The sequence below is a fragment of the Thermobia domestica genome, chromosome 16 (assembly GCF_964235325.1).
Source record: "Thermobia domestica chromosome 16, izTheDome1.hap1.1, whole genome shotgun sequence".
Lineage (NCBI taxonomy): Eukaryota > Metazoa > Arthropoda > Insecta > Zygentoma > Lepismatidae > Thermobia > Thermobia domestica.
In genome coordinates, this window is record NC_137469.1 from 188944190 (window position 1) to 189016278 (window position 72089).

General features: G+C 34.2%; 2 protein-coding genes and 1 long non-coding RNA gene across 3 annotated transcripts; 1 reads left to right on the forward strand and 2 right to left on the reverse strand.

Annotated features, from left to right (window-relative positions):
• Positions 1–2345: 2345 nt before the first annotated feature.
• LOC145673574 (uncharacterized) lies at positions 2346–40485 on the reverse strand. Its single transcript, XM_081743415.1, has 4 exons — positions 40271–40485; positions 23081–23259; positions 9307–9467; positions 2346–2619 (listed from the first exon to the last, which is right to left on the reverse strand). The coding sequence occupies exons 1-4, from the start codon at positions 40358–40360 to the stop codon at positions 2420–2422; spliced, it is 630 nt and encodes a 209-aa protein (XP_081599541.1). The 5' UTR covers positions 40361–40485; the 3' UTR covers positions 2346–2419.
• On the forward strand, positions 11265–21150 carry LOC145672853 (uncharacterized). Its single transcript, XR_014128689.1, has 3 exons — positions 11265–11462; positions 19512–19658; positions 20677–21150. It is a non-coding gene; the product is annotated as an uncharacterized LOC145672853 (long non-coding RNA).
• Positions 40486–40657: 172 nt separating the features above from the next.
• Positions 40658–58530, reverse strand: LOC145673573 (uncharacterized). The gene is made up of 2 exons (XM_081743414.1): positions 58072–58530; positions 40658–42277 (listed from the first exon to the last, which is right to left on the reverse strand). The coding sequence occupies exons 1-2, from the start codon at positions 58374–58376 to the stop codon at positions 41923–41925; spliced, it is 660 nt and encodes a 219-aa protein (XP_081599540.1). The 5' UTR covers positions 58377–58530; the 3' UTR covers positions 40658–41922.
• Positions 58531–72089: the final 13559 nt, after the last annotated feature.

The following is a 72089-nucleotide window of genomic DNA, read 5'->3' on the forward strand; positions in this document are numbered from 1 at the left end:
CACAAAAATAGTACAAAGATACGACCTAGTTAAAATTCAAATTTCAAGATGTCGCACTACAACTAAATCGACCCTTAAAATTTTGAAATGGCCTCCTTACTTTATTTGAATGATGTAATTTTGTTTCTTCGTGGAACGAAGAAGTATACAAATGATACAAAATTCTAGGCAAGTAAAATTTCTAATTTGAAGACGCCATACTGAAGGTGATCGAAGTGGACGATATTTCTAACCTCCCTCATTTATTTGAATGGTACATTTTTTTTCTTGGTAATACAAAAAGGTACAAAAAATGGACAAAATTCTGAGCTAGTTACTTTTTGAATTGGAAGATGTCGCTCTACAATAAAATGGACACCGAAATTTATTTCTCAAACGAGGGCTACTTGCCCACCAAATCGTTTAGATTAGGTCAGTTGCCAGTAAAACTAGAAGTTCTCGTATGCAAAGTGAAGTTTATTTTATTTTGACACTTCATAAAAGCAGATAACTTTCACAAACACACAAATCAATATAAAAATACTTTAAACAAAGCTATTTTGATTACAATCCCATTATATTAGCAAAACACCTCTGTCTAAATAAGCACTAAATCCTAACAAAAATTTCCAATTTTTGTCACAAGAGTGGGGCCAATTCTACGTAAGTCCAAACCATAAAAATACCCAATAAACTCTTATTTCTTGAGTGCTTATTCTAAAGAACATGTCAAATGAAGATTTCTTAATAAATACTAAATCCAGAAAAAAATTACATTATTTTCAAAAATTGGCTGAGCAACACATACAAATATGTTACAAACATAAATATGTCCTGTATGCCTTTATTTGTTAAGAGCTAATTCTTGGTTCATCTGGGATGGAAATCACTAATTAGGCATTAATTCCTAACGTAAAAATCTTTTCATTTTCATGTAATTGGTTAGGTCAATTTCAAATTTACCGCAAATGAAAATGTGTCCCCTTATTTATTAAGCACAAATTCTGGGACAAGGTGGGATTGAAAGCACTAATTAGGTACTAACGCCTGATATGAGAAATTTTTATTTTATTCTACGTGGTTGGGCGAAATTCACATTTATCCCAAACGTACATATGCCCCGTATACCCTTCTTTATTAAGCACAAATTCTGAGACTATGCAAGATTGAAAGCACTAATTAAGCATTAACTCCTGAAGTGGAAAAAAAATATTTTCTTCTAACAGTAAGTGGTTGGGCCAACTTCATAATACCCCAAACATAAATATGCCCTGTATACCCTTATTCATTGAGCACTAACTCTGGGAGCATGCGGAATAGAAAGCACTAATTTGGCAGCACTAACTGCTGACGTGATTTTTAAATTTTTTTCTAAATGCTTGGGCCAACTTTAAATTCACCCCAAACATACATATGCCCCATATATTTATTGAGCACTAATTCTGGGACCACGTGGGATGAAGAGCTCTAATTAAGCACTAGTTACAAATACAGTTTAATTTTGATTCTGAGACCACTTTTAGAAAGAAAGAAGTTGGCCCAACCATCTTAGTAATTAATATATATCGAGAACAAATTGAGCACTAATTCTAGAACGATGTGGAATTAAAAGCAATAATTAAGCACCAATTCGTAACGCCACAATTTTTGATTTTTTTCCCAAGTGGTTGGGCCAACTTTAAATTTTCCCGAAACATACATATGCCGCTATGCCTTTATTTATTGAGCACTAACTCTGGGACCACGTGGGATGAAGAGCATTAATTACTTATACAGTTTCAATTTGATTTTGAGACCAGTTTTAGAAAGGAAGAAGTTGGTCCAACCATCTTAGTAATCAATATATCTCGAGAACAAATTTAGGTGTAATTCTGCGGTGTTGAGCACTGATAATCACTTATTAACCACTAAATCCTGACGAAAAGATTTGCATTTCTATAATGTGGATAGGCCAACTTCAAGTGACTGAATTTATAAGTCATGCCACTTGTGAAGTCCCTATTTGTTTCTTTATAGGTGAATCCTGCAGACAGATCCCACGACACTTCTGCAAACATAGCAAATTCGTGGGAGCCGTCTGCCATCAGTGCTTGTTCTTCTTTCTGCGGAAGATATAAGTCTTCGTGAACAATGTGGACATAACGCATGGCCACATGGCAAGAAAACACGTGTCTGAATATACAGACGACATACGGGACATGCCGTTTCGCCTTCCCCGGCTTCAATTGCAGCTTCTTCTATTATTGTTGTCTCTAACTCACTATCCTGAACTAGGATGGAAACCAGAGGCAACGAATCAACAGTTACTCTGCGCCAATCTTGCTGTCTTCCATCATTCTCTTCTACATTTTCTGTGTTTTTGTCCGGTGGTTCCCGGGAAGACATTTCATCATTTTCTGCGTCTTCTTGCCCTTCTGTTTCATCTTCTTCAATGGCGGTGTTAATACCATTTCTGAATAAAGAAGAAGTCAAATGACGAACATTTTTCAGGAAAGCCGGTACTGTTAGACGCCCTCTGCTCCCTTCCTAATCTTTCATCAAATTGGACTTGGTATGCTGAAGGTGTTCTTGATACGTTTAGTCCAAGTCTTATTTGATTATATGTAACTATACTTTCTTCACATATCTTTACTAGTAGATCTGCAAAAGAAAGCAGATATAACAGAAAAAAATTAAAAATAACAGCGTACAGCGTTAGCATTTATAAACTTATACATGATGGTTATAAATTACTGTCATTCTAAAATTTTGTATATTACGCTAAGAAGGAAATGCGTCGTAACATGTGTAATTCCTTAAATTAATAGGAAAAATGAAATCTTTGAGTTTAAGGTCCCACTGTTATGGCGGCTAAGCTAAAGGAGATGGTGATGGTAAGAAATTAATGAAATGGTGGAATGAAGAAAGTGAGAGGAAACGGGAGAACTCAGAGGAAACTCACGCACACGGTGCTTGTCCACCAGAAAGTTCACTTGGCGCGAGCTGGGATCGAACCAGGGACCCCATGCATCAGAGGTGAACACTCTGCCACTGAGCCACCGCGGCCCTTTAAATTCGTAGAGAACATCATAAAGTTTGCTTTTATTACTGCTGTTATCCATTACTTACAGAGTTGGTCCTTAGGATGAGAATTTCTAAAGATGGAAGCAAATAGCGGGAAAAGCCATTTTGTGTCTTGTCTTTTAATGAAAGTCGCTTTCTTAACGTTACCGAAAAGCAATTCCCTACATGGTTCAGGGTGAGTGATTTAAAATTAAGAACCTTTCTTTCAAGTTCCACAGAAGTGAAAGTCAGAACTGTCATTGACAACATCATCGCTGTAGAAAGTTAGGAATGTACATACAGGAGCTCACCTAAACTTTGTCAATAGTTTTTTTTCCACATTGCGTAGGCATCTCACACAACCTATAAGCCCCTTTAAGCAAAATTTCACTGCATTACTTGTGCCAAGTATTGCAGACCCTGGTAATAATTTATAATCATCCAGTATTCCTCTAATTGCTTTGATTTCAACGAAATGGACGCATACGACATTTTTTTTTCAATTTTAAAAAACAGCAATATAAAAATCTTTACCTATTTGTCTGACAGAAGTTCAGTTTACAGTATTTGCTGGTTTTGTGTAAATTTTCTGACATTGTGCAGTGAAAGTGTGCAGTGAAGTAGAGCATCTACGCAGGAATTGAATTTTATTTCTGTGTAATGACTTCCTTCAATAACACTTAAATGAAATTGAGGAGTGCAAAAATTATCCACTGAGTATTATAGTATTATACTTAAAACAGAAATGCTTAGACGGCACTAAAATGTATAGCAAGTAACGGATCACGCAAATATCTACACAAATAATATCGAATGTCGCTTTTTTTAATTTAAAATCTATCATTTTCTGCATTTGATGTTTGAAGTAGGCCTATATTTGAAATCACTAAGGGCTGCTGAGGTCATGTTTTAGTCTTGTGAACACAGCAAAGAAAAATATTGCTTAATATATTCATATGCAAGGACAAAACATATACCAATTGATAGATCTAATTGAGCTAAACAAAATTATATATACAACTCTTAAAGCTAATATAATACGTAGTTATTGAGGAAATTGTGAAAAACTATTGTCTTTTGTGAACTTAGAAATTGATGTTGTACAAGAACCAAATTACTTCTAAGCTAAAACTGTTACTAAAGTATACCCTAATTAAACTCTTCTTTATGATACTAGTAAAACAACAATATATATAGTATAGTTAAATATCAACATTATTACCTCTTCAACTTTCATTTCTATTGGAGTAAACTCAAAAATTACATACATCGACATACTTGTTGTTTTATTTCTATCATAATATTTGATTGCTGTGTTTTATTTCTCAGTTCAGCAAACTGATATTTTAAGCAATCCATTACGACCACATCAATGAATATAAGTCAGCAAGAACTTTCTTTAATTTTTCACAAAGTAGGCAATCATGCAGTAAAAACATGAATAAAAATGGGTGTTACAGCTAGCAACACTGCTCGCAAACATTGCCCATCCGGAGAACTGTCAGATAGGTGCGTACCCGACGTAATTCGTGCTTAAAAGTGACGCCGAGAGAGAGAGAGAGAAACGTATACGTTAAATAACAAGTCGTACAGCTTTCTCTCGATTAACAAATTTCAGAATTGTCCAATCGTTTTCCCATCCACTACTCTTTTATTAATCGGGTATGCCTAAAATATACCTTATAAGAATTTTTTGTCAATTATACCTAAGTGGCTCAGTGGTAGAGCGTTCACTGCGCCCCCACTGAGTTCAGCTCACGCCGTGTGGACTTTGTGGTGGACACACACTGTGCTCGTGGGTTTTCTCGCCGTTCTCCCGTTTCCTCCCACTTTCTTTATTCCACCATTTCATTCATTTCTAGTAATCACCGTCTCCATTAGCCTAACCGGCATAACCATGGGACGTAAAACTCAAAGATTTCATTTCATATTTCAATTCTACATAAATGATTTACATTTATTGAGTCTATGCTCATTTGAGTCTGATCTATAATAATTTAAAAACGACTGTGTATTGTTTTGTACTTCCCGTTCAACCTACTTGTTCTAGGGATTTCTTTTCAGGGGTATTATCACTATATGTGTATAACATAATCACGCTGCTGTTTTGTTTTATCCCTAAATCCCAAAGAACATCACAATGTACATTTCGTGTACGTCTCGATTATGATGAGGCCGAAGAGGAAAATCTCAGATTTTTATAAAATCTGTGAGAAAGCTGGTTCTCCCTCCCACTTCCATACCTTCTGTTCTTAAACGAAACTTGTTATAAAACTTATTTTTATTTTTTATTTTATTTTATTTATTTTTTGCATGCTATACTTGAAGGTTTATGAGATCTATCTTATTAAATCCTGATCTACAATCTTCTGAAAATAACTCAGGATTCTATTCTTTAACTTCTTGTCCGTACCACTGACTCCACTTTTTTTTACGATGGTCCATTTCTAACCGAATAAATTAAAATTCAGGATGTACCAAAGTCCCTCATCGTCCTTTTTAAATTAACAGGGATGTTGTTTCGTTGAATGTGAGATAGACAGTACACATTAGGCCCGAAATGATACTTTTCGGAGTATGGTCACATGGACGACCGCCATCTTGGATTCCATATGAACAATAGGTGGGTAGTGCGATATATGATCATGGGGTAGAATTTTCTAAGAATGTCAAATACAGAATCAGATGTCATGTAACTTAAGTTGGTGAAAAGTTACTGACAACTGAAAGTGATGTTTACCTGTTACACAATATGTTCCACATGCTCGTGCTGAGCAATGCACTTTTGCAGACGTTTCTCGCAATTGATGTGAACAAGAAATCAGGCTATCGGGTCAAATTTTCGCACAGGCAGCAGCGATACATTGTTGCAGATGACGAAGATTACGAATAGCATAGCAAAACCAAAGTCATAGCAAAACCAAAGTCTTAGGATATCCCCAATGGTATAAATCAAATGGCGTTAGATTTTGTGTTCGATAGGTCATTCAATTGGCCCACGTTAGCAAATGCATGCGTCAGAGAATTATTCATTCATGTAATGATGCACCACGTTGCCATAATGGGGGAATGACATCGTGTTAAAAAAAAAAGAAAAGAAAAGAAAATGGGTGATTGTACTATCTTAGAACATCGCAGCTGGCAGCATCTGTTTCTACAACAGCTCGAGGTATTGTTCCACACTTCCTGCAATGAAAAGGGAGCGATTATTCGCGTTCCTCATCTCTCTGCACACACGATAATCTTTGCACCGGCCATTTTGAAAGCATCTCTCCATGCGGGGTTGACAAGTAACCAATAGCACATGTTCTTTCTATTAATAACCTCATTCACGTACAATTTAGCTTCATTTGAATGGAATATCTGCATGCCAATTTAAGGTTTAGCTGTAATTGCTCGATAGCTCACTGACAAAACTGGACTAGCTGATCAGTTTTGCTCTTGGAGAGAAGTTGCTGCATTTACACCTTCTACGAATGCTACTGATAACTGTGCAATAATCTATGACTCAGTCCACATTGCATTTATAAAAGACGTGTGCTCCGCTGGTGTGATATCGAGAAGGAGGTAACAATGCAATAGCTGTTGCTTCGTTCATGGCTACCCACGTCTCCTTAAATTTTGTTAATAACTGTGACACTGCAACTTGGGAAACATGCTCACGTTGTGCGTGACGCTGGTTGAAATCGGCACCCGCTACACGGGTACCTCTTTCATTCTACAGTTTGATGTGTTCCTCACGTATTAACGGCATGGTTCCACGCCTCCCAGACAAAGGAAAACATAACTTTCAGTTGTCAATAACTTTTCAACAAATTAAGTTTCATTAAATCGGATTCCATATTTGCCATCTGAAGAAAATTTGTAGCGCATGATCATCTATCACACTATCCCCTTATCGTTCATATTACAAATTTCAATTTCAAGACGGTAGCCTTCCGCGTGACATATTCCTAAAAGTGTCCGCCTAGACGTATTGTGTATTGCTTAGCTCACATTCAATGAAACTACAACTCTATGGATTTTAAAAAGGATGGTAACGGACTTTTAATACGCACTATATATAAGGAAAAGCTTTCAACGGCTCATTTTGATCTCTATATCTTATTGCAGTACGCCAAGCAACAATTTGCATGAACAATGAATGTAATACACGTACAACAATTGGACAGAATAATGTGACCAGGCCTAGCACGCTGTTGAAACATTTTTCACGCTAAAACAATCTGAATCCGATCGAAGTATGAACAGATGCAAATTATGAATCCTGGTTTGTGGGATGTTGATAAACAATATCCAGTTACTTTAGATATGATAATGTAGTAAAGCGAGACCTAACACACTTCTATTTTAAAAGAGGCCATTACGGTTAGATGATACATGGAACACAGTGATCGTGTGCGTGTGTGTGTGTGTGTGTGATTATAATATAAAGTGACATATTTAGGTGTTAGTAGGTTTGAAGGAATAAACTAATATATATAAAGGAGAGAATCCAGTTTTAACTGTGATGGGAAAGAACAATGCTGCTGCACCTCTGGTGTTATGAGGTATTTTTAATCGTAGAATCTACAAGCAGCAGCCTGCAACAGTGACTGCTGAAGATGTATATTTCATACGAAATTGTCAGTTCGTTATTCTGTGACTGTGACTGTATGTGGGAATCTGCAGCAGCGTTGAAACAATGGCAAATCGTGCTCTTCGCCAAAGTTCAATTGAGAAAGAACTTAAAGAACTTTTAAATGAATCTGACATAGAAGGTAGTGAGCTCGAAGGTAGCATGGTGGAAATAACCCTGTCAGATTTTGATGCAAAAGACAGTGCTTTGAACATTTTATTTGATAATGCAAACGGAACAAATGGAAGCAGTGGTACGTTTCTTGCAATTAATCCCTTGTAATATGCATGATATTGTAGTGATGTTAGTTTACAAACCTGCCGGACAAGTCGTAGTTTGTTTGCTTACGTTTTACATGTCCATTTTTATAAGTGCTAAACCTGACATTGTGCTACTTGAAAAATTGTAACTTGTGTTGGCAACGCTTCTCTGGTGACATCTCCTATAGTGTGCAATGAACGTCCTTCACACTGTCCATCTTTTCTCGGAAACAAAATTTGAAAGAATTTCTCCATTTCAAAGATAAACGGGATAGAATTATAAAAGATTAATCCAGAATTCAATGGAATACTGAAGTATACCCCACTCTTCCCCATTCTGCCGCACTTTACTGCACCACGATCGAAATGATCTTAGAAGCCGTCTTTCTACACATACTACATTGTACCGAGTTGGTATTAATCTGTTTGATAGTTTTTCTACACAAACAAATAAAATAAAATGGTCATAGTTACTGTCATAAATAAAAAATGGTAACTTTAACAAGTACACACATATAGTTGGCAACACTGTTCTTAGAAACCTAGTAATGATAGAGAATAAGAATATATGATATCTTAGACATCCCAAGTTCATATCAGACAAGATAAATTATTTTCCGTGAGAAATAATGACCTTTATTTTGTGAGCCTCAGAGGCACCCCAGTTGGTGCTCCATGTAACCCAAAAAACCTTAGTGTTCCAAGGTTTAACTAGTGTAATCAGGGCTTGGCTATAGTACCCCTTCGCATAGGCGCCCGAAGGGGGTGAGGGTGGAGCATGGGCCCTCCTGGCTCACGAAAACATATACCTACTATAGCAACCATGGAGATGGCCCCCCTAGATAATTTTCATCGAGTGCCCCTGGCCCTTCACCCATTTCTGTAAAATTTCATGAGCTGCAGTTGTATAAATCGGGATCTGTTGATGAAAATTAACTTTTTCCGTTATTTTAGTGGGAATTGAATTCTTATTTCTTGCCACTGTCCGTGTCTTTTTTGAACCACAGTTTCATCCGCTAACTGTGTATGCTCGCATTACATTATAGTGGCTCTCGATATGCCCAAATCACTTCACACTTCCGTTAAAGACGTTCACACTAACCCGGTACCAATAATCTGCTCTCGTTTAAAATCTGATAGATTTTTCATTTGGACATAACCACCGTCACATTAAAACACTCACGGATGAACTCAATATTGATTGATAATCGGTGATCAAGATTCACAACGTACATGGACATCAAAACATGATAGTCAATTACAACACGTATTGTGTAATAACACTCGAAACTTACACGTGGTTTTCAGCTATTGTTCACATTATTCTACCTAATGCTTCTATATGCCTTTTCAAAGTCAGCATTTAGAAAGGATTCATTTATTTTCTACGAATCAAAGACTACTTACTTGTGCTCTTCCAGAAAGAGGGGTGAAATCCTACTTTCTTTAATAAGGTAGAATGAAAGCTCTCTATCAAGTTATTGGTCCTACAGGGCGATCCAAACACAGAAAACCCTTCTGGTGTAATTCTCCGTAGCCAGTAACCTCTAAAATATTGTTGAAATCTCGTCCCACACAGCAAGGAATATTTCCTCAATCAAAAGAAAATATTTTCCTTGGTTTCCAAAAGGTTTTCCTTCTCTGAAGATTTCCATGCTGATTTCCCCAATGTATTCCGAATATTTTCTGAAAATATTTTCCCAAAAATGTTTGTAAAAGATTTTAGAAATTACCGGGAGTACATTTTGAGAATGCTTGCCGGAAAGTAAAACCAGGAAAATATTCACAAAATATATAAGAAATATTGTTTTGGATCTAATTTAATATGTTTTCACTGTTAAGAAGGGAAATATTTTCGAAATGATACTAAAAATGTTTTCCATATATGATACGGAAAACAATGAAACGAAATATATTCCACATATTTAAAAAATGTTTTCTAATACGTTATTTGTAATATTTTCTATTTTTACGAGAAAACGTATTAAATATATATTTTTAAAAACATTTAGAATATTTTAAAAATAAATTATTTCGTAATATAAGAAATATTTTTCAGAAATGTTTTAAAAAGGTTTACTTAATTTTAATAAAGTATTTTGGTAATCTTCTCCTATAACTTAAATTAAATATTTTCGTATGATATTTTAGTATTATTTTCAGAATATTTTATCGAATTTTGAATATAAAACTTTAAAACAGGTAAAAGAAAACATTAAAAATGAATAGAAAATGTTTTCCATTGTGTTTTGGAAGATATTTTGTGTCTTTAGTGAACAACATTTTCTGTTATAGGTCTATTATAGAAACATTTTTACATTGTTTTCAAAATATACTCTTCCGTTACTGGAGAAAACATATTCCTTGTTATATCTGAGAAGTATCCCAAATATTTGCCGGAAATATTTTTTAAAATGTGTTTGGAGAACATTTAATGAAGTACAGGAAGCAGTGGCGTCGTTTTACTATATTAAAGTAAATGAAATATCCTGCACAATTTTCACATTTCCAGTAATAAAGTTAGCAAAGATTCACTCCACGAAACAAAATTGGAAATACGCCACTGACAGGACGTGCATTTTTAGAACGTTAGTAGGAAAATAATGTAAGGAAAATTTTCACAAATTGTAATGGAAATATTGTGTTGAATGTAATGTAATATGTTTTCAATGTTGAGAGCAGGGGTAAAAGTGGATCTGAAAAGTTGGGGGGGGGGACGATAGGTAGCGGATGACGTCACACCGTTCCCCCTGCCTATCTTTGCCCATTGTATTTTTGTTTTTTTAGGAAATGGGGAGAAGCCGTATATATTTTTTTGAGGTGGGGGCGGCGTTCCCCCGCACTTTTACCACTAGTTGAGAGAGAAAATGTTTTCGAAGTAGCGCTAAAAATGTTTTACATGCATGATAAAGAAAACAGAATAGGCCTATGAACAGAATAAAATGTTTTCCAACATGTCATTTACAATCTTTTCTATTGTTACAAGAAAACATAAAAGATAATTTTTAAAATATTTCGAATACTTTAAAAATAATTTCGTTCGTAATATAAGAAATTTTTTTAAAACGCCTATTAATTTTGTATGGAAATATTTTTGTTACCTTGTCCTGTAACTTAAATGAAATATTTTCGTGCAATATTTTAGAATTATTTCCAGAATATTTTATGGAATGTTGAATAAATTCTCTCACGAGAGTTTCGTAGTAGCATTATTACCAATCATTATACTAATTATAGCAGCATCAACGAAATATATTTGTTAAAAATTTGAAATTTATGACATCCTGCCTTCGCATAGGCATTATGTGAGATTGCAAATTTGCATCGCTACATCAACCGTCATTTGTTTATCAAAAGTACCAGCATTCCTTGCGCGCTATGTTGAGTATTAAGACATGACAACATCCATGAAGTTCATGTGAAACACTAATTCGGATATCATTTCACAGTTATAATTATTACATAATTAGGAAGAAGGCAACTGGAATTAAACGGTCGTGCCTATGAAAAAGGTGTCCAATTGGAGGCCGAAATGAAATGAAATGAACAGACAAGAAAAGTCGGTAAGTATAACGACTACATAAAATAATTTAGTTTTATTTTCTGTAAGGCATGTGGGATGCTAGATTGTCTCCTAAATGATTTGCGCTAGGTGATTTAAAATACGTCACATGGCATAGATGAAATTCAAAAGGAGCGTCAGAAGTAATTGTCGAAAAAGTATAGTTACTCTTTTATGATTTGCGTATATATATACGCTGCCGGATGTATGACGTAAAAACTACAGTGCAAAAAATATAAATCAGCCTGTACTACGTGGCCACTAAAAAGCACCAATAGGCAGGGTTCTAGAATCTAAGTTCCTCTTTCCATTTATCTGTAATAAAGACAGAAATCAACGTGCCCTGCGGGGCTCTAACCCGCCTTCACTTGCTAACGCTCGCTCGGCAATACTATGTGAATTAAATATTTTACTTTGGTACAGAAAAAAATATCTATTAACCTATATGGAGGACCTGTGTTCTAGAACCTTCCCGCACCGATACTATCTGAGTCAGAGCATTGCGAAGGTGGAGGACATCACGAGCGAGGTGATGCTTCCAAAGGGAAAAGATACGGGCAAGTCTTTACTTTAGGTAAGGCAGTGACAATAACCAATTGATCTGAACCGGTTCCTGCAGTAACAGTTCCTAAGAAGGAGAGAGAGAAAACAACGTGCCCTGCGGGGCTCTAACCCGCCTTCACTCGCTAACGCTCGGTCGGCAATACTATGTACTGACATAATATCACTGCCATGCCCAAAGTAAAGAGTCACAAAAGATGCGTACATTACCATTTTTATGACAGGTTATAAAAGTTCTGCGTGCAGTTTTACTTCTGGTGTGCCACTCGCAAGCAGTATCTCAGAAGTATTTTTCCGGGGACATTGCTCATGCTATTCTAGTTATTATTGTAAACGTATTATTTTGGTCTGCTCCGGCGAGCCACTGCCTTCCCAAAAACAGGTCTGGAAGAAACACTGCTCGAAATACTTAGTGAAATATAATTCTTTCTCTACTTTCCTTCTTGTTTTCTATTTAATGATTTTCGCCAAGACACGTATAAATTTTTCACTTGGCATAGATAAAATTCAAGGGGACCGTCAGAATTGTCGAAAAATTACAATTCTTTTACGATTTGCGTATTTATGTTGATTCCTGATGTGTGGATAAGAAGTACAGTACAAGAAATACAAACCAATCTGTGTTAGGGGGCTACTAAAAAGCACGAATACGACCTAACCGAATCAGGGAGGGTGAAGGCGGGGGGGGGGGCAGGGGGTGCTTCCGAAGGGAGTAGGCACGTACATTTCTATTTTGATGATGGGTTAATTCCGCGTATATTACTATTTTAATGACGTATTTACGATTTTTTTCAGGGTAGAAGGGCTTGGCTAACTTTCTTCTGCAAGATAATTCATTTACTTTAATATAGTAAGAACAATTTCAAGGGGCTTAAGCCCGGAAGCCCCCGTTAAATACACCACTGGGCTATAATAATTCTGGGGTTCACTCGAGCAGACGTTTACACCGAGAACAAATTTTATAGATAAAATGTGATGTGAAATATTTTTCGTGAAGGAATGAGAGCGTTAATGTAAATATTTCTGTCATTGCACAGCTTATTGAAATGGATTTTAAATGCAAATAGGGTAGATGTAAGCTCCGGGAATTTGCGGTTTATACGTCAGTTGTGGACATTGCGATGGCCATAATGTAAACATTTTTTTAAAAAGAATTATGTAATAAAGAGAGAAGGATTATAAAGTTTCTGCAGTCATGGTATGGTGAAGCGCGTAAAATCAACTGCGCAAAGTGTGGAAAAGATTTATTCAAGAAGAAAAATTCAGAACAGAGGTAATAGCCCTACCTGTTTTTCCACCATCCTCGTTTATGCGTACCCCCTTCCTTGTCACTGACGTGCGTGCTCGCTACGCTTTCGCTCGGGCCCACCTGCTGTGCTTCTGCCCTGACTCACTTAGATAGCATTCGTGCTTTTTTACTGGCCACCTAGCAGAAGTTGTTTCGCTTTTTCTTGTAGAGCTCCTCATTTAGTGCATAGGGGGATGCGGTTGCTCAGTGGTAGAGCGTTCACCTCCGGTGCTTGGGGTCCCTGGTTCGATCCAAGCTCGGGCTGTGTGGACTTTCTCGGGGTTCTCCCGTTTCCTCCCACTCTCTTCATGCCATCATTTCACTCATTTCTCATTATCACCATCTCCTTTAGCCTAACCGGCATAATCGTAGGACGTTAAACTTAAGGATTTCTTTTCGTTTAGTGCATGTTCTGCAAAAAGGAACCGAAAGATGGAAGAAATGCGTCAAAATTTGGTAAAACACTCTGCTCTAGTATTGCCTGATTCTGCGTGCAGGTTTACTACTGGCGTGCCGCTCGAAATAATTGTTGAAAAATTATAATTCTTTCGCTAATTTTCTTATTGACTCTTGAATGGTTTGCGGCAGGCGATATGTAAATATTTCACTTGGCACATAAAATAAAAGGGGACCATCAGACTAGATTTGCCGAAAGATTACAATTATTCTTTTGCGATTTGCGTATATATATGTGTATATATATATATATATATATATATATATATATATATATATATATATATATAGATAGATAGATAGATAGATATATGTGTGTATTGTATTCAGGGTTTGCCCAAGTGGGCTCAGCCCGGAAAAACCCACCTGGATTTTTGAGGTTTTCGTTAGTATATTATTGGTGCAATTAAGGTGATCACATTGGAAGTGATTCTTATTAGATTTTGGACTTTCCTTGGGCGAATTAGTTGCTTTCACGTTAAGATATACAACATTCAACGTAAGACCTTTATAAAGTTCTGAATGCATTAAAAAAGCCGTACCTTAGATTGAGATAATTATAGAACAAATTAATGTATGGATTGTGCTTATAGCCTATTTGAAGTAAAATATGCAATTTTATATTTTAGAAAATACTTTCCGTGAATAGTGTGCTCGCCCACTCCCCGACGTCGAAGGACATTATCCCTCATACATCTGATAGATTTAGGGCCATAGGTGCTGGTACTACTAGTAAATATGTAGTGTATTAAACAGTTTAGTTTAGTTATTTGTTGCTAGTTTTCAAATAAGCTTTCTGTAGAATCAACAGCAGCAATAGCATAAAAATTCGTGTCAAATTTAAGAATCTTAATGCTCTGAGTTTCGAAGAGTACGTAACGCTTACTATTTCAAGTGCTGCATTGAACCTTCGTACTAGTGGAAGTTTCGATGTACAGTAAAGAAAGCTTGCATTTTCGGAAAATAATAATAAACCTTGGAAAGAAGTGCTCGGGAAATTCCCGCAATTAAACGCACAAAGCATCGGAACTGAATACTTCAACAATAAAACTATTTGAAAAAAAAAATGAAATGAAATCTTTGAGTTTTACGTCCCACAATTATGCCTGTTAGGCTAAAGGAGACCGTGATTATGAGAAATGAATGAAATGGTGGAATGAACCAAGTGAGAGGAAACGGAAGAACCCGAGAAAACTCACGAGCACGGTGTTTATCCACCAAGAAGTCGACACGGCGCGAACTGGAATCGAACCAGGGACCCCAAGCACCGGAGGTGAACGCTCTACCACTGAGCCACCGCGCCCCTAATAAAACTATTTACTTTATGAAATATGAATTATACTGGGTGTTTCAAAACAACACTGACAACGTTTGGGAGATGATTCCTGACACCAAGATAAGACAAAAAGTATAGATCAACCTCTGTGCACAAGTGCTTCCTTTCGGACTTATAGGCTGCCGAAAATATGAAAAGATGAACTTTAATGGTGTATAGCGCCAAAACTATGGGACCTACCGTAGTCGTGTCGAGACTTCACTTAGGAACAAAATGTGCACTATAGAAAAATACAGGTTTCAGAACCCTGCGGTACTCACCAACTACCTCTTTTTCATGTTTTCGGCAGCTTATAACTCCGAAAGGAAGCATTTGTTCATCTAGGTTGATCTATACTTTTGTCTTATCTTGGTGTCAGGTATCACCTCCCAAGCGCTGTCGGTGTTGTTTTGAAACACTTTGCATATATATTAATTGTTTTAAATTAATTTTCTGGGAATACGGTCTTGCAACAAGTGCTCGGAAAATTCCCGTACTTGAACGCACAAAGTATCGGAAGTGAACTTAAAAAAAAAAAGAAAAAAAAACATTTATTTTACGCGAGAAAATATTTAATTTTATTTTAAGACATTTTGAAACATTTATTTTATAAAACATGAGTTATAGATTGAGTTGTTCTAAATTAAATTAATATATTTGGTGTTCATATTTGGCGAATGTCACTGAGGGTATTGGGCTGAGTCGTTCTACATTTGTTCGTTCGTCTGCCTGTACCACACATACAACAGGGTACCACTTTCCGTCTTTTAAGTTTAAATTTTCAGGTTACGAGACACACTAAATCTCCTGTACAGATTTTGGCGACATACTAACCTAAAATTTCAAAATAGCTGGTATCCACGCCGCAGTTTTCTGTTTTTCAAGTTGAAATTTTCAGAGTAGAAGCACAAGACACTCTACATAAACTGTATATATTTTGGCGGCGATCCAACGTAAAATTTCAAAATGACAGTCATTTTTCAAGACAGCAGTGAATAGAAAATCATTGCAAGTTGTGACAATCATAATCTTGAAATATAAATCACATTTTAGCACTTTTACCCCAAAGGCATTGGAATACTTTAAAAAAAACTCAATTAAACCCGAAAATACCCGAAGACCCCCATATGGGCCCAGGTGGGTTGGGCTTTTTCAAAAAAAGCCGGGGTTTTCAAACCCTGATTGTATTGTATTTATTTTTACCCGTTTACATACAAATTATTCACAACGTGAACGTATGAGTTGGACACGTCACAAGAACATTGAATGTGTACGTATTTATACATTTAAATCTACCTGTATTGAATAGTTTTGAATTGTATCTCTATATCTTCCAAAATGTGGTGCGCCAAAAGTAAACCAGCACCTAAAATTTAAAGGTCTGAGTGACGACTAATTGATCCTCGCACAAGCCAAGCCGATTAACTTAAAAACTTGAAATTTGGACAGTACATAGGATTTGTGACATATGGTACCACTAAGGAAGATTTTTTAGTAATTCTACGGGAAAGGGGCAATAAAGGGTGGGAAGTACTTTAATAAGGTGGCCATATCTCTGAATCTCGTAGGCTTAGATGCTTGAAGTTTTATTTGGACTTCTCATTTAAAATAATTTGATACGTTTTTAAAGGTTTTTTGATATTTTAGTAAAAATGGGAAGATAAGAGGGGAAAATGAAAAACAGGGGATGGGTTTGCAATTATTGTAATCAAATGTCGATATCCCGGAACATTTGAAGGTTAGGAACATGGAGTTTGGACTCATCATTTAACATAATTAGACACGTATTTCAATTTTTTTGTAAAATTATTGTATATATACCTTTGACACAACTTAGAATGGAAGAAAAGGGGCAGATACGCGGAAAGGGGTGAAAGCATTTTAATAAGATGGCCACATCTCCGAATCCCTTAAGCTTAAAAACTTCATGCTTTGTATTTAGTCTCCTCATTCAAAATAATTTGTACGTGCTTCACTGATTTTTGATATTTTAGTAAAAATTTGAAGAAAAGAGGGTCAAAGGAAAAAAAAAAATTGGTTTGAAGGTTATAAACATGGAATTTGGTATTTGGACTTCTAATTTAAAATAATTAGATACATAATTAAACTTTCTTTTTTAAATATATGTCCTAGAAGGAAAGAAGTAGGGCGCTGACGGCGATGGAGGGAGAATGGAGCTGGTAAAAATTAGTAGACACGTGTCCAAGAGTTTTTGAAAATTCCGTATATTAGAGTGAAAAGGGCTTAATTGTTGGTCTGACAGCGAAACGAGTACGTTTAGAGCTAGTTGAAACGTTTAGAAAGTACGTAGTTCAGCTCTGCTGCATTGGGTCCTTGGTTCGATCCCAGCTCGCGCCAAGTGGGCTTTGTGGTAGACAAACCGTGTGCGTGTGTTTTCTCGGGGCTGTCCCGTTTCCTCCCACTTACTTCATTCCACTATTTCATTCATTTTTCATCATCAGCGTCTCACTTAACCTCGATGCATAATCGTGGGATGTTAAACTAAATGTTTCATTTCATCTTAATTTCCATGTAAAAGTACCTGCTTCTTGAGTCATACATAATATTTTCAATCCGTGAATAATGCTAAACTAGTGTATTAATATAGGTTGCTGACGTTATAGTGCCTACAATTCTGATAGTTATGATGTGGTGGACAAACACCGTGTGCGTGGGTTTTCTCGGGGTTCTCCCGTTTCCTCCCACTTTCTTCATTCCACCATTTCATTCATCTCTCATCATCACCGTCTCCTTTAGCCTAACCGGCATAATCGTGGAACGTAACACTCAAAAATTTCATTTTTTTCTGATGTTTATGAATTCTGATAGAACAACTTCGTGTAGGCTTTGCTTTGGAAGTAATTTGGAAAGACGTGACTTGTTCTATGCATGCCGGAAAGTATCTCTCATCCATGTTGAAGTTCGCGAATAGTTTGTGTTTTCTGCATTACTACTCCCTGACTACAGCGTGCGTGTAAAGTCAGTTCTTATTTGTAACAATGTATATTTCTAAAAGTAAACAACCTATCACAGTTTTATTTTCATCGAATACATTATTAGAGTGTACCATTTGGTTAAGTTAAATTTCAACGTATACACCAGCATTTTTCACAAATTCTAAAATGTTAACAGTATTACACGCCAGCTAAAGCTGATGCTAGTTTCTAGGATAATCTAGATTAAAAATAGGTATTGACTTTACAACCACCGTGTATATTCTGAAACTGTTAAATTATTCCTTGTCTTCCTGTAGATTTCGTAATAGTTTTATAGGTACGTTGCTTTCATTAATTCCTAATTTACAACTGCATGGTTAGCTGGTTTAAACAAAACAAAACAAAACAAAAAAAAAAAAAAACTTTAAATCATGTGAACTTCATGGTGACGTCTTTACATATCGCACCATCTGCATTACGTTTATCTACTTTTCGCCTTTTAATCAAAGGGTCCCGTGTTCAATTCTCGGTCGAACCACAACCCAACCCATTCAAGGTGTCCCTTTAAGCGAAAGTCTTCTCCGTGATAACCTTGGTATTTCATAAGGATGTTAAGCCTAAACATACGAAACGAAACCAAATTATATATTTCTACTTGAATGAATGCCTGGTGTTTTATAAAGAAGCCAAGGTTGCTTAAATATATTGATAGAAATTGGCAAAATGTATCAACTGCCTACGTAGCTTCCAACATCAGCTTGGATTCGACTTTGTTTTAATTTTGTTGAATGTTATCTACATAACAAATTTGTAATTAATATGATACGTTGACCTTAAAATTTTACATACAAACACATTTAAACTAATAACAGGATTTTTCCAGTGGCTAAGGCGGGAGTTTCCTGATTTATATGTAATTCTGTATAATGTTTTTACTTGTGTAATTGCTTATCTTTTTGTAATTCTGAAATGACTCTTGACAATTATATTAACAACTAGGCCTATGTAAAGATCAGTACAACGTATTTTTATCAGGAGTCCGTGAATGAGTCGGCAATCTCATTTGTGACCAATTAGTCCCGGTTTCCTGTCGAAATAGACAATTTCTCTTGGATGTAAGCCGAGAAACGGTTTGGATTCCCTTCCAGCATAACCTTCTTGTTGCATAATAACACCAAGACGAAACAAACTAATTTCTGTCCATATCTAATATAAATACATAGAGTAAATTATTTAAACAAAAAAAAACTTTTTTTTTCAATAAAAACCATGGTTTTTGCCAAATCTGTACAACTGCTTGAAAATTAGTATGTAACTTTCTTTTATTGGAAAAACGAAACGTCAGTGCAAATATTAATTTTTGATGATGCGCCAATTGCAACTGACTCTGTGACACCGTCGTCTAAAATCAATGTAATTTGTTTAAGGGCATCAGTTGTATGCTCTAAATTTCCATTACTATTACTTGAGTGCTTAGTGTGTATTTCGTTACAGGTCTAACAAATGAAAAACTTGGAGGTCACAGCTCAGAAGCCATCACATGAAACATCATGAAAAAGAGAAGTGTAATAGCTGAGCAATTTAGTTGGCACGGTGCAAAAGGAAACAGCTTTCACTCATTAATCACTAACACAATAATAGGTAAGAAACTCTCCCTACTGTTCTTTAATTTCATTTTCAGAGTGGAAAAAAATTATAGAGGTTGTCATTTGAAGAGGGATACACTATGTTTAAATTCTTGTAAAAAAGGAAAAACTTTCTGGTGCCCTTTTTATTTTCTTTCGCTTTAAATACATACTATTGTGCCATGGATACTTCTCAGAATCATCTTCCTAAACTTTATTTTTCAAAAGCATGTACTACAAGCGCTGTTATAACATTTAAAACACTTTGAAAATCCTTATTTTAGCAAAATGTGCAATTTTCCCATCTTCAAGTGACATGTTACATTTAAGTGTCCGTGGAAGAGAGAGCTGAATATGTATAGAGTATATTTCATCCTTTTACTGAATTGTTCTGTCATGGTAGTTTTCTTGAGCATTTCATGATTCATTCCTACATTCGCGATTTTTTGTATTCTTTGCAATGCAACGTTAACAAAATTATTCATTTGTATAAGGCAAAGTAGTATGTATGGCCTGCTCCGTGGGGAAAGAAATCGAGCACGGTAGCGGTCATCAAGGCCTTAGTAACCACCTCGGCATTCACCTGGTGCGACTTAGGGAAAAAGAATGATCGGGTCCAGATATGATATCAGAGCCTCCAGAATGAGACGCTAGTTCTTCATCAACTCAAATGCTGCCCACATGTTTTCAATTTTTTTTTTATTTTTATTTTTTTTTTTTTAAATATTAGGTTTAATATTTATAAGATGCTATACTTTTTAAAAATAAATGTGTGACCGCTTCAACATGTTACAACGTCCGTAAGTAAGCTGCAGTCTGAGGTATGTCACTTTCAGCTGTAGCTGTTGTCTTCCTTGCCGTTTACATTTTCTTCAGGATTTTACTTTTGTAACACAATATTGTCTTCACAAGCTGCTGTAGTTCCTACACAAACATTTTAAATATTTTTGTAAGTTTAAGATGTAAAAATTAATCTTTAATCATTCCTTGCTGTTATTATGTTATTAAACACTGCCTATTATTTTTATTTTCAGAAATTGTGTAACACAAGAGAAACGTAACTAACGATGAGATCGCGTAGATTATTGGGATATGGCTTCAGCATGACATACAGGGACGAATAAGATGATCAGTTAAGAATTCAGCTGCAGTTCCACAGAACTTTAACTGACAATTCACAGCATTGAAATTATAGTTAGTTGTGGTAATCAAAAGTGACGTTATAAAGAAGCAAATATATTCAGCAATGTGATATTTCTTGAAAATACAAAAAGTGACATTTCGTGAAAACATCTATTGCCCATGCGGCGTAGATTTGTAGAACATATTTTCAGTAAATATTGTTGTTGATTTTTATTTAATTAGTGTCAGTGACATAATTTTCCTTAACAAGTGTTTACAAGTTAAAATGTGAATTTCTGATATTTGAGAAGATTGTTCTTAATGTATAGAAACAAATAATACGAGCAGCATGAAGATGCTGCTGAAGAGAATTTAAATAAATAAAGCCAGAATAGTGTACGTTTATATTTTTATTTAGCTACTAACCGATATAAACTAATATATATGTATATTTATTATAGTGGACAGTGTAAATTATAACTACATAATGTTAGCTTGCTCTCATAATAAGCTGATTTTTTATTATTATTATTATTAACTCAATCTTATTTACACACAGAATGCTTCTGGGTGTTCCACTGCTACTATTGGTATGTGGCCACGCCGTCTATGTATGTTAGGGTGTCTTATGTGATGTTGCGAGGTTCAGACTGCAAATTAGAACCTTCACAATCATCGCGTGCCAGTTTTCAAAGCGGCTATATTGGATTTATTATTTTTAAGATAGGAAAAGGATTGCCAACAATTGTTTCTTGAAATGGATGTCTAAACTTCAATCCTTTTTCGTATTAAAAAAAAAAAAAAAAAAATCCAATACAGCCGCTTTCAAAATTGGCAGGCGACGATTGTGAACACACTGATATGCAGTTTGAATCTCGCAAGTCACATAAGACCCCCCAACATATATACACGGCGTGGCCACATACCAGTAGTACCAGGGAAACACCCAGAAATATTCTGTGTGTAAATAAGATTTTGAGTTAAAAAAAAATGCTTAAAATTATGAGAGCAAGCTAACATTATGTAGTTATAATTTACACTGTTTATTATTATTATTTTATTTTGTTTTTATTTATTTATTTTTGTCAGTGTAGACCGCTATGGTTCCTCGTCATGAAGACAGAGTGAGGCAAAGATGTCTAAGCAGGTAAAATTGTACAGAAGAATCTTATGTTTTCTTCCAGCTGCTATGTCACAGCCTGGCCGCCTTGCTTTCAACCCACTATTTGTTCCCAGCAAGAAGCCGTCATATATGCAGAGTGACGCAAAAGTCCGGAGCCCATAGGCCAACTCGGTTACTATTGCAGGTATGGAAACAAGGTAACACAAGGACTCTTTTAAATTCCAGCAACACTTTGTTTTTGTACTAGTGTACCGCTCAATAAAGAAAATGCGTTACCTTACATCATGTCGGGCTACACGAATGAAAGAATGTATGGTTTGAAATTAGCTACACCGAGAAGAATTGAAAGGAGACACAGTGAAGGATAAACATGCAAATGCAGTATCCACGCCAGTGGCGTAGCCACCACGGTGTTGGGGGTGGGTGGAGAGCAGATACGAAGGACGCGAAATTTGGTCTTGCACTATATTTTTCATTGTGTCTTTCCGTTCCCTTTGGTCCAAATAATTTCAAACCACACTTTCTTTCATTCAGTGTTGTCCAACAGTGGCAGCGTTGTACTTTTCGTTATTATTGGGCAGTATACTAATATAAAAACAAAACTTGCTGCATTTTAAAAATTTCCTTCTGTATCTTACCTTGTTTTCGTATCTGCAATAGTAACCGAGTTGGCCTATGGGCTTTGGGTTCTATCATGTACAGAAAATATTCTGTATATATTTTGTCATGTACAGAAAATATTCCCTAAATATTTTGTCATGCACAGAAACTATTCTCTAAATATTTTCTGTGATGTACAAAAAAATATTCACTAAATATATTCTGTCATGTAAAGAAAATATTTTGGCATATGTAGGAAAATATTGTCTGCGTTATTGGTAAATAATTTTAAAATATTCCATGAGAAACATTTTAAAAACCATTCCGTTAACATTGTATAAAACATTTCAAATACCTTTTCAGTAATGTTTGGAAATCGTACAGGAAACATTTATTGGAAAACTTTTCTAACGGCGTATAAAATATTTCTACAACGTTTTTGAGTGTATTCAGAGAATATTTTCAGTATTATGTGGAAAATGTTTTCAACAACATATGGAATATATTTCCTTAAGGGAAGTAGGATACATTTTCTGAAGGAAAATGATGACACGTTTTAGAAACGTTTTGAAAATATTTCATTGCTGTGTGGGGTGAATTGAGTTTCCAATTCACTTTCAGCGATGAATGTTGTGATGCACATTAGACCGTCTTCAACAGCTTGTGCTGGCAACAGAGGTAAGCACAGGAACATCTTGATTGCTGTCTGTGCATTTTTGTTTATTTTCAACATCTCTCCCATTCCCAGGTTTCTGCTTTTGCGAATCAGTGCCTAGAAGGAAATAATATTTTGTAATCTAATATTGCCATACTTAAATTAATTAAAGTACAAAGTAAAGCACAAAGTACCTTAAAACTTGTGTTTTCCGTTCATTTCGTTTTAAGGCTATATATATATATATTAGTTCTAATATTTCTGCATTTGTGGTGTATTAGCTCGGATTTTCTACTTTGATTTTTTTTTTAAAGAAGGAAGTATTTTGATTCACTATAAATTACTATATTTGACTATTGCTATTAGAAGCTGTATTGTGCACATTTTACGTGCATCCAAAATTTTAGATGAATTTCTATTAAGAAACCGTTCATCTCTGTTAATTTGCTCACACGTGGTATAGCCTAATTCTATGCGACTGATATCGGCAAGTACATTGTTCACTTTCATAGTAAATGAATAACTAATGTGATTCACGTAAATGTACAGTTTAAGCAATTGTCCTAAATTGCAGGTACGAAACATATGACAACAGAATCTGTAAGAAAGACATCAAACAATGAAAACATCTAATATAGACATATGACAAGCTGTGTCTTTGAAGAGAAATTCCTTTCCCAAAATTTATACATATTTATACTTCTATTTGCTACAACCCTTTGAATTTTTCACATTTTGAAGCAAATTACTTCTGACAAACAAAATTAATTGCTTTATTATTTTTTTTGTGATCAAATTTGGTTTGATGGGGAGACAATAGGTTAACCTGTTAACCTCCCTACGTAATTACTTGTATTACGTCAATACGCGTTGCGATCAAACGATAATTGTTGGCGATCAAACACGATCAAACAACGATGAAACGATCTGACCCAATTCCGATCTAATTTGGTTCGATGGGGGCCTAACAGGTTAACCTGTTGTCTCCCCATCAAACAAACCTGTTAACATTTTAGCCCCCTATGTAATTACTTATATTACGTCAATACGCGTGGCGATCAAACGATAATTGTTGGCGATCAAACGATCTGGTTTAATACCAATCAAATTTGCTTACATATGGCTGGGGGGGAGTAGGGGTGGGGTGGGGATTCTGCGCCACTTCATCATTTCCAATAACAATCTAGCACACCATCAATAATAATAGCGCACCCCTAATAACAATAGCGCATCCCCCTACCTTCAAATAACTTCTAAACTATTCCTAATAATTTCTACCGCACTCCCTATTTCCCAAATAACTTCTATCACCATATCAAATAACTTCTATCTTACTCATAATAACTTATAATGCATTCTATCACTAAATCTAGTTATAAAAATCATTAAATCTGGTTATAACCGGTTCTGACTTCAGAAATCATTAAATCTGGTTACGAAAAAAATCATTAAATCTGGTTATAAAAATCACTAAATCTAGTTACAAAAATAAAAAATCACTAAATCTAGTTACAAAAATAAAAATCACTAAATCTGGTTATAACCGGTTTTGACTTCAAACATCACTAAATCTGGTTACAAAAATCTGGTTATAACGGGTTTTGACTTCAAAAATCACTAAATTTGGTTACAAAAAATCACTAAATCTAGTTACAAAGACAAAAAATCACTAAATCTAACGACATTTAACAAGAATGAACAATTGCATTTTAAACTATGATACATACTCTTTAAATGTCGTTTGAATTATCAAAATCGGATAAAAAATAACGAATTTAGCATTTTGCCGCCTGTATTTATACAACCCAACACATAAGGTTTGTGCACACACACACATTTACAATTCAGTTTGCTTGAGAGAGGCAACAGCATACATGTATGTATTTAGATTTATATAGCCTCTCTCTTTTTCTTTCTTTCTTTCTTAGCATGGGAACGTGACTTGCTTACATCATCATACACTCATCCACACTCACATTCTCTTCAATCAACCGGAGCAGCAACAACATATTTTCTTTCTTTTTAGTAATCAAGCAGTATATGGGAGCGTAGTAATAACAACACCAAAACTGTCACGTTACAACTAAAACTAAGAAGTTTAAAACTTTTTCGATTGTGAAGAGAAGAAATTGTAGCTATATAACGTGACAATGTAACGTGATGATTTTTACCTTCACGTGACAAACAGGGCTGGAAACTAATTATTTTTATCATGTTTTTCCAGAAATGTTAAAATTATGAATTAAGCTCTGAAACTATTATAAATGAACTAGTACCAAATAAGGTAAATATGATATTTTTTTGGAAACGATAACCAACCCTGAATTCAATGGCGGCTCATGAGGGAAAATATCTCCAGATCGTTATAACATCGTTGTTTATTAACCGATTTTCAAAATTCAAACGACAAATGAATACTAATAACATAACCAATTTTTTAAAATGCATAGATGGTTACATAACCCAAAGGATACTTTTCCCTTTTTCAATATCTCCACAAAATTTCAACAAATCGAAAAAATAAAAATACTGCCATAAATCAAATAAAATTATAAGACTTTTTTAAAGAATAATATTTTCCCGAAAACTCAAAAATAAACCCGTAAAAAATTCCCGAAATTTTGAACTTGCTATAAAATCGTCAAATATTAACCGATTTTCAAAATACAAACGGTAAATGGTTTCTATTTTCTTATATTTTTTTTCTAACGCGTCACTGGTTGTCTATGTCTAAGGATAAAATTATAAAAAATCAAAAATCTTCACTATGTAAGAATGTATTAAGGAAATGTAAACAGGACATAAATACTAGACTACAAAACAATTATTTTCATGCATTACTGGTTGCCTATGTCTAAGGATAAAATTACAAAAACAACTTTTATGACTTAAAAATATAAATTTTACCTAAAACTAAACTATACATAAAAGTTAATTAAATATGACCTAAAAATAAACTAAACTATACATAAAAGTTAATTAAATATGACCTAAAAATAAACTAAACTTTACATAAAAGTTAATTAAATATGACCTAAAAATAAACTATACATAAAAGTTAATTAAATATGACCTAAAACTAAACTATTCATAAAAGTTAATTAAATATGATCTAAAAATAAACTAAACTATACATAAAAGTTAATTAAATATGACCTAAAAATAAACTAAACTATACATAAAAGTTAATTAAATATGACCTAAAACTAAACTATACATAAAAGTTAATTAAATATGACCTAAAAATAAACTAAACTATACATAAAAGTTAATTAAATATGACCTAAAACTAAACTACACATAAAAGTTAATTAAATATGACCTAAAACTAAACTACACATAAAAGTTAATTAATATGACCTAAAACTAAACTACACATAAAAATTAATTAATATGACCTAAAACTAAACTACACATAAATACATTTTAACTATATCTTATAATGCCCCCAAGCTAATGTACTTATACCACCCTCTAGTATATATCTTTTATCATCATTTGAATCTAATGCTAACTTATTTACAGCTATGGTATATACATCATGCTTACAACTTCGAATTAGATTTATATTTTTGTATGTTTTCACATCATTGAATAGAGTTTGCTTATAATCATCAAATTGTAACTCTTTTGATACTACACATTTTGTTATTCCTTTTGCTTTTTTCTTCTCTTTATTTTCAACTTTAAAGGCATACATCTTTGATCTTAACCCAATAAATTCTGTCATTATTTTACCATTGTTTTCATCCTTCATCTTTCCTAATACTTTTTTGTTTACTAATGGTATTCCATATTGATTATCCTTTCCATATTCACTTGTATCAAATAAATCAGCCATTTCTTTTAAGTCTTTGTAGAAATCATCTGTATTAATTTCATATATAAAACTATCAGTATCCATATAACATAAGCCTATATCAATATCATATTTAGGTTTCATAATGTTGTAATGGAAGTCATACATTAATAGTTTTGACAAATCTAGCACACTCATACCAACATATATAGGTTTGTTGAAGGTCAGTTTTTCTTTTTTCATATGTATCGCACACAAATCTTCAGTAAATATTGTTCTATAATCGAAGTTCGGTTTCGCTATTAACTTTTCCACCCTCATTGGATCACATTCTAAGGTAATAGATGGTCTCTTTCTAATGTTTTCCATTGTTTTACCAAATACGCTATTGTTCATTAACTTGTAAAAATCTTTCTCGAAATCATTCTTAGCTTTTGTTCTCATATTTGTATTTAGATCAATATATTCCTTTAACCAGTTTGATTGCTTGAACTCCAATATTCTATGAATTTTCTTTAATATCATCCCAAGTGACATATATAGTTTTAAGTTTCTGTAGTGAATAACTTATCTTTCTTTATTGTAAAGCGTTGTTAATAATTTTGAATGTTTCGATCCTGGTGGACACATATTTTCTGGAGCTAATGGCAGATCTGTATGTTTATCATGTTAGTATTCTGGATATTCTAAATCAACTTCTAATATGTAGCCAGTTTCTGAATCATCTGGAATATTCATTATGTTCATGTAAGGTTGAACCCATTTAAAGTCTTTGTAAGGCATGTACTGACTCATAGCCCATCCATATAAATTATTTGCATCTAGATAAGCTAAATAATTTGAAGGTTCGTCTTTGTTATAATTTTCCATATACTTATTATTTGCTTTTACATATCTCTTACTACATTGTGAAATTCCACCTCTTATACCTTTTTCTATCATTAATATTTTGTCATAGTCAGTTAACATTTCTAGTTTGATCTTAGTCATCTTTAACATTGAATCCCACGATAAACCAGGAGCAGTGAAATACCAAGCAGGATCTAAACCATATGCTTTTAAACACACATCTCTAAAACTTTCAAATACATCAGCTAATATTAATACATCTGTTTTGTTATAAAGTTCTGTATATTCACCTAGATTTTTAATATTGAATAACTTCCAAACATTTTTCGCATGCTCATAATCTTCATCACTGATGTGGTTGTTAGTAAGTTTATTAAAGAACATTTCTTTTGAAGGTAGTTTTGTTTCTTCTAATCTTTCAATTGAGTCAATATAATCATATGGGTACACACCTTTTTTAATTACTAAATCTAACAAATCATTAGGGAAGTACTTTGACGTTTCTCTATATTGTTCTTTTGTAAGGTTGTTTGCTAGTTCTGCTAAACTCCTTGGCATAAACCTAAATGAATCTAGAAATCGAAAATTAATTCTATTCTTTTTATCAACCTTCACATATTTTGAGTATGTTATATATTTTTCCTCATTATTTGCAATTAGTTTTATTTCATTCTTATCATAAGCAAGTTCTTTAACAAACAGGTGAGTATCATAACCACTTAAGTTGTGAATAAATACTGGAATAAAATTAGGATTTCGATAGCTTAAGTTACAATAACTGTGAGCTGCACCTCTAAACTTTCCAGTTAAATGATCATGATCTCTTACTTTTGCTTTATTTATATTTATATTTTTCAAACATTTACCTAATTCATGTTTCCATTCTTCTAATTTTTCAACCATGCTATCATTATTTTTAGCAAATTGTATTTTCTTATTTAACATATTTATTTGTTTTTCAATTGCTGGTGGTAAATCATTCAAGTTTCTCTCACATATATGACAACTATTGGAATTATTATATATCTCGTTCTCATCTTTAGTTAGACCATTCATTTCAACTCTTTTGTTATATATTTTCTTTATTTCTATTGCTTCTTGTTTTAACTTCTCCACAAACACCTTTGCAGCATCTAAACCAATATAACTAACAGGACTTTTATACACACCATTTGAGTATTTAATATAATAACAGAAACTCATTGGTAAATGCTTTTGATACTTCACAGTTTTAGAACAATTATGGTCTATTTCCATTTTACATAACAAACATTCAAAATCGGCATATATCGTAAATGGTACTCTAAATGATCTATTATAATTTTGGAACTGTATTTGATTATCATATGGTTTTGGAAGTTCTATTCTAACAGATTCATGCTCCTTACAATATAGTTCATGTTCTTGTAATTGTATCTCATTTCTAAAATGTCTTGTTAAACACCTATCACAAAAGTATAATTTTTCCTTATGCTTTGTTACTTGACTTCTTATTAATCTTGATAAATCCTTTATCCAACAAAAGTGATCATTATTTTCATCTTTTACATATAATAAATTGATGTGTTTATCCTGCTTATTTTTTGTGATTTGAAGTGGGTATATATTATATTCATCATCATAGATATACACGTTAATGGATATGTTACTTCTTTTTTCAAACTTTACTATATCTTTTAATTGTACAGGAAATTCAATACCCTTACAATATTTCTCTTGTAATTCATCCACAATTTCTGTATAGTTTGAAGGTCGTTGAGGATGTGATTGGTGATCTATAGGTTTTAAATAACATGCAATAGAATATAAGAAACATTTATTATCTTTATTTTGAACATTAATCACTGCTTTTTTATCTTTAATTGGTTTAGGAAGGTCAATATAGGAAGAAGCTCGTAATGGTACATATTTATTTAATCTGATTTCTAAATATTTAATTTGATGTAATGACCATCCTGAACCTCTTCCTTGAAATTCCTCCATCTCTCTACATAGTTTTTGTTTAGCATTGGTTATATATTCATCTAAGTCAGTTGATTGTAATATTCTCTCATTCATAGTTTTAAAATTGCGTTCTTGTACTTCTTTATCTTTAATATAATCACAAATGAATACAAGGTTGACTTTTAATGGGTGATGCTTTAATTCTTCCTTGATTTTATTAATAACTACTTTCCCACTTATATTTAAAAACTTCACCGGATCCTTATATCCTCCTATGTTTTCGATTGTGATAGTTTGTAATCGTTTCTGTATTGCTGTTTCCTTTGTTTGTACTTTAATTGGTATTCGTTGTGGTTTGGATTCTTCAAAAACATCTTGTTTAAATGGAAATATGTTTCTAATTTGTGATCTGTTTTGTTCATCTTCATATTTTATAATACGGTCAATAAGTTCAGCCTTTCTCAATTTAGAATAACCTTTTATCCCCTTCCTTTTACAATGGTTTTTTAGTTCATCAACTTTCATTGTGTATATAACTTTCAATTCATCTGGTTCATTTTGGTATTGTTCGATTTTTTTGATTAATTCACTCTTATTTAAATAACTATAGCCGCGGATTTTTTTGACTTTACATATTTGTTTTAGTTTTGTAATTGACATCTCCTTCATCTCCTCACCAGTAAAATTAACATTATTCATACTCATTTTATATGGAAAAACACTGTATCGTAATTTTATATTCACTAAATTTTTTAATTCATTTTCATAATATTTTTATACCAACATTAGCATACTTATTTTTCTAATACAGCTGTTAATGTCGACATAAAAAAAATGATACAGTGTTTTTCCATATAATAACACACCTTATATGAAAAAACACTGTATCGTTTTTTATATTCACCAGATTTTTAAATTCATTTTCATAATATTTTTTATGTTTAAACAAATTAAATTACACTACAACATTTATAATATTATATTATTTTTATTTATTTAATTATTATGCAAATTATTAAATCCTAACCATTTAATAAACTCTAATTATTTAATTATTATGCAAATTATTTATTTAATTATTATGCAAATTATTTATTTAATTATTGTGCAAATTATTTATTTAATTATTATGCAAATTATTAAACCCTAACCATTTAATAAACACTTTATTACCTTTTATGAAAATATTTATAAAAGTTAAACACATTAAATTACACTACAACATTTATAATATTATATTATGCAAATTATTAAACCCTAACCATTTAATAAACTCTAATTATTCAATTATTATTCAAATTATTTATTTAATTATTGTGCAAATTATTAAACCCTAACAATTTAATAAACCCTAATTATTTAATTATTATGTAAATTATTAAACCCTAACCATTTAATAAACCCTAATTATTTAACAAACACTTTATTACCTTGTATGAAAATATTCATAAAAGTTAAACACATTAAATTTACACTACAACATTTTCTTTATCTATACAACTATTATGCGAATTATCAAACCCTAACCATTTAACAAACACTTTATTACCATTCTTTCTCAATATTTTTTCAATCAAATACTCATCCTTATATTTAGTTTTCAATAATTCTGGTTCATAAAATCTTTCTTTAACTTCTTCATTGTTTAAATCTTTAAGTTTATATGTTGGTGGATTAGATGGTATAACCTCATTAATAACAAACACTTCTGTTGACCAATTTGGTGTATAACCTTTTTCAAACAAACCTTTAAATTTACTTATACGAACATAATCACCAATCTTATACTTTAACTTAACAGACTTATATTCTTTCTTATACACTTTTTTCAATATCGTATGCTCATTTTTCTTATTCACTTCTACAGGTTTCATACCAATTGTTCTATGTACTTTGTTATTATATTCATCAACCAAACCTTGCAATATTTCTAACCACTTATAATTACCTTGAACAGTAAATTTCTTCCACATATTTTGTTTAAGTGTTTTGTTAAATCTTTCAACAACAGAAGCTTTTTTACCACTATATGTTGAGTAATGATTGATATTGTTTTTTCCCATCAAATCTTCAAATTCTTTATTGTAAAACTCTTTACCTTGATCTGTTTGTAAATTAATAGGTTTGCTTACTTTTAACACTGATTCAAATGCTTCTGTAACATTCTTCCCACTCTTATCTTTAACAGGAATAGCAAATGCATATTTTGAAAACACATCTATAATCATTAGCAAATACTTATACCCTTTATTGATTTTGGAAATACCTTTTAACACACCACTATCCATTTCCACAAGATCTGCTTGCCATAAATCATCTATACCTTTAACAATAACACTTAACCTAGGATAATTTTTTCTAGATGGTTTATGAATTTCTTCTATAATATCTTCTCTAATACCTTCACCTTCATATAGTCAATCACGCTTTTTAATGAATTGAGATTTATTAGTACCACATACAACACATATACCTTTCTTAATATATCTCCCTTTCTTTGTTTGTTCTATTCTAATGTTATCTTTTTTTGTATCTGTTGATTTCTTACACTTAACACAATACATCATACTATTTATTATATGGAAAATTATTAACCTCAATCTATAATTCAAACACTATATCAACTAACAACATAATTCTAAAGATCGGCCTAATTCAAACTATAATTCAAGCATATGTTTGTTTGATGCTGTTGCCGATATTTGATGATTAATACTATAATTAACGGGTGTCGATATTTGATGTTTAATACTATAATTAATGTGGGTTGTTGATTAATATTATAATTAATGCTGTTGTTGGTATTTGTTGATTAATACTATAATTGATCATGAACTTCAATCTATAATTCAATCTATAATCAATCTATATAATAACTTCTACAATTCAAACACTGTTCATCTATATAATTTAATCAATATAACATTCTATAACTTAGTCTATAATTCAAACAATAATTCAATCTATATAACAATTTATAATTCATCTGTATAATTCAATTTAGAATGTTGTTATATAGATTGAATTAAAATGTTATATATATATGGATTGAATTAGAATGTTATATAGATTGAATATAGCAAATGGTTTTATGAAAGTTCTCTTTCTATATACATAATAACTTGCAATGGTTGCCCTTCTTCCATAGCTGAATTCTTATTTGCTTGAAACATAATTATATCACCCTTTTTAATGTTTACAGGTAAATTTTCAATCAAAGTATCACCTAAATATATTTCTAGAAAGTATTTATCCAAACTTAATTCCATGTGCATTATTTTACCATTATAGAGAAATTTATAACCAGTAGAAAGATTAAATATTCTAAAAATTGGTTCCTTAACATTTTTAACTCTCAATCGACATATTAGGGGTATAGTTTCTTTCTGCATAATCAATTTAGTAGTATCCATCCTAATCTTTTGAAAATCATCTTTCTTTATATATGTGTCTTGTAATGTTTTTAATACATCTTCAAATTTGTTTCTCTCACCTTCCAATTGACTATTAACATTACTATTTATTAAATCTAGCTGTTGTAAAGTTACTACATCATGTTGGTCAATTGCATCACTTATATTAACAAGTCTTTTGTTTTTGAAATCAACCCATGTTATATTATTTGATGTATAAACTTCACTTACATGATTGAGGTTTGTAGTCCTCGTTTTAGTATTACCAAATATATCCATATTTATTATATAATAATTTGAGTTATTTAAAAGCAAGTAAAACAGTTATACGAGCTCCACCAAAATCAATCAAATCACCATTCTCATCTTTAATTGAAACTTTGAAATTATTAAATTTATTGTGATGTATTGGGAAAAATGTCTTTTCATTAGGTTCATATATAATTGGTTCTCTAAACTCTGCATTTGTTCTAAATGTTGCAATTAAGTCTGTTTCGTTGTGTGTTGTATCATTGTGTTTTAAAATCATACCTTCTGCTAAATCACAGTGAATATTTATAGTATCAAACGGATGAAACCTTGGCACCTTATCTCCAACATGTTCTGTGTTTCTAACCAAGTTTTTATCACTAAAACCTAATACAGTGTTAATGGTGTCAAAGGTTATATTACACGGTTCGCTAAATATTTTAACTCTATTTTTCTCTCTGTCCTCAGTAAATTTAATATTTTTAAAAGTATCACCAGTGTATGGAAGATTTGATTTAATATATTCTTCTAACTCTTTTAAATTATATTGACCAGGTTGAACTATAAGTTGTTTTGCAATATTAGAATAGCCAGGAAAATTACAAATCGTTAATTTGTTGTTCTTTTCTGTAATGTTTGGAGTTAAGTATGTTGTGTAAAATCCTGCAACAGCTACTTCTAAATCGTTTTCAAATGGATAATGCAACGACATGTTTAATACAGATGAATAACCGTTTAAATTAAATACCTTCATTTATTATATAATAAATAACTAATATGGATAATTGGGATATTAAAGTAAGGTTAACAGAAGAAACGGCGAAGAGTAAGAGGAATGGAGAGTTGTTACCTGATGAAATAAGATGTTTAATAGTTGGGCCTAGTGGTTGTGGTAAAACGACGTTAATGATTGATAATTTTTTGTTAGCACCTAAATGGTTAAAATATGCAAATGTTTATATATATTCTAAAAGTTTAAATCAACCTAAATACCAACACTTAATACAACTTTTTCGAGATATAAAACGTAATATTAAAGATACAATAGCAATAATAAAAGGAAACAATGAAGAGATAATTCCATTAGATGAATGTGAGGACTATTCTGTGGTAGTATTTGATGATTTCATATTAGAAGAACAAAATCACGTTAGAGAATATTTTACTCGAGGTCGTCATAAGGGTTTGAACTGTTTCTATCTTGGACAAACATATTCTAAAGTGCCAAAACAATTAATTAGGGACAACTTAAACTTTCTTTGTATATTTAGACAGGACAATGTAAATTTAAAACATATATATGATGAATTTGTTGCATCTGATATGTCGTTTGAAAAATTACAATCATTATATAATAAGTGTTGGAGTGAAGAATATGGTTTCTTAACAATTGATATGACTAGGAAGGTGAACAATGGTATATATAGAAATAAAATTAAAGAATTTCTAAAAGTGTAAACTAAACGTATATGAATGTAGGTGAACGTATATGTTATTTTATGTTATGTTATGTTATGTTATGTTATATTATGTTATATTATGTTATGTTATGTTATATTATGTTATATTATGTTATATTATGTTATGTTATGTTATGTTATAATATATTATGTTATGTTATGTTATATTATGTTATGTTATATTATGTTATGTTATGTTTTTATTTTTTTTATTTCTTCTTTATATAATAAATGGATGTTAATAAAGCTAAGAAGTATATTAAGTTAAAAGAAGAACTTATTAAAAGATTTAAGGAAATTAAACAAAGTAATCGAAGTAAGTATGAAAAATTTAAAGAACAAGATCAGCCTGTTATTGATGCAATTAAAGATTTAGGGAAAGATATATCAAAAGTAGCAGAAGAAAATAAAAATCTAATTTAAGAGTTAGTTCCAGTTGTACATAAAAGTGCTAGAGTGGATTCAAGCTTATTAGAAACACCACCTATGTATGTTAGTCCTATAAATGAAAGTGATACGCCTATAACAGAAGAAATAAAACACATGAAAAAACAAATTAAATATAAAGTAGAAGGAATAGAATCTTTAGCAACAACTCATTTGGGTAAAATTGCCTCAAGATATTATGCAACTAGAGATGATAAAAGTTTTGGAATACAGCCATATGATGAAGATGGGAAAATTGTACATATGATAGGAAATGCGGAAGTTAAAATTCATGGTGATGATTTAGTTATTAATAATCGACATTATACAGGAACAGAAGGTTTATGGGAATTATTGACAAAAACAAATTATAATGATGATGATCTAGAAAAATATAAACAAATAGTAATTGATTCTAGTGTTGCATTTCATAATAATGATCCAAGTACAAGAAAACAAAAATCTAGTAAAGGTAAAAAATATAAAGAGATTATCAAACCTATTTGGGATAAATATATAAAACCAACAACACCTTCAAAAAATACCCCAAAATCTGGAGAAGGAATAAAGGTATATAACGAATTATCAAAAGAATACATATGGATGGATGATGTGAGAAAACTGATTGATCGCTTGATTGTTATTGATGGGGAAGAAAAATCTGGAAATGATAACTTTTATAATGAGAAAGTAGGTATTATGGATATGATTAATTCTAAACTCGCACAATTCATACCTAATGATCCAAAAGGTATAGGTAATTTGATAAAGATATTGAATACACTGCCACCAAAATTTTGGAATAGTGAAAAGTATGGAAAAGGGTTAATGAATAAAATTTTAAACATGAAAGGAATTCCAGAGTTACATATACCAGGTTATGAATTTTGCGGACCTTTTACTAAGTTACAAGAAAGATTAGAAAGAGGTGATAAAGGTATAAATGCATTAGACGAAGCTTGTAAAGAACATGATATATACTATAGGGATAATAAGAATACAGAATTAAGACATATTGCAGATAAGGAATTAGAAAATAAAGCTTGGGAAAGAGTTTTAGCTAAAGATGCTAATTTAATAACTGAAAAATTGCCTGCTCTTGGGACTGCTTTAGTGATGAATACAAAAGTAAGATTTGGTTTAGGTTTAAAAGTAACAAAAGTAAGATTTGGTTTAGGTTTATATGTACTTTTTATGGAAATTTTTCATAACAAGCTTTTAATTATATAACAAATATGCAGTTAAAAGGTTTTACTTTTACTATTCCCAATCAGGAACTTAAACAATTAAATATAGATCACATTTTAACTAACAAACAACTCAAACAAAAACAAGCAAAACTAAGTAAAGGACAATGTATGTCTCTATCTCTTTCTATACCACAACTTAAGAAAATAAACAAAGAAATGAAGACAAATGATAATAAAGTTCATTATGGTGGTTTTATATTTACTATTCCTACGATTTTAGCTTTAATAGGTGCTTTAGGTTCTGTTGCTGGAGGTGCGGCTGCTATTGTTAAGACTGTAGATGATGCAAAAAAGAATAAAATGGAATTAGAGGAACAAAAGCGACATAACTTAGCAATGGAAGAAAAACAAGGTGGTAAGATTTCAAAAAACGTAAACTCCAAAACAGTAAAGAAAAAGAAAAAATTAAACCTTTAAATAATTTAGACCTAATACAACTTGTTAAAAAACTTAAGATAAGAAACTTTAGAGGTGTTTTTATGAGTGATGAATTGCCTAAACATCCAAGGAAGAATGAGTGTGGTATTGTTAATTTTGATACGTCTAAAAATATAGGAACGCATTAGATTTGTTATTGGAAAAAAGGAAATAGAAAGTATGTGTTTGATTCATTTGGAGGTAATCCACCAAAAACACTCGTAAAATATCTTGGTCATAATATAGAGTACAATAGCAGTCGTATACAACATTTTAACGAGGTAATTTGTGGACATTTATGCATTACAGTGTTAAAAATGTTTACAGATGGGTATAGTTTTTCAGAAATTATTAGTCAGGTGAATAGGAATAAGGATATTTGGACAAGTTATATTTAAGTTTTTATGGGTTTAATTCATATAACGATTACAAATATTTTTTTTAATAATAAATATGGATAAGATAGAATCATATGAATTACAATCCTTTAAACCTAATCAAAAAACAATCGAGAATTTAAATAAGCCAAACAGGTCTATTGAATTTGATATTGACGTGGGTGATGGCTTTATACATCCTTATTATGCCGATATTTATGTAACTTTTGAAATTAGAGGTAGAGATGGTGATGGAGTCCAATAACTTATTAATAATTTCTTCCCACATTTGTTTTCTCAAATTCGAATTAGTAAGCATGGACAGATATTGGATATTATTGATTATCCTGGTTTAACTTCAACAGCTGTAAACACATGTACGATTTAAAAACCAGAGGCAAAGCACTATGATGAATGTGGATGGGAAGGAATTACGTGGGCAAGAACAGATGAAGAAATAGTGTTTTTGCTAAGACTTTTGCCAGGATTTTGTTCAGATTTTAAAGATATTATGTGGAAGGGAGGTTTGAAATATACATTTAAAAGAAGTGGTTCTGATGATAATGCATTTGCTATTTGGAAAACAAAAAAGCAGGATGGAACATATGAGAATGATCAACCGCATCCAGGTAAAGTTAAGATTACAAATATGGAGTTAAGAATGCCTATTGTTAATTATGAACCTAACTATGCCACTTTGTTAAGATCTAATATGTTAAAAGAAGGTAAGATTCCTATTTCATTCAACACGTATCAATGTTTGCAGAAATCAGTTAGTGGCAAATATTTAGAATTCGATTTAACCACACAATTTTACTCAAGTGAATTTGATATGCCTAATTTCGTAATTGCCTTTTTCCAAACAAATAGGAATGATAATCAAGAAAGAGATTCAAGCTATTTTGATCATTGTAAAGTTCAGAATATCCATTTTCCTAATTCTAGAAATGAATCTTTCCCATTAGAATCTTTAAACTTAGATTTTGCAAAACATAAGTATTTGAAAGTTTATGAAATGTATACGGTATATAAGCGAGCTACAATTGGAAATACTGAGATGTTTTATTATCCTAAAGAGTTTTTAAAAAATAGACCGATGTTCGTAATTAACACAAGCAAGCATAAATCAGTAACTGTAAGTGATAGAACTAATTTGAAACTGACTGTTAATTTTGAAAGCGATGTATCAGATAAAACAATTTGCTATGTTGTTATGATTGGTAAGTAAAATTTAGAGTATGATGTTGAGAAAGAAAAAATAATTGAGAAGATATAAATCAATTATATGTTTATTAGATTTGTTTAGTTTGTAAGTGTTTTTATGATATTATCATAAAAACTTATTTAATAAAATGACTATTCCAGATAACATTCCACGTGAGAATTTAATTGTGTTAATTGAAGATACTATATTAAATCTTGAGAAGTTATTAATGAAAAACAAAAGGAAGTTCAAGAGAATAAAATGTGTTTATATTACTCTTATTACGTTATCAATTCTATTATCAGCTTCTACAGGGTTCATCAATGTATTTATTCCTGTTACAGTGTATTCAATTATTACAACTGCATTTGCTTCGGCTTCTGCTGTTATAACTCGTTTATCTAGACGGTTTAATATAGCTTCAAAGAAAGAATATTATAAAAATATGGTGAATCGAATTCGGTTGTTTAAAGATGAGCTTAATGTAATTAAGCTCATGAATGGTGAATTAACAGATGAAAATGTAAGAGATATTGTTAACAGAATCAATGACATACTTAATGAAATTCGAAACTATTAGAAACTGATTTTTAAAAAGTTTTAATATAATAAATACGATGGCGAGTCATATTGAACTTTTAAATAAACTTGGAAGTCTTGAACAAAAACAGGTTATTGGATTAAGAGAATTAGAATTAAATACAGAATATAAGATTGTGAAAATGGAAAAGATTAAAACTAAGTTTGGAAAGAGCATTTTAGTTGAATGTGAAGAGTTTAAGGTATTTCTTCCACCTAGATTTACAAAACACTTAACAGATAAAATGATTGATGAGATCGTTAAAGATGGAATAAAAATCAAATACACTGGTTTAAAAGATAATTATCCAACTGTTGAGTTCTGTATGTAAATCCAAAAATGATAAAAAATATGCCGTCAGAAGTAAAAAATGGAGTGGAAAGAATGGATCCTCAAAAGAAATTTATACTTACTAATTCATTCAATGTGATTGTAAAAAATGTGCAAGATCAAACACAAGTAGTATTTGAAATTAATGGATGTTTATTCAGTATAAATTATGATCAGTGGACTGAGTTTAAGAAATCATTATTTACAATAGAGAATGAAATTAATAGATTTCACTATCAATATCCTAATTTGTAACTATCAATATATTAATTTGTAACTATTATGTAATTATGTAGATTTAGCTAACTTTTATGGTATTTTTAAATCATAAAAGTGTTTTATAATTTTATTTTACTAAATTTAGTGATTTCTTGTAACTAAATTTAGTGATTTTTTTGTTTTTGTAACTAGATTTAGTGATTTTTTGTAACCAGATTTAATGATTTTTATAACTAGATTTAGTGATAGAATGCATTATAAGTTATTATGAGTAAGATAGAAGTTATTTGATATGGTGATAGAAGTTATTTGGGAAATAGGGAGTGCGGTAGAAATTATTAGGAATAGTTTAGAAGTTATTTGAAGGTAGGGGAATGCGCTATTGTTATTAGGGGTGCGCTATTATTATTGATGGTGTGCTAGATTGTTATTGGAAATGATGAAGTGGCGCAGAATCCCCACCCCACCCCTACTGGGGGGGGGGCTAACAGGTCACTTTGAGTATAAAGGAGCTTCGAAATATAACTCCTTAAAAAATATTTACCCCCCCCCCGTACTTTCCACTTAATATAATTTAAAAATTAAAAAATAATATTAACATAATACCTTACCTGCGAGTAATGAAACCAACATCCTTTCATTTCAGCTTCTGGAAATTCACTTTGTATGGCTCTTCTGAGGCTCTCTTCGTAATCAGACATAAAAATGCGTGGGTTCCAGTCCGGGCAAAACTTCTTAACAAAGCCGAGTATCAACTTGTATGTTGATGTCGCTTTAATATTTGTGAAAGCGAAAACAAGTGGAATAGCCTGCAAAATTGATATATACACTGCAAGACGTAACTCACTATATTCAAAAGGTAAACAATATTAGTAGTAAATGTTAAAAAAAGTAAAACATTTTTAAAAACAATGGTTTCATAAATTATTCCGAAAACGAGAAAATAATTTTTGATGGGTCAAAATAAAAATATGGGTGAACACAAAAAGCATTGGGTGCTCTTCCTATGTATAGTTAATTTTATACTGCGCAGAAACGAATTTTAGGTATTATTAATAAAAAAAATGGATCAAAAGATTGCGATTTTGGCCAATAATTAGTTTTTGGATCAGGGGCCACAATTTTTTTTAACGCTCCCTAAATCGAATTTTCGTATTTTCTACGGAATAAGCACATCATACTGAGTTAAGTGATTGTTTGTGTTTGGCTACATTATATGTAGTTCTCCAGATATAAAGCCTACAAGAAAATTTTTGACTGAAATATATTGGATCTCTTTATCCGAAAATGAAAACTGAAAATAGGAAAAAATGAGATATTAAGAAATAAATGGAGAGATCTGAAATGTTGTTGCACATTCACATTATGCAGTATATACAATACCGAAGTAAACATCTTGACAACCATAGTCCTTTTGATCTATAAAGCTAATTTATTTTTAGGATATGTCAACTTATTTTCATTTCTTTTCGCAAGCATTTAGAGCTGCTTTAAGCAATAGTTGGTACTTCGGAATACACAGTTTAAAAAGTGAATTAAAATTATTGTTTATACACTTAAAATTACATATCTAGATTTGATTCTTGCGGAATTCAATTTTAAAGCTGAAAAACTAAATAGAAATATGTTTTGAAATTGGCGTAATACCAGTGTCACAATGAGATATAGACATGTAAGATGTAAAACTTCATGTTGCTGGGACCGGCGGATGGGCCTGTCTTGGAGGCAAGATAGTGTGGGGGAATATTAATAAAAACCTAAAACACGAGACTCCACTGAAACTTACGTATATATGCTAAATTTCGTTCCAATTCGTCAAAACATACAAAAACCTAATAAATTTTCTAAGTTAGGCATTTGCTCCTTTGCCTAAATCGAGTGACCGAATTTTAAAACTATTATTAGGCTAGTCAGTACCGAATATATTAGTAACTTACTCTGTAAATATCAGTAAAATTGCTTAGTGGTTCATGAGGTTGAATTCCGGATTAACATTCTCATTGCGTCCTTACATTGGATGATAAGAAATATGTAACATTTCGTGAAATACGAAAAAATATGAAACATAAACCTGAAACTGAATTATACGTATACATTGTTTGTATCTTGTTGCCATATAGCTATGAAATTTATTACTCTGCATACATGGAAACCAAATATTTATTACATAAGAAGCCTGCATTCACTAGTGGCTATTTATAATAATAAATTGAAGCTATATTACGAAACTTAATTTGAGAAGATGTACACAAACGTAGATATTTCAAGTACTTCCCTTTTCTCGAACAACTCCATGTATGCTCACCAGTTGTTTCGCACCGATTGAAATAGGAACTGTTTTAAAAGTTCCATCAATAAGAAATACTTGTGTATTTCTGAGCAACTCTATTAGTTCATCGGGAATAAAGATTAAAATCTTATCATCTTCCGCTGAAACTATGCCCCTATAGAAGGGTTTCGTGGGATTTCCGTACATCCCAAACGGTGCGTGTTGTGGCTCTTGCAATAATCCATTTGCATGCTCTAGATCTGTAGGTGTTTGCGGCATAATGCTTCTTCGACTCCTTAACATCAAACTTTCCACACTTGGAAAGGGCAAATTAACCTCAGCTGGATATCTAAATAAATAAATTTAAAAGAAAATATGAACAGATTTTGTAATTTTCTACAACACACTGACACTTCATTGGTAGTGTTGGGTATACCAGATCCAACATTTTCCATCATATTTTGTCAGTGTACTTGGCACCACTGCGATTCCTATACCTACCCTACCCTTCAGAGGGCTATAGAACATTATTATTGTATTTGCCATGGTTATATAACTGTACTTGTAAGCAGTCTTTATCTGATAGACTAAATGTTATCAGTTACGCTGTTGTTTAAGAATATTTCTGACGGATGTTTAATTTTAACGCCTTTTCGGAAAATATACAATATCTTTATTAGTACTGCTTCTACGTTCTAAAAAAATAAAAATTAAAGTAGTTCACACACAATTTTTTAAATCTTGAGAAAACAGAAAAAAATCATACTAGGTTCTGAAAACGACAGTATCATTTTATTGAACACCTTAGAAAGAATAAAAATGGTTTCTCGTGTCCATTTTAAGTACGCAAATGACGAAAAAGTTAACGACTGTACAACTGAAGACAAGGAAATAAACCTTGAAGTCCGGCGAATCAGACTCAGCCGAGAATAATTTGAATGGAAATACGCCATCTCAACCCTTTTTGCTGAGTTTGTGTGTTAACTGAAAAGCTGAACGAGAATGGGATAACACGAAACAAAGCCGCCACTAGTGCCAATGTGATTAGATTTTGTACTGCGAAGTGATTAGGAAAAATTCCTCTGAAATATATAACTGAATCACGTTATTTACTAAGATGATTCCTAAAGAATGACAAATGAATGAAATGGTGGAATGAAGAAAGTGGGAGGAAACGGGAGAAGCCTGAGAAAACCCACGCACACGGTGTTTGTCCACCACAAAGTTCACTTGGCGGGGGCTGGGATCGAACCCGGGACCCCAAGCACCAGAGGTGAACGCTCTACCACTGAGCCACCGCGGCCCCAAAAGTTAATATGTGTCTCCAATATGTACCAAGAGAATAATAGTTATGAAAAAAAAATATGACCGTTGAGCAAACACAAATACTTTTTAATCATTACCATGGACCAGCACCGTGGATAACGGCTTCCGAAGCCCAACGACGTGAGGAACACAGACTTTTAACGGCCATCCTTAAGAAAAAAAAAAGTTGCGAAACTAAATTATTATAGGCCTTGTTTCTTTCTTTGGTCTGCAGGAGGGCCCTAAAATCAGGCTCGCTCCGCATTCAACCTGAACGTTTTAATAAGAGTCGCAACAATTTTTTACTTATTACTTTAAAAACAGTTATAGATGATTTGTTACTGACGATGTGATATACAAAGTGCCAAGTAATGACTTATAGTGTACGTACGAGCGTTTTCAAAAATCAAACGGTCAAAGTCTGGAAAACATGTTCGGCGTTTTCATGGAGATGATTTCTCTGAGCGGTGATGCCAGTTAAGCCTATTTTTGGCTAAATCTAGCCTATTTGGAGAGGCATTTAGCCATGCAAATCTACGAAATGCTTATAACCTTATTTTATGAACCTCTTTTGATATTTTTTTTATTAGCCGTTAAACTAATTCTAAAAATTCTTTTTCTTTGAAAATAAGTGTAATTATTAAAAATTAGCCTATTTGTAAATATATATTATCGTATTAATTAATTTGTCTAGATAGAGGGTGTTTTATTACGCAACAAATACTTGTTTTTCATTCTTTTTCTCTCTCCCGACCCGCAGATTTACAGCTACTTAGCTACACTTGTCAACTCAGAAAGAATTTAATATCGCTCTCGTAACGGCTCCGTTTGCTACGTTTCTAATTACTTTAATTTTCGCATTTCGTTGCAATAATGAGTTGTTTAATACAAATTTGGTAAATGTTTGGTTCTTCAAGCCACAGAGTTTGTTTATGTCTAGGCTGGTCTCGGTCTAGTCTTGGTTTCGTCTCGAATACTGATAGCTATTTTGCCTCAAATTTGCTATTTTACTCAAAATTTGTTTCCTTGCTGTGTGAAATAATATGGGAACGATTTACTGATGTACAGTGGCGTATTTAGGGGGTAGGTATCGTGCTCAAGCCCCTCCCAAAATAAATTTTGTGATAATTTTTTCGCATTGCACGTACAACACAAACGTTTCTTATCCGTTCCTCCAGCCTCTCCCGAAACAAAATTCACTGCTGCTGCATATGATCTCTCTCTCTCTTTCTCTCTCTCTCTCTCTCTCTCTCTCTCTCTCTCTCTCTCGAATATATATATGAGCGGATCCAGGATATGATCAAAGGAGGAGCTAAACCATACTTTGCCTTTTTATCCAGTGTACAGCAGGATTTAAGCTCATTTCATTCAGTGTATACCTGAGCGTTAAGGTTGGATATAGCCCTTCCCTTAGATCCGAGCCTATATATATATATATTAAATATGCTGAAATTTTGTACCATGTTGTGTGAAATATTGAAGGGCTAATTCTTCTAGATATTCTGCAATATCACTAGATAAACATACAGTGTCACCAACGCAAAAGAAAGTTGTATTTTCTTAAATTGCAGTATGTAAGGTATTACATATTTCTAATTTAGCTATTAAATAAAACCACAATACCACACACATTAATCAGTGTAACAAAGGACAATACAATATCATTAACATTAACATTTTGGCGATCTCTAATAACTCAAATGGCATGGACAGTGCAACGCTCATTAATTTTATTTTAGCGTGAAATACTATGATCATGGTATAATGTATTTCGAATGAATGAAGGAACAAAGTTACAAGAAATGGAAAATTTAATTTTTTTCTAAAGACTTTACTTCGAAAACGTGCAGACATATCACATCTCATCATGTAGATGCTTCCAAAAGACATAAGTGATCATAATGTCATTTACAACAATTGTTACTTCAAACTATTTCAGAGATACCAAACACATGGTTAGTGATTGTTAGACTGCTTAAAATAACGTTATTTGTGTGATTTTTTTCTAATGATTGTTGCTTTCGTTTGCTTCAATATGATTGAAACATAAGTTTTTGGGGTTTTAATTACAAGTCGCAGTTCCATTATTTTAAGCAGTGTTGCCAAATTAAATAAATTGCTAAATATTATTCTAAATATAGTGCAAATAACGTAGCTAAACTGCAAAATATTTTAAAATTACTCGTAATTTGTTTTATGGTGCAAGAATGTTTTAAATGACAATATTTTTCATAGTCTTTATACTGTTAATGTCAAAGTTTTGGTTCCAACAATACATGTAAATGCAAATTGTAACTGAAATTAAATGTAACTGATAACTTTTCAGTGACATTAGTTGTTCCCTGTAGCTTTATGCCTGATGTACACAAATCCATTCTTATTTAAAAGTTCTAATTACACTCTAGTCACATTTCACTTGTTTTAGTTTGACCACCGACCACCTCAAACTCGATTCCTACCATATAGCTATATTCAATTATTCAAGGACTTACAGTTAGTAATACACATTGTGTTGATTTTTTGTTTGGTTTGTTTTAGCTAAATGTTCCACGATTATGCTAGGGCGTCTAAAAGAGACGTGGAGCTAATGATTATAATGAAATCCGAACCACTTCCGTCGTTCAACTGTACCCCCACCGGAAATCGAATTCAGGACCACGCGAATCGAAGTCAAGCGTGCTAGCAGCTAGACCAAATGGAGGTCCTCACATTGTGTTGATTGAAATGATTGTGTTAGTGTTGTCAGACTCGAAGATCAAAAACTAGCGTGTCTGTTTTCCAAAAGTAGCAGATTTGAGGAAATTATGATCGATGGACAAAAAACAATTCTAGACAGGATACCACGAGATAAAAACAGCCTAGGTAACGTCCTCATACAAGAAGGTTTGACGAAATCAATAACAACTCGAAAGTAACCTGAAAAAGAATTGCTTAAGATAGACAGTTGTAAAGAAGACTTAGAAAGACCTCCATCCAGCAGTGGATTGGTAATGGTTGATTATGGTTATGATTTTATTATATCTGAACATCAGAGGTAAACTAAACAAAGTCCTAATTTTGTAATTTTACAGGGGAAGCGTAAAAACGGGTCCTTAAGTAAGACCTATAGTACTATTTTTCAAACTATACTAAGTAGTTACAAACACAGGCGTACGCTGAGCCTTGGATTAGGGGGGGAATCAATAGCGCTACTCCTGAAGATATGCAACCACTTTTGTACTTTTTACTAATTTTTATTTTCATTTGCCCGGAGGAAGCGATGATTACAGACGTCTTTCAGGGCCCGTTTTTGTGAAATTATTAGCTGAGAAAATTATTTTAAGAAATAGAAAAAAAAAGGCAAGGCCAAAACATTAGGTGGGGCGAGCGCCCCATTTGCCCCCACGTGCGCACGCCTATGATTACAAAGTACGTAATAGGATGCTTTTAGACTTACATTATTACACCACTAGAAAGAACATAGTTCAGGGATGCAAACAACACAAACTTTTACTAGGTAAGGTAGGGTAAAAACGGATCCAAAATTTAACGAAATTCGTACAGAAAAAAAAAGTGTGATCCTTCATATTGCAGCAAAACTACGAAAATTAATACAAAAGAAAACTAGAAAGTTAAGAATCACTTGTTATGCCGGGACAGAGAAAATAGATACATATAGCACGAATTACGTATATACTTATATATGTCCATATTTCGCAAGTAATTTCCAATTAATATCAAATTTGAACGTAATGAACGCACGATTAGTTTTCTCGAATAAAGATCACACGCACCGCTGAGAGCTCAAAAATAAGCTTTATCTATATTACAGTACTGGATATATGTTTATGTAATCCATTACGACCTTATGAACTTGTATAAGAAACAGAATGTACTTAAAGTGAGACGTGAACTATACAAAATATCGGACTTTGAATTAACTTGTTTGATGATCCAATCCGATACCACAGATAGCAGAGATGAGTGCCGTATCTCCCACCACAAGGTTAAAGAAGTTCCTATTTTAAAGTGTTAATTAAACACTGATATATGAAACGATAATAAAGCAATTGATCAATTTGAAACAAAATATATGGTAGTAATAATTTACTCTATTTGTTAAGCTAATGAACGTTATATTCTATTTTTAAAATGACAGTCAAAGCAAAATGTATTGGATAATAACTGAGAAATCGTAAAATTTCAATTTCGGCGCGATTAAATACATTCGTGCTCCTGTGTTGTGTTATCCGTTAGGAGGTATTGAACAAATCTTATTCAAAGGAAGAAAATGAACTTGTGAATAGTACTAAAGTTAATTTGATAGAGTTTAATTGTATAGCCAGTACTGAGGCTATTTGACACAAAGTCTATTGCTGAAAGTGAAATATGGGCTTCTATTAGGGTTTTATCCCAGGTATGTTATACCCACTGATGATTGAACCTGGAACACAACCGTGGAAAGCATTGGCGCTAGCAAATTAGCTACGAAGAGGTTCATCACACCTAATTCTAAGTCAAGAATAAAGGCAAAAAATAAGAAGCGGAAACGACCGACTGTACAATAATAATACTTTTACAATTTTAATTTTACACTATTTATTTAGATACTTTCGAGACGAGACCGAGACTTAGCCTTTGAGACCGAGACTTGGCCTTCGAGACCGAGACCGAGCCCGAGATCGAGACAAGCATCTGTTGATCGAGACGAGACCGACACCGAGACGGCGATTTATGACTCGAGACGATATCAAGACCGAGAACGCTACTTATCAACCGAGACGAGACCGAAACTGTACAAAGTCTCGTCTAGTCTCGATACCATCCCTAGTTCTCAAAGTGAATTTATGTACAACCAAAGGTAGTTTTGTCAAGTTTAACAAAAAGTCCAAAATAAGCCCCTTGAAAACAGCTCTATATTGCAAAGGAATATATAATGATTGCTTTTGGCTGTTGCAATGGTCTGTCCAAGCAGCTTGATGAAAATTCAGCGTAGCGTAACAACAAAAGCTCCTCCCCTTATATGTAGAGAATAATGAAATAAACAAAGAAAGAAAGAAAAAAAACTTCGTGAGATGTGAAGGAGAAATCTCTATCTACCACTCTGCGAACCGAAGAGTAACGGGGAAGGGTAAAGACGTAAACGTCATAACGAGGAACTGCACCGTTTACCAATCATTGTTATGATAATCAAGTCTAGGAGGCTCAGGTGGGCAGACCATGTAGCTAGGATGGAAGGAAGTAGGAACGCTTTCAAAGTTTTAACTGGAAATCCAATAGGAAAACGACTATTAGGAAGACCTTGTCGCCGTCGGTAGATGAAAGTTACAGCCCGTGAAGGTCACGTGCTACAACATGGGTAAATCAACGTATGAATAAACTGCAGCAGGTACACGCTGTTGTACTCACCTTTTGCGCGTGATTAGCGTGTGATAATCTGTTATGGTAGTTCAGTGCAGAAACACAACTTACCTTGTTATAAATTAATGACTGTTTGTTGTAATAAACTATGTACATTCCTCTACACATTTGATTTATTGGAATTACGTAGTTAGCTTACACAAGTGCATGCTCTATGAACTACTTGCACACTGTTCCCACTGTCACAAAAGTTTTACTCACAATCTTTACACTACTATATATTTGACAGACTATATATCTGACACAATCTACGTTTTCTATATTTAATTTTCACAATAACACAGCCTTCGTTATAGCCCGGAGAACTTAATACTTTCAGTTTGGCTTTTTGCACATCAGTCGGTCGAAAACACCTACCATTCCTCTCTTCTTCTTCTTCTTCTTTTCTACCCGGTTAGTTTTTATTCTCTTGATACCGACTGAGTATTGTCCTCACCTACGGGTGTAAACGTACTGCGACAAATGGTGCCCAGCGGGGCTATTCCACGATGATCAATAAATCCTTGTGGATTCGAACCCACACTCCTTACTGTGGATAAACATCTTTCAATATCTTTACTTTAGTGACACCCTGTATGAAACATAATTAAATACTGCTAAACTAAGACATGATCATACTAACTTAAACGAACAAAAAACAAAGAAAAGACAAGCAAGGTACACGAAAAATCACTAATAACACACTTTACATACAACTTATTACTTTCTGGACTGTCCGAACAATTACTATTCACACACGTCCATTGTGGTTCTGCTCACTCCGCTCCAACCATTTCCTTTTAACTTCTGGGGTTGGGTTCCAAATTTTCCCATTGTCCATGGATTCAAGTGGTAAGGTTTGTCCATTCTGTGGATCTTCCAGAAGAAGAACTTTATCATTTCTTGATCTTCAATTGAGGTAAGTTGCTTAAGTTATGCTGCCGGACAAAAACAAGGTCTCCTCTATGGACTATGGGTCTATGCTTTTGCTGGCTGTTATGGCGATCGTTGTCCCGGTTTATCTTATACTTCTTTCTCATGCTGGCCATTAATAACTTTCCTTTCCAGTCTCTCTGATACATTTCGTGATCAATAATCCGGTCTTGCATTCCGAAGTAGCGATTGGCTGCTGCATTGTCATCTATATTCAGCATCAGGGCAGCTGGCGACGTCCCCAGTGAACTAGAAATCGCATGGTTCATCAGCCTGACGCACTGTTGGAGATGATAATACCACTTGTCATGATGGCTGCTACACAAGTTTCGTATCAACTTAACCAGGTCTCCGTGGTTCTTTTCACCGTAGTTACTTTGGGGATGGTATCTAGTGGTATAGTGAACTTTGATGTTCCATTGGTCCATTCTATCTACAAATTTCTTGCTTTTGAATACCATGCCATTATCACATACTACTGCTTCAGGGATATCTAAATGTTTAAAGTAATCTTCCAGACTACGTAGGACTGCGTTTGTGTTTGCATTTCTAACTGGATAAGTTACCAAATAACCTGTGAATCCTTCTGTTACAGTTAGAACGTATTTATAGCCATTATGACTTGTAGGCCAAGGACCTAAGAAATCTAAACAAATCCACTGTCGCACTCTGTCAGGGTGCATGGGTTTCAACAAACGAGCCGTAGGGTGATAGTCAGGTTTTATCCTCATGCAATGATCACAATTAGCTATATGGTTCTTCACGTCAACTCTGCAACTCTTCCAGTAGAACGATTCTTGGATTTTGGCCAATGTTCTATCAAATCCCCAATGTCCAGCGTTATCATGGTATGCCTTCACTACACATGGCACCAACACCTTAGGTATGCATATTCTCCACTTGTCAGGAAAGTGATAGTCCTTTATCCTTAGTATTCCCTGGTCGATTTGATAGTGTTCTTTATATCTCCTGAGTTTATCTTCTGAGTCGTTGTGTCCTTCCAAAGCCTGAATAATAGGTAAGAGTCGTTCATCCTTTCTCTGTGCATCCTGTAGTTCACGTCGTTTGACTGCAAGAACTTCATTTCTAAATGTCTGGTATGTATGGATGTGGTATTTTTGTTCATCTTTGGCTGCTACTCGGGAGAGAGCATCTAGTCCTATATTGTGTGTCCCTTTCACATGAACAACTTCATAATCATATTGCTGCAGTTCCACGCTCCATCTGAGCAACCTCGAGTTCCATTTCTTAGCATTTCTTAACCAGGACAAGGCTTGGTTGTCACATAAAATTTTGAATTTATGTCCTAGCAGTAATTTGGACCACTTTCGAACTGCAAATATTATTGCTAGGCATTCAAGTTCCGAAGAGCAGTAATTCTTCTCAGCCGTTGTTAGTGTACGACTAGCATAGTGTATCACTTTCATTTTCCCACTCTGAACCTGTTGGAGGGATGCTCCTAGCGAAACATGTGAAGCATCAGTTCTAATAATAAATTCACTATTCAAATCAGGATGGGCTAACATGACATCTTCGCCTACCATCTGCTTCAACTTCTCGAAAGACTGCTCACATTCTTCATTCCATCTCCATTTCTTGCCTTTCTTCAGGAGAGTGTACAGAGGTGCGGCTACTTCAGCTAAATTCTCTAGGAACCGATGTTGGTACTGCAGGAACCCCAAGAAGCGTTGTAACATCTTTATACTGGTGGGCCGAGGATATTGAAGTATTGGCTTGATGGCTTCCGGATCCTTCTTGATCCGTTTCGGTGTTACAACATACCCTAGGAAACGCCTAACCATTCGACAAAAACTTGATTTCCTTAAGTTCAGGTTGAGATTGGCTTCACGAATAGCTTGGAATAATATCCTGAGGTGTTTTACATGTTCATCGAAGCTGTCGTCTGCAATTTGAAGATCATCTATATATCTGACAAACGATGAACCAAGTTGTTGGATCGGTAGCACGTGTTGCAAAGCCAAAGCCAGAGCCGATGATCCATTAATATAACCGTAGGGCACGACGGTAAATTCCCAATTTTCACCTTCGAAATTGAAAGCGGTAAACTGTCTGGACTCGGGATGTAATGGTATCCCATGGTAACTTTGGACGAGATCAATTTGTGTTTGGTAGGGCTTATACTGAATCTTAGCAAATATATCTTCGATAGGCTCCGCTTTAATAGGTTTCAACGATACGTGCTTGTTCACTTCACGGAGGTCTAAGCACATTCTTATATTGTCCGTTCCCTTCTTTGGGACGACAAGGATCGGATTGCAATGTATAGACTCACTGGGCTGGATTAACCCTGCTACGAAAAGTTTCTGTATCTCTTGTCTAATCTGTGGGCGATACTTCAAAGGGATGGGATATTGCCGGCGTACAATTGCACCATCCGTTTTTACCTCCATCTTATACTGATAACCTCTGCAACGTCCTGGATGATCCTTAAATATATCACGATATTCGCTAAGTAAATTAAATAATCTTCCTTTTTGGTCTTCATCTAAGGCGTCTGCATTCCGAACCACTTCTTTCAGCTCTTCTTCATTGGGCATGTCATACAATGGCTGGCATGACTTGTCCTTCTGATTATGACACAGATAGACTTCTTCAGCGTTCTCTTCATCTGGTAATATAGGTATCATCTTGCATATACTATCATTTGTCAACGACTTCAACATTACAGTCTTATCTCGGAAATTTATAATGGCTCCTAACTTCTCCAGGGTATCTAATCCTAATAGCAAGTCCTGGCTCATCTTTTTAACAACAAACACTCGTATATTCATTTCAATATCTTCGATGTTTGCCAAGATTTCAATTTGACCAAGAACTTTTCTCCCTTTACCCGAGTAATCTACTAAAGTGATATCCGATGCAGGAAAACACCGAGGATGAGACACATCATAACTCACCTTTTGCCACGCTTCTTGAGCAATCGACTGACACCTTCTTGCACTGTTTGCATAATCTGACTTACTTCGTTTAATCCGGAGCGTAAGCCTGCTATCTGCACTTCTGTAGTGTCACGGCAATCAGATATCTCTTCACGGAGTGTCTGTAATTGATTTTTCACCTCTTCTTGATTACTATTTAATTCAGTCTGCACTAACATAACTTCACTTCCGGTGTCTAAGAGAGAGACTAAGGTCACTCCGTTTACCTTAACCTTAATCTTTGAACTTGAGTGTACCACCTCTTCTACCAGTTCTTTATCATAATCATCAACATCACTTCGTTCTTCGGGGTTACTACTAGCATGTGAAAAGCACACTAGATATCTCTGCTGAGGGGCCCTAAGCCTTTCCGTGGGCGTGGGTTGCGGGCCTACCAACCCACGTTCGATGCATTTCCCGGTTGGTTGCCGTTTTTTCCTCTGATGTGTTCCGTCTGATTCCATTGTGCATGATGGGTTAAATTACTATTGTCCCTCAAAAGGCTATTAACCGCAGGTAGATCACTTTGTCTGGATCTTACTTCAAATTGGTTCTTGATCTCTTCGTTCATCCCTTCTTCGGATGCCGATCCGTCACTCTTGTATCTTCTCCGCTGAAATCGTTTCCCCTTGCGTTTGTTGCCCCGCGTCGATTTCTTCTGCTGTTGGTAGCCTCCTTCCTCGTCACTTTGTGCAGTCCGTTTGCTAGGCTTGCTCTTCACAACTTGGTGCACACTAGGTTTAGGACTCGCTTTATGGTAACTCTTATCTTGACGGTTCTTCAACTCACAATTTCGTAAAGACTCTACACGCTCGATAGTAGACAAAAATTCGGGGAAAGACTGCGCCGGTTTAATCACAAACACCTCACGGTATTTCCATGGTAGTAACGCAGTGACGTCTGATAACAGATACGTTTCCGATAACGTAGGACACAATTCACGCAACTTCTGAAACTGTTCAATTGCAAACTGCTTCACAGACTGATTCACCCTTGGGTCAAACTTAGTGTTCTTATAAGCTGCTAACTTACTCGATATAACCTGAGTTGATTGAAACGTATCTAAAAGAGATATCTTGAATTCTTGATAAGTCTTAAATGGCTTGGGTTGTAGTTTGAACCACGACTGTGCCGGTTCGTCAAGTACTAATGGGATGATACTTAGTAACTGGGCATGGGACATATTCATAACTTTAGCTTCTTCTTCAATCTTGCTTAAAAATGACGATACCAAGGGACCGTTAAATTCACCTGAGAAGCGTGAAAGATGCTTGATATCACTCATTCTCAATAGCGTTACACTTCCACTGGAAACCTTTGAACACGGTAGTTCCTTATGGTTAATATTTTCTACGACTTTTCCTGGATAGACTCTTTTCTTTTTATTGGGTGTACCATTAAATGGTCGGTCATTGTTCCAATTGGGCATGTTTGGCGATTCGTCATTAGACCACACAGAAATACTCGGTCGTCCATCTTGGGTTATTGAATTTACTTCTGATATATTATGGTGTGATGATTCCTGTCTTCGGTGTTTTCTATTTCTACAACATCGCGAAACTAACTCATCTTGATTCGAAGAACCCTCTGAGTCACTGTCTGGGCTTGGATCAACGATTTGGTTCAATGGTCCCTCTGTCGCTTTCGATGTTTTTGGTAGTTCAAATTGGTGATTAACGATATGGTCAAATTTCTGCTTCAAATTTTGGATTTGTAGTTCCTGTTCACCTTGACGTTTCTGAATTTCCACCTGATTTACTTGCATCTCTTCCATGTCCTTCCTCATTGTCTGCTGCTGATCCTGCAGCTCGTTGCTAGTAGTCTTCAGTGTTTCCACTTCAATATACAATCGACTGACACCTTCTTGCACTGTTTGCATAATCTGACTTACTTCGTTTAATCCGGAGCGTAAGCCTGCTATCTGCACTTCTGTAGTGTCACGGCAATCAGATATCTCTTCACGGAGTGTCTGTAATTGATTTTTCACCTCTTCTTGATTACTATTTAATTCAGTCTGCACTAACATAATGTCGGTACTCAAATCCTGTTGTAATGACTGTAACTTCACTGCTCTGTCTTCTTGGAATGACTTGAACTAGTCAGCCATGTCTTTGCGAATGTTTTCATTACCTTGTTGTAATGATTGTAACTTCACTGCTGTGTCTTCTTGTAATGACTTGAACTGGTCACCAATTTCTTTGCGAATGTTTTCATTACCTTGTTGTAGTGATTGCAACTTTACTGTTGCGTCTTGTTGAAATGAGTGTAACTGTTCGGCCATATCTTTCAGCAACACTTGAAGAATGTCCATGTTTTCTGTCGTTGTTTGGTTGTCTGCACTCGCCTCCATACTTATACTGATAATTTACCACTTCTAAGCCTAATGTTGGCTTTAGTAACTTCGATGCACTGTCACACTAATACTGTTCAGATGTAAACACACTTATAGCACTAATTCACACGCGGATATGTGTGAGTTTTGAGTCGAACATAATCTTTATGTCGCCGTCGGTAGATGAAAGTTACAGCCCGTGAAGGTCACGTGCTACAACATGGGTAAATCAACGTATGAATAAACTGCAGCAGGTACACGCTGTTGTACTCACCTTTTGCGCGTGATTAGCGTGTGATAATCTGTTATGGTAGTTCAGTGCAGAAACACAACTTACCTTGTTATAAATTAATGACTGTTTGTTGTAATAAACTATGTACATTCCTCTACACATTTGATTTATTGGAATTACGTAGTTAGCTTACACAAGTGCATGCTCTATGAACTACTTGCACACTGTTCCCACTGTCACAAAAGTTTTACTCACAATCTTTACACTACTATATATTTGACAGACTATATATCTGACACAATCTACGTTGTCTATATTTAATTTTCACAATAACACAGCCTTCGTTATAGCCCGGAGAACTTAATACTTTCAGTTTGGCTTTTTGCACATCAGTCGGCCGAAAACACCTACCATTCCTCTCTTCTTCTTCTTCTTCTTCTTTTCTACCCGGTTAGTTTTTATTCTCTTGATACCGACTGAGTATTGTCCTCACCTACGGGTGTAAACATACTGCGACAACCTAGGCAGATTTGGGAGGACAATTTTAAGGTGAATCTCGCAGAAATGTGACTACAAAATAGAAACTGTATCCAGTTAGGACAGAAGTCAGTGGAGAGCTTTCGAACGGGGTATTGGACCTTCGGTATTCATAGACCATACACTTACTTTAGTTAGTTAGTTAATGTGATATGGATGACTCATCCACCTCGGGATATAAAAATATGATCCTTGATATAATTAGTAAATATATTAAATTTTCATGAAATATCTAGTATACATTTCAGGCCTTCACAATCATATTCACTACTTGGATTGAAAATCAATCGAGAACAATAGAGTGCAATATTTGATACTGTTTAGGTTGATTGATTAACAAATTAATTGAGAATCAATGTATCGTTTTCCGTTGTTTTTTTTTCTCTTTCATAAGAAGGCATTAAAGTAGAATACGAAAGAATACCTGAGTTTTAATTCGATTAACGTATCTTCCTCACAAGCAAATCAGTATTATAAACGGTAAATTATAATAGGAACAACGTAAATATTTCTTGATTGATATCCACAAATGTTATGATTCTAACATATGAAAATGAATAGTAAGGAACAAATGTACAAATAACAAGTTCAATCATCTCGAGCGCTCCCCCTACCAAAAATTTAAGACTTCCAAAATTAACATTGTAGATCTACCTACGCATAATTAGCAGAGAAAATGTGAGGAGAATTGAACCCTTGCGCCTCTAAATGCTGCCTGTAAATTATTATTATTATTGTTATTATTTTACTACTAGTAGTAAAAATACTTCGAATAATGAATGTTCTTATCAATTTTCAGGTCACATGTTAAGCTTCTGATGCCCGGTACGCTCTTAGCCCTTGTAATTAATTACTACTTATAGGGCCTAAGCATATTACATAACTTGTTAAATTTATTATCTAAAGTTAGCATATTATGTATTTACATGCATGCCTGCATTTTTTTTCGAATAAGCGTACTGTTTCCGTTCCCTTTTAACTTATATCTAATAAAAAGAGGCATGCTTTTACATAAGTAAAAGAATTACAACAACGTAACATATAGCTATATTAGTAGAACGTGAAGGAGTTCGGTTTGTATGGGGATTTTTTCTCAATTAATATTAAAAGTGGAAGTGTTAGTCAATTAATACCATTTCCGGTTTTAGTAGAGAAATTAGAGTGGGGATGGAACTTATTATCGAGACGTTTAATTGATTACAAAAAGCAGCTTCTCGTTATACCTTAGCTTTTCAATAGATCAACATTGAAACCGGAAGTCGTAGTAAATTTCAGCGGCTTTAGTGAAGAATTAAGGATAGAAATGAAATGTACTATTGACACACTTATTTGATTGCATGAAACCGTTTCTAGTCTACAATGATCAAAGTTAAAACCGGAGGTGCTGGTTTCTGTCACTTCTGTTTGTATTGGACAGATTAGCATACAGGTGGAATATATTGTTGGGGCGTGAATTCGATCTCAGAAAATCGCTTATCGCTATCCATTACCGCTTTCACTCTATAACGATCAGTTAAACCCGGAAGGAGTTTATTTCCGTAACTTTCGATTCTAATAAAGGATTACTCTAATGGAAGGGAAATATATTATTAGGAAATAATAGCTACTCGCTATATGATAGGGCTATGTGTTACAGGTGGTTTTCACTCTATAACAGTGAACGTTAAATTCAGAAATGGTTGATTTCTGCCACTTCTGGTTTAAGTAGAAGATTAAGAGAGAAGATGGTGTCCATTCTTAGAACGCCGAATCGATTCAAAAAACGCTTTTCGCTGTTATAGTTTTTGCTCTATGTAAATAAAAATTTAAAGTAGTTTCGGTTTAAGTAGAGAGTTAAGGATGGAAATATAGTGTGTTGTTGCGTTAATCGATTGTAGAAAATCGCATCTCTCTGTTTATTACTGTTTCGAAAATGAAATGAAATTTTTGAGTTTTACATCCCACGGGTATCCTGGTTAGGCTGAAGGAGACGGTGATGATGTTAGATGAATGAAATGGTGCAATGAAGTAAGTGGGAGGAAAAGGAGAACCCCGAGAAAACCCACGCACATGGTGTTTGTCCACCACATAGTTCACGTGACGGGAATAGGGATTACAGTTTCGAGTCTGTAACGATGAACTTTGATATCGGAAATCATTAATTTGGTTTCAGTATCGCCTCCAAAAAGAACCCTACTTGTAACTTTTAATTCACAACATTTTTACCAAATGTGATGATGATTGGTCAAGTACTGCTAGAGGTTTTTTGTCTCTCTATAACGAAAGAACGGACAGGGTTAATATACGCATATAAAGAAGTGTTGTAAACGAAACTCCTTAAAAACCTGCTTTCTACTAATTTCTACTTCAGCTACAGATGATAATTTTGGATTGTGAATTCAAATAATAATAATAATAATAATAATAATAATAATAATAATAATAATAATAATAATACTCTACTATAAGTATTGCTAGCTTCGAGCAACTAAGCATTGATGCCTTACCTTGTTTTAATATCATCATACAGTTGTTTAATTGGGATGTACGGCTCAGATATGGCTGCAGCTCTTAATTCTTTCCGCATTCGCAATCTCTGTACAAGAAAATGGTCTGTCTCACATACATGGGGTTTTCTTATTGTAACGTCAGTAAACTGTTCATTCACTTGTTTAGATTTAAGTCTGGCATAGCACGTTCTAGCTTGGCATCTGAAATAAACATTTCCATTTCGAACAAATTCCTTTATGTACGTTCTATCGCGCCAAACATATATTTTTGTCCCAAAACGTTCGCCCTCAAACACTTCCATTTTACACAAATATGAAGTGTATTAAAGACGTAACACTAAAAAGTAAAATAACTAAAATAAAATGAAAATTTAAAAAAATAATAAGGTGAGTTACGTTCCTTCGCTCTTCACTACTAAAAGTATTTGTCCAGTACGTAAGGACACGTCACTGTTCCACTTTTCAAACTATACTGAGAAAGAACATCTGTAATGCAAGAGTAAAAACAGAATAAGCAACTACCTTAACAGACATAAAGATATTTTCAAATCTCGACTAGAATAGTAGGGGGCAAGGTCAACCACCGAGAACCAAGCGGTATCAGAAATTCCGACAAAGCTGCAGTGGAAATACTTAAGAAGATCCAAATAGCCTCTGGCAGCATAAGCAAAATGTGGAACATTTAAAATTCTAGGAATTATTGGATGAGAAGTACGATGAATGGGAGGCTATAGAATAGAGACCAATCAATACACATTTCAAATGTGCATCTTAAACTAACGCCGCGGTAATTTCTTTATCTCATAAGCCATACAAAGATGGCATTTGACATCTGAACACCTTTCTTTCTTTATCATTCTCTCTCTCCCTCTCTCTCTCTCTCTCTCTCCCCTCTCTCTCTCTCTATCTATATATATTACAAGTTCAAAAGTATTTCATTTTTCTAAACTAGTATAGATTTCGGATAAAGAAGATACATTCTAAGTAGTTCTATGCTTAGTTGCCCGGGGAGCGGGGAGCTCCTTCGGACTAAGCTGTTAGCGTACGCGCCTTTGGCGTGAGAGACCCGGGTTCGATTCCAGGCAGGAGCTCATGTGGTTCGGATTCTACGTTAATCAGTAGGTCCATGTCTTATAGCCTCGCTGCTGAACGAGATCTTAAACTCCAAATTGATTCAATTAAGATCGGATAAGATAATTCGTTGATTAATAGGATCACGTGGTGAGACCTATAAGATTGTGTTGTATGTCCGTCCGTCTGTTACTGCGCAGGATATCTCTTGAATGGATATGAATTTTTTAAATAAATAGTTGTAGCAAATATCTCTACCGACTTCCTTAAAGGATAACGGCGACTTTAACGCTGGTTATCTGTAAGGTAATCCCGTTCATGTAAGCAAATTTTGCAATTCTGTTCTCTGTAACAAATAACTACAGCGATTACCTCAGCCGACTTTGTTAATGACATAAACCCAATAACATTAACGGGGAAGGACAACTGTAACAGTATCTTGCTATAGCCTATACCCATGCGCGGCCGAAGGGGGCAGGGGGGCGCTCACGAAAATATGGCTGCACGATTACAACAGGAACTTAAATCTCTTAAGATTTTCTTTCATAGGATTTCTTAATACGATTCCATTAATATAAAGATCACTTTTATTTACATACAATGTTTTCACAGTTGTAAACTTACTTTTTTTCAGTTTATATGACACGGTTTCTTGACTACTGTAACGGACAAGGTTCTCTTTTGAAAGCCACACCTCTTACTTTACAGTTTCATTTTGTTAATTTAAAAATCAGTTTTATTTAAACAAACATGTAATGTGTTAATGCATGTAGAACTTTCTTCTTTCGATTTATATGACACGTTCTATTCACTATTGTGGCGGACAAGGCTTCATTTCAAAGCAGCATCTGACTATGATTATTTGCCTGACGTGACATGAGTGTTATATATCAGTGGCATCCTTTTCAAAGGATTCGGTACGAAAAAACCACAACGGTTTGAGAAAGGTTCCTTTTATGGAACTTAGCAATGAACAGACAAGTAAAAGGGATAACGTGACAGCATTATCTTTCGGGAGAACTGGTCTAAAGACGCATGATCGGCAGCCCTGATAGCTGGGGCGGATCCAGAGGGGGCGATCGTCCCAATCGCCCCCTCCAGAAGAGGAAACTTTTTTATTTTACATATAAATAAACCCACCCATAAAAAGTTTGGAGCTCTTAAAAGTAGCTCTAAGTAGCAGTATTACTACCGACCGCCCCCCCCCCCCAGAAGTCCGTCCTGGATCCGCCCCTGCCTGACAGAGTATTTTGCAGCATCCGCAGCCAGTCTCGACATAACACTCAATGATCTCAATGATCATGAAAATCGGCTCCTTAGCTGTCAATTTAATTTGATACTTTCTGTTAATCTGTTTCATACCGCAAAATTTGGAGAATTCTATATAGTCTACTTTTGTAATTACATGCAGTATATTTTGATTTCATGGGTTTTTCGAGACGTGGAGTTTCGCCAACATTTTTTTTTTTTTTTTGCTCCAAAATGTTTTTTTCATTGTGAAAATTCACCAAAAATCATGAGGCCGAGTATAAAACAGAACTAAGTGAAAATTTATCAATAGTTATTATATTTTTCTGGCTACTGCACTACAGTAAGGATTAGTATTATGCATCAGATAAAGTATCCATTTCATTCTCCTATAATTAATTTTCTGCTCTTGAACAAATCCAGTTCTTTTAGGGGAAAAATCACGACAATATTTTTCTTTCGGGGAAAGTCCACGAAATTCACATTCAGGCAATCATTATTTTGAAGAATAACCACTGAGCATCTATTTTATTTTTATTAGCTTAGTTTGCAAATATAAATATTTTTAAGCTTTACATTTTATTTTATTTGATAATATCTTTATTTACATATAAGCTACTTAGGTAGTGTGGTCTAAAATGTAGAAAAATTTGTTTTAAGTTTAGACGACACAGTCGACAGTTTTATTATGCATTCTTATAGTTGGAATTTGATTTTCTTTAGTAATTTTAATATAAGAAGTTACATACAATAAGCTCGTAATTACATATATTTTTTCTATAGAGATATCGGTTTTTAGAGTATTGTAATGGTGAAGCAGGGGTGTAGCCCATCGGGGCCAGGCCCCCCCAAATGACCAACTTTTAAAACATCATCGTAAGATTACCTCGTTTCAGTCACTTAAAAATAACAAAGTTTACATATAATTAATAATTTACTGTAAAATAGTATGGAAAAATAATATTTTACCATACCAATTGAAAAATAGTATAATATCTCTTCCTTACACCGATCGGAAAATAGTATGGTATACTTTTTTCTTTTCACAGCAGATTACACAATTTAATGCGATTTATATTTGACAATTTGAAAACAAATGTCTTAACAAAGTACTATAAATACGACCATACAACAATGGTACTAAACTGATTTGTAATTAGACCTGCATTACCTTTTTTGTACGCTGTAACTAATGTTTTAAAAAACTGTTTATATCAGATGGAAAATTTGGTGAAAACAACGTTATTCGGTTTTTCAGTTTGGATTCCAATTAATCGGTAATTTTCAATTATTTTTAACGTCACCATCCCGCTTAGGAGTACTAATGGGGACTAAAATTTGGATTTAAATTACATCGGAAGTGTCATTGTTCATATCAGCCACCCGGAAAACTATGGATTCGACATTAATATTGGTCATTTTCGATCTTTTTTTACATATCTTCCCCTTCTCTTCAAAGTGCACTTACAAAGTGAATCGATAAAATCTATCCCAGGCCCTAAACTCATCTATGTTGAAAATTTGATCGTGATCGGTCTGGTAGTTCAAGAGTTAACTTACAAATGTAGTCACTTTCATTATATATATATATATATATATATATATATATATATATATATATATATATATATATAGATAGATAGATAGATAGATAGATAGATAGATAGATAGATATAGATATAGATATAGATATGCAGATAGATAGATAGACAGATTTTTCCATTATTTTAGAAAGTTGTGAACTATAGTCCATATAAATTGAATTATACAGTAGGGATTCCAAGATGCACTAGACACCAGCATGACTGATGAGGAACTTTGTGTGTATTGCAATACAATAAAACTCTGTTTTGTGGCTATCGCAGCATTGCATTTACGACACACGCTTTTCTGGAGTTAGTTGTTAGTGATAGTAACCACCGCTTTAAAATTCCTTCGCGTTCCCACTCGTATTGCTATTTTTCAGAATATTATTTAAAACTTTTAATTCGAATCGTTACCCACTCTTTTCTTCTCAGAGGTTTCGCATGTGAAACAGAAGAACTCTTTTTCGTGAAATAATATTTTCCGCGACGAAACGATCCACGATTTGCAGACCAAAAGATATTAAAAACCGAAAGAAATTATAATTCGTCAGATATTAATATCGTACTATTTTTTTTTTTTTCAATTTTTGGATTTTAATATTTCTGAAGAAATCGAATTTATTCGCACTCTCACACTGTTTTAGGACAAGAAGAATTTGCAAAGTGGTAAACTGAAGTCCAAAGTCCAAAGAAGATGCTCGGAAAATTGTTCACAAACGTGATGACCCTGCTCCTTCACGTGTGCAGCCTCTTCTAATCTGTGGTCGACGAGGAACAGAACTTTGCGTCGTTGACACTGGCGAACTTCAAATGCACGAAGCATCCTGGATCTCGGAAAAAGAGATCGATGTTATTTCTTTAGATCCTGTTTTAACTGCATCTTCCGCAGTACATTCTCCTTGCCAATCACCAGTGACCTAAAATGATGGGTGAGATTCCCTTAGGGAAACTACAGTAGTTTTGAAGAATTAGGATAAGTTAATTAAACAACCTTATGGGGTTAAAATATAATTACGGGTCTACCATTTTTTAATACTTTGATTTGTTGGCGAAAAACGCTGCAAATATATTCACAATAATATAAGCACTTTGTAATAAAAAGTTCTACCATTAAAAACAGTTTTTATTTTATTTTAATAACCTTCAAAATAATCAAAATTGGTGAAAAAATAAAAATCAAAAAGTGTTATGTAACAAAGTTGAAAAGGTTCGGCCTTGCGTTACGAAGTGTAACAAGGAGGAGAAGGGGGTAAAAATTGATAAAAAATAGCGTTACGAAATATGTGGAGTTCCCCTAAAACAATAAATGAGATATAGCTTTTAATAAAATTATGTTTTTTTAGTGACGAATAATAAATAAATATTTTTGTCACGAAATTTTAAAGAAATTAAGTGTAATTTCAAAGAAAATCAGTCTTATGAAGATACAAGGGCTTAAACTAAAATACTGTATTTATGCAAAAGGTATAACGTTTGGCGGGGATAATAGATATTGGTTAAACATAATAAAAACTACCTGGAATATAAGTTATGGAAAAAACGAATAATAATAATAATAATAATAATAATAATAATAATAATAATAATAATAAGCTAAAACCCAGCTTTTTAGTTTTCCGGAAGGAAACTAAAATTTTCCGTTTTTTCCAGGCATCAAGAGCACTAACTGCAACACAATTTCTTTGGCTTTGTACATTGTAGCTGCCCCCCCCCTAAAAAACGACGGCCCCTTCTACATATAACTGCTGACTACACCCCTGTGGTGAAGGCCTTTTTTTCTTTTTTTTTACATAACACGCAACTGATTTTTATTTGCCTGATGCAATTGTTTAGATTATCCACAGACCGTTTTTCAAATTATTTTGTATGAGTAATCATTAGATTGAATTAACAAATTACTTTTATACATAGTTCCAACGTGTGAAATGATAAAGTGGATTATGCAGAACCTAGGAAGCTCAATCCTCATGGCTGGCAATCGTAAGAATTTTTTATTCACACCATCCTTTTATCTCATCTAGGTAATAAAAAATTATATCGAATAATAAAGCTATTATTGCTTCCTTCTCTTCTATGGTAAATTTAAAAACAGTTAATGAGGGATAATAATTAATCAAAAGTTATTACTTATAGGTATTTAGAACTCTTGTGGATTTTTTTACGCGTAACAGTAAGTGGAGTATTTTGTTACATAATCAGCCTAATCCATCTTGAAAATTGGCAACACTGTACAAATCAAGCTACAGAAAAGTTTATACTTTGCCAGGTAAAACTTCTTTCTGACAACGGAGGGTCACGAAGTGGCTCAGCTGAGATCCGAACGAGACTATTGTGTTTGCTATTGATATGTTATAACTAGAAGAATCCCAAAGTTATACGTGCCAGCGGGCGGAATATCGTGAGTTACAACATATTTTGTAATGTAAAAGCTGCAAAAAATTATCTGGCAGAATAGTTTGAACCGGGTCATTTCTTCTAAACGGTTGGGTCAATGGAAAACTCGGCGAACACGTATCTTATCATTTTCAAGAGCACAGTTTTTTTTTTTTTTTTTTTTTTTTTGGGATAAAGTTTGCCCCAGGGTCCCAGACGGGATCCAACTCAAAAGTTTCAAATGACACGAGGAGGGGGGTTAAGTACACATTTTTTGAAAGTTGTCAAATGGAAGAAAGTGGAGCAAGTCTCGACTCTCTACGAAAAACGTGTGCAAAATGGCGGCGGGGCAAAATGTAAACAAAAACTTAATTGAAAAGTCCATGGTTACCCCGATAAATCTGAAACGGTGAGACAAATGTGAAAAGAGGAAAGGACGTGTAGCATTATTTTCAAAGTACAACGATTTAAGTTAAAACGTCTTGTCCCAAGACCCCCACAAGGTCCCAGGTAAGGTCCAACTGAAAAGTTTCAAATGGCACGGAGAGTTAATTAGCACATCGTTTGAAAGCTGTTGTTAAATGAAAGAAGTTGGAGCAAGTCTTGACTTTCTACGACAACCCTGTGCAAGTTGGCGGCGGGTCAAAATGAAAACAAAAGCTTAATTGAAAAATCTATGGCCACCTTAAATCCAAGATGGCCGCTTAAAACCTATGCCGAGAAGATAGGCATACCAGACTGTTGAAGGTAGGAAAACCAAATTTGGCATGAACGTTGATCATTAGGTGACGAAAAGATACGAAATGTTCAAAACGCGACATCTTGAGTTCAAAATGCCGCACTATGTATCGAATGCATGTCCAGTTCAAACAGTGATGTTGGAAAAGCGAAATGTGATATTTACGTTTATGGTCAATAGTAGATACCCACAAAATATAAAGAGTAACACCTGCAATCCAATATGGGTGCCAGCGTGAAAAATGAGTTTGTATATAAATATGCTATTTTTTGGAATACTGTGACCAAACAAACAAAATTGGCGCAGCACTGGCAAAGTACTGAAATGATTTACACGTTGGTTTGGTACTGCTCGCCAATCTTGCAAGTGAACGTTTATTGTATATATATATATATATATATATATATATATATATATATGGTTTGTCCGGGAAGTAATAGGACTGATTTTATTCCGCCATGACTGTACTTCGGAGCGTGCGCGCACCGACTGGATCCGGTAGAGGGCGTTCCTAGCTAACGAACGAGCTGCTGGTCAGTTGTCTCCGAGCACACGGAGAGTCAGGACAGGCTTTTTCGCGCGACGTGTTTCTGTGAGTGGTGCAAGCCGAAAATGTAGCGTTCGTTAGCGCAGAGGTACGCGATTAAATTCTGTGTTAAACTCGGTAAATCTGCGACAGAGACGTTTGATATGATCAAGTAGGTTTACCCAGATGATGCTTTAGCAAGAAGTGGTGTGTTTCGGTGGCACAAGGCCTTTTCGGAGGGCCGGGAAGAGGTCGCCGATGAAGACCGTGCTGGAAGACCTTCGACTTCGACAAACACCGACAATGTGACTCGTATGCGCGAAGTTTTGAACTCATACCGTCGACTAAGTATTCGTTTAATTGCCCAGATGTTAAATTTACCAAAAACTGTGGTTCATGAAATTCTAACGGAGCATTTGAACATACGCAAGGTATGCGCGAAGATTGTCCCAAAAGTGCTCACTGACGACCAGAAATTGCGGCTAGAGGAATTGCCAAGAAAATTTGAACATGTGTGAAAGTGACCCCCAATTTTTGAATAACGTAATCACAGGTGACGAATCATGGATCTTTGAGTATGATCCCGAGACAGGGTGGAAAAAAATCATGATTTTTTTCAAAAAAATCATTTTTGTTGATTTTTTTGATTTAAATCGATTTTTTTGATTTAAATCGAATCTTTTTCTTCGTATAATACAAGTCGCGAACTGAAGAAAAAACATTAGGAAATAGTATTAAATGTTAATTATGTCATTTAAGTGAAAGTATTGGGTTTTAATTTTGAATTAATTCCCAATCGTTAACCTATTTCAATCCCAAACAATGTTTCTTAAGCATTAAGGAAAAAGTACAGCAATGTTTATCAACATGACACTTTTCTTTTCACGAATGTTACTGATATTTGGCAGGGGCATATTTTTAAACAATTGGAACTAGCTAGCGGCACGAAATACATATAAAGTACATAAATTTCGCCTAAAATTAACTAACTCACTCTATGACCTATGGGACCCGGAGGTTCAATGCCATGTTCACAAAAACTCTCCTGATTTCTATCCTTAGTCAACTGAACCAGTTTCTATTTTGTATTCTTATTTCTGCGAGATCCATCTTAATATTGTCCTCCCATCTGCGCCTAGGTCTTCCTAATGGTCGTTTTCCGATTGGACTTCCAGTTAAAACTTTGAAAGCGTTCCTACTTTTTTCCATTCTAGCTACAGGTCCTGCCCACCTGAGCCTCCAAGATTTGATGACCCTAATAATGTTTGGTGAACGGTATAAATTATGCAGTTCCTCATCATGAAGTTTTCGCCATTCCTTTTGGTTCCGAATATTCGTTTCAGGATTTTATTCTCAAATACTTTCAGTCTGCGTTCTTCCCTCAGCGTAAGCGACCATGTTTCACAATCATACAGCACAACAGGCATAATTATAGTTTTATATATTTTAAGCTTCAAATTCCTCGACAGAATTCGCGACGATAAGAGATTTTGAACTGAATAATAACACGAATTCCCTGCAGGAATTCCAAAATAAAAAAACCAAGATGATCAGTTCCAGAAGAACAAACATTTATGATTGTTAAAAATATGCTTTATGTGACGTGAAAAACAGTTCAAATGCGAGTTTTCCGTGCATTTAAGACATCTATACATAGCAGGCACGTTTTTATACTTTTCTGTTGGCTATTTTATTTCCTCTGACAATTTTTCCTGCACAGGCGCGGCAAATTTTCTGCGATCAGATCGCAGATCGCTGCATGTTCTGCAATGGGGTCAAGTATCCACTTTATCAAAAGTATTATTCGATATTTTAACGCATCCAAAATTTGTCGTATTACGATCCCGAGGAACTTCTATGTATTTAGTACATAAATTTCCCCCAAAATTTTAAAATCTAATTCTTTTTTTGTTTCGGAGAGGGGATCAGGCCCCTCTAAATACGCCCCTATTATCTGGAAACAAACAAATAGACGTGGACACAAAAGAGTTTTCATCTTAAATGTCCATGGTGATTTCCCCGTTGGAATACAAATTTTAAAACCCTGTGTTACAAAGAGAAGGAAGTAGGGTACCTCAGTTCCTTGTTCAAAATGGGATTTTCCCTGATCGTTCCCTACATGATACTCGTTTTCATACTGTGCTTACATACATTTGAGTCTCATTGTATTATGATTATTATCTTCCATAATCGAAATAACAGAAGAGAAACGGGATTTTACGAACTTTCAATTTAAATTAATTCATTTCGGAATTTGATGTAAATCAATGATTTTTATTTAAAAAATGAAGTGATTTAAATCTTGATTAAAATCGTGATTTAAATCAGACTGAGACCCTGTCCCGAGACAAAGAGGCAATCTTCCGAGTGGCACACGCCGGCATCTCCTCGCCCAAAAAAGGGACGAATGAGCAAATCCAAAGTGAAAACGATGCTCATTGACTTTTTTGACATCAAAGGCATCGTCCACCATGAATTTGTTCCTCCTGGACAAACCGTCAACGACAAGTTTTACGTGGAAGTGCTCAAGAGACTCAAACAAAGGGTCAATCGGGTTCGACCAGACATCGGAGCTGACTGGAAGCTGCACCACGACAACGCTCCGGCTCACACCGCCTTTCTTGTGAACAGCTACCTGACCAAGGCCGGCATCCCAACGCTTCCGCAGCCGCTCTACAGCCCAGATGTGGCCCACCGGACTTCTTTTTGTTTCCTCGCCTGAAACGACCGATTAAAGGCAAGCATTTTGAGACGAAAGAGGGGATCCAAGCAGCTTGCACCGCGGCTCTCAAGGCTATTCCGGAGAATGACTTCCGTGACGCCTTCAATGCTTGGAAATCGCGCTGGCAGCGCTGCATCGACGCAGAAGGAGCCTATTTTGAAAGTTTTTAAAGAATTGTAACGATTGGCTCAATATTTCATTTTTAAAATCGACTCAGTCCTATTACTTTCCGGACAAACCCTGTATATATATACACATAACTTGACCCGCGACCCACTGACCCACCAACTACCGTGACCCACGACCCACCTACCCACCACCCACCATGACCCACTCTGACGAACGACCCACCATGACCCACCACCCACCGTGACCCACTCTGACCCACCACCCACCGTGACCCACTGTGACCCACCACCCACGGTGACCCACTCTGACCCACCACCCACCATGAACCACTTTCATCCACTTTGACCTACTCTGACTCACCAAAATCCATTGTCATCAACTCTGAACATGATCCACGGCCTCTTCTGAACTGACTAAAGAGTTTACACTTGTAATAAAAGAAGACTGTGAAATTGTCACTAATCGAAGTTTGAATTTCTAGTCAATCGCTCAAGCAGAGCACCACTCTGTTACTAGGGATGGGCACGAGTCAAGCTAAAACTCGACTCGACTCGAATTCGAGTCGAGTTTCGAGTCGAGCCAAAGGTAATTCTCTCGATTCGAGTTCCGAGTCGAGTCGCTGTTTTGAGGTCGATTTCGAGTCGAGTCGAGTTTGATAAATGGCTCGCTCGTTCAGCTCGTTTTTTTCGAAATCATTGAATATTGAATGATTAGACTGGAAAGCGAAAGCTATGAGAAATGTAAGCACTAATGTGGAATACTTTTAGTGTTGCTCACGAGAGGGGACATTGTTCGCATCTCGTCTCGTCTGGATAACGAGACGACAATATATTTTTATAACGAGACACCTTCAAATATGGTGAGCATCAATATAAGTATATACTGTAGTTCTTACCATCAAGGCTCAGACCTGCAGAATCGAAATTTTGAGCCCAAGCAGAAGCCCACCCCGGGAAGTGATGTTAACCGGCTCGACTCGGTTCAACTGAGTGAATAGCTCGAGCCAGCTCGGTTGGGATAAGACATCGGCTCGGCTCAATTTAGCCGACAGCTTGAGCTGGTTCGGTTGCGACGAGCCATCGACTTGACTCAAGTAAGCAGATAGCTCGAGCCGGCTCGGTTGAGATAAGCCACCGACTCGGTTTGACTCTGCTCAGGTGAGCCTTCGGCTCGAGAGAGCTTCGTTGAAACGAGTCCATCGGCTCGGCACAACTAAGCCGATGGCCTTAGTGGAGTCGGTTAGGGTAAGCCATCAACTCGATTCGGCTCCGCTCAGGTAAGCCACCGGCTCAAGCCAACTCGATTGGGATGAGCCATCGGCTCGAGTTGGCTTGGTGGGGATGAGCTGTTGTCTCGGCTCACTTGTCGGTAGGGATGCGCACGAGACGAGTCGAGATTTAAGACTGTTTCGACTCGTCTCGAGAAAACGCTGTTCGAGGTTTTATATATATATATATATATATATATAACCTTTACATACCGTCTTATAAGCATTTCTTAAATAATTTACATATTACGTAGCAAATTGCGATACAAGTTTCAATTTCTATCGTAGTTTGTAAATTTTGTAGATCATTTTATGCACTATAATGAGTAATTATATATTCATATAGCAAGTCCAATAAATACGAAAGTACTTGACAATTCCATTCATTATGAAGGAAATTGTGAATTCCTCTCGTATTTATTGGATTTCTTCTATAAATTTATTATTATTATTATTATTATTATTATTATTATTATTATTATTATTATTATTATTATTATTATTATTATTATTATTATTATTATTATTAATATTATTATTAATTTCTCGACTACAAAGATAGAAAGAAGAAGAATTCCGTCACTAGTAACACAGAAGCGAAAATGACTTCTAATTGAAAATAATAGATCAATGCATTTAATTTCGGGGGGAGTCTATAGGGGTACTTTAGAGTTTCCGGCTTTTCTCTGCAACCCGCGCTCATTGTTGGAAAAGCATTATAATTTATTATGTTATTTGTCAAGTTTAGCAAAATAAGAGTTTTACCACAGCGACAAATTGAACAATTAGGCTCAGAAAAACAACGCATTGGCTGTTCTTCAAATACACACACACAAAGAGAGAGCCCATTTGGTCAGGATGCTTTTTGAGTTAGCTTTGTGGCGTCTCGCAAGGAGAAATCTTACAAGTGTAGTATGCTGAGTTTTACAACAGATGTAAATGGACATCAGCACTTCAAAAGATCACTTTCACTTGAAAAGCGAAAAGAAAAGAGCTGGTTGCCATACTTCAGACTTGCGAAGATGCCAAACATGGGATTGAATTATGCCAGATTTTCAAATTATATTCCTGAACTACTTATCTTCATTATTTTAATGAAGTGTTTTAACTGTATTCATGTACAAAGGTAATATGACGCTGTGCCGCAAAGATAATACAATAAATTGATAAATATCACTATATATATATATATATATATATATATATATATATATATATATATATATATATATATATATATATATATGCGTGTATGTGTGTATAAATTAACAATTGATTTTTTTTAAAAAATATCCTGTTTAGTATTCACAAAGAATAGTTTTTCAAAATTTAAATTTGATGGCTGAATCAGTAGACTTTTAATATATTCACATTGTATCCATTGACTTGCGAAATAGTCTACCTCCAGACGCACTTAATTTTTTAACCATCTCCAGATTAATCGAACAGTTTGATACATTTGAATGTGACTTAAATTTCTATTCATAACTATTCTTATAAAACAGGGAGATTATGAAGAGATGGATGTACTGTACAAAATAGAATAAAAGTATATCTTTCGGATTTCTATAATCCCACAGTCCAACCCAGGGCTTTCTGATTTTAAACAAGATAATGTGCCTAGCTGAGACTTTACATTGTGAAGATTATATTAGTGAAAATTATGCAAATACTATTTTACAATTTAATAGATATTACTAAATATTGAGCTGTGGCTATGTGGTTAGCGTGCGCTTCTTCGGCGCGGGAGTCGGGAGTCCGCAGTTTGATTGACAACAGGAGCTCATGTGGTTCAAATCTCAGGTTAAGCTGTAGGTTCACGTCTTATACAGCTTTCCTCGTGAAAGGGACACTAAACTATAATCTAATTCAATATTACTAAATATTTTTAATGGCTTACCAAGACGACGTGAATTTGACTGCCATCAAATCCGTTTCATATTGTCACTTAATCCAGTGGATATGAATATAACAATTATAAGACACGAGTGTATAAAAATATTCAGACACAAGTGTATATACATACACACACATGCATACCAAATATCAACACCTCAAGACTATTTTACAAGTGGTAGACTGCGCTGCATCAAGCAGTGTTACCTTCAAACAAAACTTCTTCATTTTCCCATTAACGTCTCATATAGTCTCGCTGTAAACAGGACGTTAAACTCAAAGTTAACTCATTTTCCCATTTGCTGAGCTGACTTGGTTTTGAGTTTAACATCCCTTCAGCAGCGAGGCTACATGAGACATGGACCTACTGGTTAACCTGAAATCCGAACCACATTAGCTCCCGTCAGGAATCGAACCCGGATCTCCTACACCAAAGGCGCTTACGCTAACCGCTTAAC

What these genes read in the sequence shown, in the direction of transcription:
- LOC145673573 (XM_081743414.1), bottom strand. Translation starts at nt 58,376, where the DNA reads ATGGAAGTGTTTGAGGGCGAACGTTTTGGGACAAAAATATATGTTTGG. An exon ending in TATGATGATATTAAAACAAG is followed by an intron (nt 42,278 to 58,071) that starts GTAAGGCATCAA and finishes TTATTTATTTAG; the next exon opens with ATATCCAGCTGAGGTTAATT.
- LOC145673574 (XM_081743415.1), bottom strand. Translation starts at nt 40,360, where the DNA reads ATGTCTGATTACGAAGAGAGCCTCAGAAGAGCCATACAAAGTGAATTT. An exon ending in GTTGGTTTCATTACTCGCAG is followed by an intron (nt 23,260 to 40,270) that starts GTAAGGTATTAT and finishes ATTTCCTTCTAG; the next exon opens with GCACTGATTCGCAAAAGCAG. An exon ending in GAATTGGAAACTCAATTCAC is followed by an intron (nt 9,468 to 23,080) that starts CCCACACAGCAA and finishes GCTGTGTGGGAC; the next exon opens with GAGATTTCAACAATATTTTA.